The sequence below is a fragment of the Xiphias gladius genome, chromosome 20 (genome assembly GCF_016859285.1).
Source record: "Xiphias gladius isolate SHS-SW01 ecotype Sanya breed wild chromosome 20, ASM1685928v1, whole genome shotgun sequence".
Classification (NCBI taxonomy): Eukaryota; Metazoa; Chordata; class Actinopteri; order Istiophoriformes; family Xiphiidae; genus Xiphias; species Xiphias gladius.
In genome coordinates, this window is record NC_053419.1 from 14,071,589 (window position 1) to 14,143,677 (window position 72,089).

General features: G+C 40.6%; 2 protein-coding genes and 1 long non-coding RNA gene across 4 annotated transcripts; 1 reads left to right on the forward strand and 2 right to left on the reverse strand.

Annotated features, from left to right (window-relative positions):
- Positions 1–7,163: 7,163 nt before the first annotated feature.
- tbx5a (T-box transcription factor 5a) lies at positions 7,164–26,727 on the reverse strand. The gene is made up of 9 exons (XM_040156693.1): positions 26,323–26,727; positions 25,332–25,504; positions 24,346–24,440; positions 22,708–22,827; positions 21,473–21,620; positions 13,963–14,115; positions 10,819–10,910; positions 9,068–9,300; positions 7,164–8,227 (listed from the first exon to the last, which is right to left on the reverse strand). Exons 2-9 carry the CDS (start codon positions 25,473–25,475, stop codon positions 7,635–7,637), a joined length of 1,578 nt encoding a protein of 525 aa, XP_040012627.1. The 5' UTR covers positions 25,476–25,504; positions 26,323–26,727; the 3' UTR covers positions 7,164–7,634.
- Positions 26,728–36,784: 10,057 nt separating this feature from the next.
- On the forward strand, positions 36,785–54,191 carry LOC120806881. The gene is made up of 4 exons (XR_005709751.1): positions 36,785–37,023; positions 46,992–47,103; positions 53,181–53,490; positions 53,998–54,191. It is a non-coding gene; the product is annotated as an uncharacterized LOC120806881 (long non-coding RNA).
- tbx3a (T-box transcription factor 3a) lies at positions 48,863–57,637 on the reverse strand. Of its 2 annotated transcripts, none has more exons than XM_040158400.1 (7): positions 57,165–57,637; positions 55,693–55,960; positions 54,962–55,108; positions 53,833–53,909; positions 53,186–53,343; positions 51,893–52,533; positions 48,863–50,734 (listed from the first exon to the last, which is right to left on the reverse strand). In XM_040158400.1, the coding sequence occupies exons 1-7, from the start codon at positions 57,554–57,556 to the stop codon at positions 50,288–50,290; spliced, it is 2,130 nt and encodes a 709-aa protein (XP_040014334.1). In that variant the 5' UTR covers positions 57,557–57,637; the 3' UTR covers positions 48,863–50,287. The 2 variants fall into 2 exon arrangements, with proteins under 2 accessions (XP_040014334.1, XP_040014333.1); XM_040158399.1 differs by having other exon boundaries at positions 55,678–55,960.
- Between the last annotated feature and the right edge of the window lie 14,452 nt (positions 57,638–72,089).

Sequence of the window (72,089 nt, forward strand, 5' to 3'; positions counted from 1 at the left end):
AATGAAAGACCTAAAATTGCAGCAGTTTGACTTTTCAAACAGATGTTTGTGACTCCTGCATGAGATGGATTTGATTCTCTGAAAACCCTCTTTGTGCGAGGCGCTCATCCATCTGTGGTGATCTGTGTTCCAGTACATCTTAATAAAGTAATCCCCCTCCCTCGTTTTTCTACCGCTAGGAATGCTCTTGTTCTTGCACTCTTCTCCTTTGTCATGCGGGGCACCCAGACTATGATTTGTTTGGGTTTCAGATTTAAGGTTGACTGAGGCCATGACTCATCATTACTCTGAGATGACTTGTTTTAATTTTCTTTCTGCTGAAAAAACAAAACAATGTAGGATTTACTGGAAGATTTTTGATGTAGTTACAAGGAATTCAGTGTTGTTCAGTGTGCTTGTACTTGTTTAAGTGTCAACATACTGTAGTAAATAGTTCTCCTCAGATGCACATTTGTTTTATTACAGTTCATCATATTCAATCAGTTAGTAGAAAAAGCATTGTTTCTTTCCATCCTATCTAACCCTATCAGTCCAGGTATAGAAAAGATATACACTCATAATCCAAATAAACCAGCAATGTACCAGTGTGAAGTTTCATTCATCATCCAGGCTTTCCATTCATTAGACATTCATTTGTTTTCCTTTTGACATATCACCAGACTTTCAACTGCTGACCATGATAACTGAAGCAGTGGCCAAAGGTTCCAGCTCCTCCCTTTGAAAAGCTGACCTATTCTTTAAATGTTTAAAGAGCCTATTGCATCATCGGTCCTCGCCCACACATGCATGTTTGGGTGAATCTGAGGGGGATGCACAGGGGTGGGTGTTGTGATACATCATGTGTTTAAGCAGTGGATGGGAGGCCCAGGTTGTATGGGGTTAATGACTGGCCCTCTCTGTGGGCTGTGCCGGCACTCGGAGAGGATAAGACTGGCGGTGTAGGGGCATCTGGAGCGCAGGGGTCACATCGCTCACATCAAAGCAGGCTGGGGAGTCTAGGTCAGTGTGTTTGGCCATGGGGTGGTAGAAGGAGCGGAGGGGTAGTTGGAGGGATTGGGAATAGGACCATGGGGAGTAAAGGAGATGACGAGGCAGAGGGATGGGTTGAGACAGTGAGGGGAAATGGACAATGTAGGGTCTGTCATTTTCTCCGAAAAACTCTATGTTGTTTATATTCACTTTCATAAGTCTTTATGCACTATGTGAAAATCTCAATATACAGAGCTAAAATGAAGGAGTCGATACAAGACAAATTGTAATAAAGTCTAATATTTTGTTTACTACCTTACATACAGTATATTACATGACAGAACTATTGTGTTTAAAAGAATATATTATTACAATGTGAAACCTTGCTTTGGGCTACTATGGGAGACATGCCCACCTTCCATCTAATTTGCCCACAGCCTTTGCATGTTTGACATGAAGATGTTCTTGTTTGTCCCTTGTAAGGGTGTTACGTTTTCCTGGCCAGGGGTAAACAAGTTTGACACACCTGTAGCTGCAGGGCCGTTCTCTGTATCACCCAAGCAACACAACATCCTCCTTCAAGGCGACCAGTGATAGTAGCTGTCCTGACAGGAAAGTCTGTTCTGGCTTTGGCTCCTCTTCCCTTGATTTAGGCAGTTCAGTGTTTACTTCATGGGTAAAAGGGTAACTGTCAAAGTTCCCAAATTGTTACACAATAGGCCCTTTTTCACAGAACACATTTTGAAATGTCACCATTGGAAAAGTACATGTGTAAATAATAAAAATTAATGGTGATTGAATTTCATTTAGCTGCTTTGGTTTCAAGGCCCTGGTAATGTGCTTACTGGCTCACTGTCACACTGTCAATGGAAATGTTCCTCGAGAAAAAATGTATATAACACTTAGCGAATCAACAACCAAGTATAGCCTGAAAGAATTCTTTGTTCAAAGCATCTTCTGAGGTAACAAGTAAGTAGCATCAGCATTAAAGGTTAAATCCACACTTGAAGTGTGGTGAGACCAGAGTTCACATGCTGTTCATGTCTTTGGGGAACAGGGAGAGACATATTTGCTTTCGGTCACAAAGTAGTCGCACATTTGCATTGTGCCGAGTCCAGTCTGATTGAACTTAAGTGAGTGAAATTGCAAGGCACTCCTATGTCCAGCCAGTTTGATAGATGGGGTGTGACTGACCCCTAATTCAGGAAATATTGTTTATATCCTTGTTTATATAACTGCTCAGTTAAATAATACAAGCAGCAGGAAAGGAAGGATGCTGCTTCGCTTCAGAGAGTGCAAGAACACCGATAGGGGTTAGAGAAAAGTAAGAGTTTGATAAAAAACTGTCAAATGTACAGCTTTGTGGACTGCTGTCGTTAACCTGCTAGCTCCTGCAGCACTATACATGCTATTTTCTGTCCCACTTACTTGTCTCCATACACAGCAAGTAAATTTCACCCGGCGAAATGTCGTCTGATCACACAGGCAGACAACTACTGCTCTTTGTGGGCTGTTTTTTTTTTTAGCTTGTTGCATTTGCCACTAGGGGTGCTGAGTACAAATATGTAGGAATCTTTAATACCGAAGCTTTAAAATAAGTATATGGAATCACCATTGTCACAGACCGAATCAGAAACTTTTAGCAGTGGAACTCCCATCACTGGTGACTTAGAGAACAGCTGTTAGCTCAGCTGTGATACACAGTACAAACAGCTTCTTGTTAAACAAGACTAAATGAAAACCTAGTATTTGGCTGGATCGCCATTTATCTGTTTGCTTCTCTCCTACTCTCTGCACTCACATATACAGTAATGTAATTCTGCCGAATTTGCATTGAAGCTGTTTTCATTTACATGTTTTTATGTTCATGTTGCCAGACAACGGAACAAGTATGAAATAGTGACTGAAACACGCCCCATTAAGACTACATGTTAACCAGCAATCACGTCCAAGCCACTTCCAAGCTGCTGCTCAACACTGCTAAAATCCCTGATTTTATAACCATAAGTTAAAGACAATGGCTGTGCTGTGATTTCAGTTATATTTACTTGTAAAATGACCACTCACAGAGATTGTTAGAAGCCGATTCACGTCTATGTTAGCTGCCGCGTTGTCAACTGCGTAAGACACATAGAGAGGTATGCCTGTCCAAAAAGTCGCTAGATTTGTCGTGAGGTGCTTTTGTGAACCAAAGTTGCCAAAGGGGTGTGAAAAGTTGGTAAAGCTATCGACATAGGCACGAAGTTGGCAACACTCCCTGAAAACGCCAGCCTGATGATGCAATAGAAACCGTTATATATAGAAAACTCCAATTCTTGTCCTGCCGACCAGCGGTGGTTACATCAGCACTCACTCATGTAGCATTTGGCTGAACAGTGGTGTAACTTTATCACTCACCCCTTCACTCACTCACTCACTCCCTCAGTCATTCATGTTCATTTGCGTTTATAGAGTTGGCCATGCTGTTGTGGTCTAGCCAAAAAGACACATTTCATAAAATCTCTGCAATTTCTGTTGCAAATAGTCTGCGGCTAGATTATTAACCTTACAAACAGTGCTTGTATAGTCCTAGTTTTGTACTGACCTTAATGAGCCAGTTTAAACCAGCAACAGATTGAACTGAGGCCAGTCAGAAACATCTGTAAATGTTGTGGAGGTATGAACTGTAACGCATCAACTCACTGATATAAATACTGAGGTGCGTTTGAAAGATGATTTGATCACTTAGCTGAAAGTGAGTGAAAGATGCAGTCAGTGACCATGACTCTTTGAAATGAACTGAACAAAACGATTCGAATGAGAAAAGCGATTTTTAATTTGTACCTCAAGGGGTCACACCTCAGTCAGTGACGTCACAGAAGGTGTTTTCCATCAGCTATCAAAAGCAGTGGCATCACTAATCAGTATTAGGCCAGAAATATATGATTCAAAACTGAGTGCAGCGGTAGTGGTATTTACTCTACCATTGGGTTTAACACACTAACACACACACTAATACACACACACTAATACACACACACACACACACACACACACACACACAATACACACACACACACATACACACACACACACACACACACACACACACACACACACACACACACACACACACACAGATGAAACCGGCGTACAGGGTAGGGGGTTTGTCCAGACTGCAGACATTTAATCCTGTGGATTATCTATGGGGTAAAGGTGCTAGAGTGTAATTACTTGCTGCCAACAACTGCATTTAACCATATCACGTCTGTCCCAGGCAAATGGTTGGTTTACAGATACAGTCTGTACATTTTTAAAGGCCCTGCTGTTATTTTGGTGGAGGTTGGTAGGTTGGTGGAGATATACTGAAAATTATGTGAGGTTGCCACACTCCATGTATCTATAAGACTGATAAAGATATAATTTGTCTTCACCCACACAGTTGCAGCAGAGCTAACAGGAGGGTCAGTGAAATGCCAGTGAAGCTCAGTCTGGACATGCCAACAGAAGAGAGGAACTCTGAGTCTGCCAAAATAATTAAACAACCTTTTGATAGCAGAAATACACTATCTGGGGGAAAAAGAAAAAAAAAAATCAGAAAAAACAGAAAAAAGAACAATGTGTTAATGTTTTTAAATTTATTGCAGGTATTCTGTTATGTACATATTTATTTACAAAGTTATTCATGTGTTTCAGTCTTATTTTGAGACTTTTTGACAGTTTTCTAGTAATCTCCTGTTTTCTATATAAGTATGATTAGAAAATCCTATAAACAATCATAAAAAACAGGCTATAAAAAAAAGAAATTGGACCTTCTATCTTTGATACATGCAGAAGCAGGTTGATTTACATAGTTGAAAAATAAATACTATTGACAAATATCATTCTATTGACTACTAGCATTTAAAAATTAGCCTTTGTCCACATGGAAAAACATATCTAGAACATAAACTCATTTGTATGGTGAAACTGACCTTTGCTTTTTAAAGTGTATAAAGTAAATTTAGTTTGCGTCTTCAAATTTACATTCTATGTGGTTTCCAACTGCTACTTTACATGTTGATTTAGTTTGATTGTCAGAGAAGTGCCATTTTGAGGATTTTAATACTTAAAATATGAGAGCACACACATTCACTGGATACAATACGAATGACTGCATGAAACATACAATCAGAGCTTACACAAAGAGAAAAAAAATCTCCCTCCAAAATTGCAGGACTGTTATGTCAGAAAGAGGGCAAAATATTTATGGTGTTTTAGATGTAAAAACCATTGTCAAACTATCTGAAAGTTCAATGTCATACTGACAATGGTGTAGTTCCTCTCTACATATCAAAATAAGATCTGGACGATCCAGAGAAAAGGCCATTTCCCCACAATACCGATGGTTACTGTCAAGCACATGAAGTGTGTTATAGGCATCAATCCAAATAAATAATAAACACAGTTTTTTTCCCCTCAGTGTTACATTTAGAGTTAAAACCACGTGTTCATTGCGCTTGCAACATAACAATTTGTAAAAAGTCATGACACGTTTTATTTTGGTGCCAACTGGAATATTTGCACATTTATACTATTACTTTTTCCTGCTGTATGATGACTTTAGTTTAATTAAGTTGTTTTGTTTGCGGATAAGAAAACCAGACCAAGAGCAGTATGAAATGGCAGATTTCATATATTTTTGCATGCCCTCTTTATTAATGGCAAACAGCCAGTTACATCAAAAGCGGAAACAACCTGTAAATAAATCAGTAAACCAAAGGGACAGATTTAAATTGTTGACCCATTTCTTCAAGAGAGTCATTTTAAATGCAGGCATTATTATCCTCATTTCTCCAGTTAACATCAGCATTTCATCAGTCCCTGTGCTGTGGAGCCAACACACCCTCAGTCTGCAGGGAGCGCTGTTCTCAGTACTACCCACTGAAACCAAAGTCAAATTCTAACAGTGATCAACACATGATGCCCTTCCACCATAATGACAGTCCCATTATTGTCTAACTGCTAGTCATCATTTAGCTGTGATTGAATTGAATAATTATGAGATTTAAAGCCGCAATCAATGTTATTTTGGCCAGTTGGAGGCAGAGGAACTCCACAACAAGGTGACAAACCCACAGCCTGACATATTATCACCTTATAAAATTGTAACGGGTGAGCAACCCACTGCTTATTTACAAATTCAGCAGACAGAGAAACATTTACAATAAATTGGTGTTATGTTTCAGGCCACCTGATGACTTGAGGTCTGATTAACTCATATATACATCAGTAATTTGATTAATTGTTAATATAAAATATTGGCTAGTGGATAGGGATATTGAACACTGATAGTAAAGCTTTAAGTTCTCACTGTTCATTTGGTTTTTCTTATGATTACTTACATACTTCCCACTTCACTTCTACCAGGTCTTCCTTATTTGAGGAACAAGATAATTTGTTGCTACAACTTTAAAGTGTCGTATTTTTTTACTTGCTGGAATGTAAACACCCAACAACAATCTGTATGTATCTATATCAGATCAACTGAAAATAAACTGCAGCAATTTTTCCAAAATCAATTTTGTAAGTGGGTTTCATTATATTCGTATGAATATGCCTGAAGGTTAATAGGAAAGTTGGATGTAGGCAGGTAAAATTAGAGTGTGGCTGCATTATCATTGCTTGACTGGACTACATTGGAGTCCAGTGCACCCTGCAAACTGATCATGAAGGTAATAAGTGGGAAAATAAGGTCCAGGTTAAAAAGCCAGTTTTTACTCTACTCTTTAATGTTATGTTAATTGTCACTGTCTACTTCATTATCTTATATACTTGGTAGTAACAGTGTTGCCATTTTGCATCTTGAAGAAGGGCGTCTACCTGAAGAATATGTGCATGAATAAATTATTTAATTGAAGTGCTGTCCTGCGTTTCACTTCTGTCGTGTTTCTGTTTTATTGCATTAGGATTAAGTTTTGACATGCATGTAAATCTACCCAGCAGCAGGAAACCAAATAACCCTTCTAACAGTTTTAAGAGCGAGAAAATTCACCGAAGAGCCATAACAAAAGCTCCCATTTGCTTATTCATTTTTTTTAAACTTATAACAATTTTACTACAAAGTAAGTTGATAACTACAAAAACTTAAAAGAAAATGAGAACTCAGGCTAATGTGACACAAGATGTCCTTTTTTTTTTTTTTTTTTTTTTTTTTAAAAACACAAATTCGGGACATGAGTACAAAAGAAGAGTTTTGTACTAAAAAAAATGATGAAAACATATTCCCTTGTCTCTGAAACACTGACATCCAAAAAAACACCACTTCACAAAGACACAATCAACCAGGCAAGGCGCCAGAAGCATTTTTCTTCTTCTGATCAGTGTCTGCATTTCCACTGTGTTCTCTTTGTATGCACTTGAGCAGTCTTTCGCAAGTCCTGGTCCAGCTCCTCTTTGCTCCGTTTATGTTATTTTCTTATAAGTGCAGATGCTATCACAACAAGTTAAGTGATAAGATGCTCGCTCTTCTAGTCAACACCATCTCACAAATATCCACTGCTGTCAGCGACCCAACACTGATCTCATTAAGATGAACAGCATCTCTAAAAAATATAAATATAAATTCATCTAAACCCTGCCTTATTTTGGTCCTTTTTTGTTTTTTCCTTTTAATATTTTCAACTGTTGAGAGGGAAAAAGCTCTTTTAGCTGTTCTCGTTCCACTCTGGCATGATGCTGACACTATGTACAGTGTGGTACTGGTGTGGCGATAATGTACGTGGGATGCCGTGTGTGTAGAGGTACTCGTTTCCCTGTAGGCTGGCTGTTGGCGACTGGATCCCAGCCCCAGGACTGCACTGGCGGCCCAGAGTCTGGTGGGTCATGGAGCTCTGGTACATGGCTGTGTGGTGGCCGTCACCCAGCTGCGGTGAGGCGTGGCCACCAACCCCGCCAAGTCTGGACACCAGAGACCCTGAGGTGAAGTGAGCGGAGAAGTGCTGGTAGGGCAGCCGCTCCATTGGCTGCATGGTGGTGACAGAGCAACTCCCATAGGGTGAGACGCTGGCCCAAGTGTTGCAGCTGATGTCCTCCAAACTGGGAACAGGCTCAGTGCCCTGTGATGCGCTAGCATACATACAGGCCTGCCGCTGACTGGATTCACTGCGGTAGGGCCCACCAGCCAGGCCGAGGCTCTGCGCGTAACCAACAGGACGGTAGTAATGGTCCTCCTCGCTGGACGAGCTCTCCAGGTAGGCCTTCTTATAGCCATGCTCACCTGAGTGACAGTCATCCTCCACTGCAGGTAGAATGACAGAACAGTGGCACCCGATTGTCATCTTTCAGTTACGTAAAGTAAAAAATGTACAGTCACTCCATGTGACTAACTTTGACAAGCCTTTTCGGAATAATGCAACACTCTTTTCATTTTGTGTATTAACACACAAGCAAACTATTAATTTCAACTATTTTACTACTAAATAAATGCCTATTATAAAAAGAAATTATACGTTATAAAATATACATTTACATGCTTTGTATATAAGCACGCAATGTTTTAGAATATTTTGCATGGATGATTATTGTCCCTTTTATGCACATACTATGTGTTATATACTTTGTCTATGCTGGTTTATTACAGTATTTTTTTGTATTTGACTTGTAAGAAAACATAGTATTAGTATGTGGTAACATACACAAACCTTTCAGGCAAGAAACCACAGATGTAAATTTTAATTAATTTTAAATATAAATAAATATACACATAGCACAATTTTGTCTAAAATCTGAATGAAAGTGGTAATATTCTACATTATTTATAACAAATATTCATACATAGCGTGTCCATATATAAAGATGGTAATTCTAAAATTTTAAAAACACATATGACACTGATTTATGGGTCTTTATTGGCCAAATAACAGTATTTTTTTCTTTGTCTATCACTCAGTGCATGTACCTGATTAGAGGACAGCTTAATAATAGCATTATTCAAGGGCATTAACAGCAGTAGATATGGATACTGATGGCTGTAAAGTCTCAATCTGTCATCTTGATGCATCAGCGTCTCCCATATTAAGCAAAATCCTTCACGTGCCATCACGGTTTGATCTCAACCCTTCAGCATAGAATCTCCTACCTTTCCTCTTGATGCAGTGGTACTCCTGGCTGTGCTCATGTGGCAGGGGGTAAGAGCCTGACTGAGGCAACATGTCCTGTGAGGTGCTTGTGACCCCGTTCTCACACTGGGAGTACTGGGAGCTCAGGGTGCTCGGGGTGCCCATGCCCTGGACCTCCCCGCTGAAAGGGCTCTGGCTGGAGCCCACTCTCTGTCGCACTGTGCTGCGAGGCACCACTGGATACTCCTTGGTGCTATGTACAGACAGACACACACATGCACAAACACACAGTGACAGTTGTTAGTAATTAGTTGGAACTGACTTGAAATGTTATTGCATATTATGTTCTATTATAGTGCAAATCAAAGCTTGAACATGCAATGAGCCGTGAAATTCAAAAACAACAAAATTAGCAGTTTAATCCTGTACAATTCCTAGAGTTCTAAAATGCGTTCTCTGAGACAACCATGTTCACCATGGGTGAATCACACAGACTTGGGACACACAGTGAGACACTCCTCCGGGGAAAACCCTTTCTAGTGAAAGTGCCAGTGTGTATTTCACTCCTATTAATCCACAGGATCCGTCAAGAGATCATTTTGCTACTTTTGGTTCTTTGATTTCAGGGATCGCTTCAGTTGAAACAGTGACCTGGTTTTGCAATAAGCTCTCCCTTCAAGATGTAACCAAGAGCAGACGTGCATAGCTTACTGTACTTGGCAGGACTGAACAATGGCATGTAAGATTGATAGTGTGGTTTGGACTCTCACCAAGCCCTATATATTTGCAAGTTTTGATAGGTGAATTGCATTTCACTTAAAATGTCGAATTATCTTGTGGCACGCACCTACTTGAAGTAACTTAATGTGTGTCTGACACAATCAAGCATGCAATTTTTAAAAACTACTTGAAAGTACGGAAATCTAAGCACTGTCCAGGGATTTTTCTCAGCGGCATAAATCGTGACATTAATCTGAAACGCTTAATTATAAAGCCCTTTGTTCTGTGTCTCAGAATGAAGGTTATGGGAAGGAAGCAGAATTTTCGCACCTTGTGGACACGCCAAGCAGCTTTTACAGTTTTGCATGAATTGGGATTTCTACATTTGAATACACACAACGTCTGTATTGGCTGCCCAAAGGGGGAGTGGGTGGGCTGTGAGGTTCAAAACCAGATTTTGTCCTTTGAAAAAGTGTTTTCCACGCAGTATGGACTCCATCCCTCATCTGGACTGAATAACAGAGAGAGAGCAATGTGGTCGTGTACTGCCTTGGCTGCCGGACCAAGCGATATAACCAGTTCAGCACGCGCACACACACACACACGCACGCGCACACACGCACGCACAAACACACGCACATGTGCACAAATGTGCATGCAGCAGACACAAGCAGTTGGAACATCCTGGTAGAAAGAGCTGTGTGGAAGGGAGATGTTGCAGTTGTGTTTCAGAGGTTCTGCCAGATCAGCCATAAAAGTCTTCAGCATGAAACCTGGCCGAAGATCAAGAACTACACTTACATCACTGAAAATAACACTCATAACTGGCTTGCACTGGGGTGATTGAAGGATTAAAGTGGGGCTTGTTAAGTGACAGTGTGACCAGGATGTCCGTAATCCCTACCTAATTATCTACTCATTTGACATCACTGAGTTTGGGTCATCATTTCCATGTATCCGAACCCAAGATCGATTAAAGAAATAGTTTACTGATACAATATAGATATTCACGTGCTCCAAAATGAACGTTTTAAAAACTTTCTGTAGCTACCTTTGCATTCTGGACATCCGGTGCAGTTCCATGTCATCACTTCCACGAAAACCTTTTGCAAATGGGTTGTTCTCAATCTTCAACTGGGTTATCTGAAAAAGCAAACACACTTGACTAGTAACATATACTGTAAATTAAATACCATTTATTGTGCTACTTGTGCTACTTCATTACAAGATCTTCAGCTATTTGAGTATTTTAAAAAGGTTGTATGACCCCGCTAAAAATGAACACACACTCGCATCAATATTTTTGTCCAAAAAAAAATAGCAGCTATATAAATGCAACATTTCAGTCTATACTAGACTCTCACATTAGACAAGTCCCCTTGAGCCTGAGGAAAGCTTGATATGATGACTCTATTAAAACATGTTTTTGTGCAGCCGAGTCTTGAAGTTTTTTTGGATGCCTCTAACTGCTTACAAGTCACACAAGAGAATAAAATAACAGATATCACATTTCCAGAAACCTAAGATGCTTTTAGGGATCCTAAGCTAAACAATTCAATAAAAACATTTCTCAATAAGACATATTTTCATTGCATAATTTATAATGTTACATTTGATGGTCTCTGGCTTAGCAGATAGTTGGCGCATGCTTGACAGAAACAAATAAAGTGATTTATTATATGACTTTATGTTTTGGTAAAAATGTCTTTGTCAGTATAAAACAACAAATGTGCAGAATTTGTTTGGAGAGCCACCCCAAAACAGTAAGTGAATCCCAAAGAGGTTACACACAATCCAGGGATATCCCTCTCATGAGCAGTGGTTTCTGGCAGGTAATTAGTTCTCAGCTCTTGCGTACTGCCAGCTTTCTGACAAGACTGGAGGTTTGTCTGCACGCTGGCACACACACTCACCGAACCTTGTAAAATCTCTCAAGTGACACTTTGCTAGCTTCTCGTTAATACACGCAGCCTGGCAGAGCATTTGCATATTGTTCAGTCTTTTCTAAAAGTTTGGAATAAAAAGTTCAGAGTCCTGTTGCACTCTCTTTACCCTTTGCAAGTGCTCCAAGAAGAAATACATCTAGACATGTAATTACCCATTCCAGAGTGATAGAGCCTGGGTTCAGTTTACAGAAAGAGAAATCGATTTTGCAAAACACATAGGTTCTCCTACTGACTGGGCTCAGAGGATGGAAATAATCAGAGCAGAGATTATGAATACCGGTACAAAATAATCTAGGAGTAGACTCAAGACAATTGGGCCAAAATCATTCAGAACTTCAAAGACTGCACAGTTTTTGTAGACTGTGGCCAAACTATGCTCATTAAAATAACTGAGGCCTATATAAACATATTTCCAGATGCATTGTGCTATTTTAGCTTAAAGAAGTGAAATACTTAAAAGAAGATTTATTAAATATAACTTGAATATAAGCCATAGAGCTGTTGACCTGTGGTCATCTTTTCAGTTTGACAAAAATTCTGAAGGCAAAATATTACTTCAGAAAACACAGTTTGGAAAAAATGTTTTAATTACCGCTGCTAGAGAAAAGACGTGACACTAGAGACTTTGACCATTTTCATTAGCTCAGACTCCAACAGGTGAATTGGACACACGCCTGCAGCACATATTGGTTCAGCAGATGTTTGACTGTTTGATTAGACAGTTGTGGTAACGCGCCTGGAAATCAGAAATGCATGGGTTTTTTTTTTCCTGCAGGTCTGGAAAGCCCCAATAATTAGCCCGGGGTTACGATCTCAGGCCCCAATAACATGTTTGAAAATAATGAATGGTTTCTACAGAACGCCGGTCATTTGCGCTTCCTGTTCCCAGAAGCGCGGAGACGTCGGATTGGCTGCGGGGACATTATGAGCTTTCGCCCCTTTCTCCCAGATTCCCCAAACTAGAAACACACAGCATAGGCCTACATGGTTAAATGATGTTAAACAGACGCTGTTTACGGACATCTGTAATCCTGAGATCCCGCCCCCGAGAAAAGTTTGGACAGAGTAAATACTGAGTTTTATTTCTAAAGTGCTAAACAACTGTGAGGCTAAATATCACAGATAAGTCTACATTTATCTTCGATGTAATGTGATTACAGGATAGCATTTTTCTAAATTGTTCAGTGGATAAAAAAAAGGGAAAAATTCAGGATAAAAGGAAAATTTCAGTTTTTACACAGTCGAATAAGAAGTAACAGCGTGACAAATTTTTATTTACTATAATTACAACGTCAACTGACTGCAAGAAACTAAGGACACAAAACAACAAAAAACAAAAATAAAGATGTTAACATTGTTAAAAAGATTCTCTCTCTCTCTCTCTCATATATACAGATATATAGATATATCTATAAATTTATATCTATATCTATATATATCTATCTATATATATCTATATATAGCACTGTCACCAACACGCAAAGGGCTATATGATAAATGAAGTAGATAAATTAGTAGTAATCAAGTGAATATAACCTCTGCTGATTTTCCTGCCACTGTGAAATTGACTAAACACAACACGTTTTAACCAAATAATTGGCACAAACTATTTCCAAGTGTTTATGAAGTAGCAGAGATAAATAAGCCAGGCTGCGTAACGAACTATTTATTTAGATCACTAGTAGTCATAATAATAATAGTCATAATAATAATAATAATAATGATAACAACAACATTATTCGCCAGAGGACTACCGGTTACTACAAAGCGCTGTGGGCCTGTAACTTTGGGAAAAAGTCTCTTAAGGTCAGACGTCGTCTGGTCCGGTATCTGCAGCCTCCCCTCGTCTGTCAGTGACTCAGTGTGATATCAGAGATTTTCATCTGACAGTGACAGGGCTTTACTTTTCCCCTCGCAGAGGGACCGTGGCTTGATTTTAATCTCCGGCAGCCAGCAAATCCAGTGTGCCGTCAGCAGGTCCGTGGAAAAACGCGCAGAGTTCAAATTCACTCTTGTGGTGAGTGACACTGTTGCGTATTTTGATGTTGTTGTTTGAAAAAGAAAAAAAAAAAATGCAATGCATGGTCCTTTTTGTATTTCTGCTGCGTTTTCCTTTGGCTTATTTGAAACACTGTTAAAGCGAAGTCGCCTCATTAAATCCGCCGTGTATCTAAATTAGCCCATTTAGAATACCACAGACTGCAGTAAAAAGCAAAACATGTCAAAGAGTAGCCCACGACGGGGCTTACCTTATGGTTCTGATAGGATGTAACCGCAATGAAGGCCGTCTCGGGGAAGACGTGGGTGCAGAAGGCCGTGTTCTTGGAGCCAAAGCCGTTATTTTCATCCGCCTTCACGATGTGGATCCTCGGCTGATACTTGTGCATCGAATTTAAGATGATCTGCAATAAAGAAAACGGGGAACTTAGCGATAGAGACTTGCTTGCATATTATCACAACCAACTTTGTTTAAAAAACAAAAAACAAAAAAACAAAACAAGACTTTTCTAAAAATAAAACTTGCAGCAGTGACAGATTGAGCCACACACACACACACACACCTACTTTTTCTGTGTGTAATAAATAAATAAATAAAAGGTGGGAGCCCAGTTGCTTTGACAAGGTTTTGGAGTAGTTTAAGAATGTAATTGTAAAAACCCTTATTTCTCTCCTCAAATCCGTGTTTTGGCAACATGCATCACAACTCTCTCCGGTTGCTTTGTCGGTTTGGTGGCACCAGTTGCTCACGTGTTGTGCCCTACCGCTTCCTCTACCGTGGCATTTGAGATCCAGAGACGCTGGTGCAAAAAAAAAAAACTAGAAGCCAAGAATGCCCAACCTCTTGCGGTAAGTCTCAGTTCTCAGTCCCAGTTCCTTCTCCGCTCCAACAAGTGCCCAAATGAAAATGAGAACATGTACAAGACGTGGATGAGCATGGTGATGACATGCTTCACAAAGATACGAGGAGGTGAGTCATTCATTGCAGAAGAGTGAGAAATTTTTTTGGCATAATTTTTGCATGAATTTCGGGCACTCGAGGCCAAAAACGAGGAAAAAAGGGGCCTGGCAGTTTATTTGGGTTAAGGTAATGTAATCCATTAATCTCACGGAACCTCAGTAAATCAAATTAGGATGAACTTTTTTTAGACAAACACTGCATAACTATACTTTTTTTTGACCAAAGGTAAAAGTTTTATTGCACTAATTAAAGTTTTATTGTTTCATAAATAGTTCAAATAAAATTGGGCCAAGTGCATTGTTATTCTGTTTTTGTAGAGGGCCCACTCATATGAACCTTTCTGCCCATTTAAAAGAAATAAAAGGTCTGACTAGTTCTATTTAAGCCTGAAAACTGAAATCAAACTTTGTGCAGAGGAGTCGTTCCCTATATTACAATTACTACAGTACTGTTCCCATGGTAACCGTCATTCGGAGTAGATGAGCAATCCCAGAAGATTATTAGACTGACATAAGCATGTCCTCTCTGTTGTTGCCCCTCTAACCTGACCAACCTAGTCTGCGCTAAGTGATGACTACTACCAGTGGCTAGCTTGGCGACATTAAGACGCGGTCCACACAGCTGAACTTGAGCCTTGAACTTCTCTTTTGAGGCCCTCTCATCCGTGGGTCTTAAGTCTAATTGTTTTGACGGAACAGGGGGTCATGGTCATCAGCCTCTAGGAAATCTAATGGTATTTATTTTCCACCAGATCCACTTACATTTAAGATTAAAAAACTGGGTTTTTTTCTCTTCAGCTCTTCTAAATTCCCCCCTCCTTTTTAATACCCAGCTACCCCCACCTCTCTGTCCCATAGGCATTCCTCTTATCTGTTATCTCAAAGGTTGTTTTTGTACCTGCCTTTCACCGCCAGCATGAGAAGAAACAAGAGATCTCCCTGACCTCCAGTACCTATGGGGGCATCCTGTAGTATTACAGAAATAACCCCAAGTTCTTTCTTAGAGCCAAGTGAACCATGGAGGCCTATACAGATGATACTATAGTTATTCATTAATAATTTCCAGTTGAACTTGAGCTCATTTCCTGGTGCAAGAGGTTTTTGTAATGGGCAGAAAAACTGGGTAAAAAAATGTGTTTCAACGCCCTGCCTTGCACCTTGACGGTGTAAGATGATTTAATGGAAGTTTCTGACTCTGTGCAGAAAACACCAGTCAGGATTTGTTGAGAGTATCACTTAGTTGGTTAGATAAGCAGGCTGTTGAAGAGTGGGTGGCTTGCAGACGGGGAAAAAAAAAAAAAACGTTAAAAAAAACAAAAAAATCAACAACAGCGTTTTCAAATTTTACATTCTAACATAAATGAAACTATTTGCAGGAAAGGGTTTTAGGGCTTGCATACTTGGATCTGAGTTGAGAATTCAAAAACAGAGACCTAGGCTGAGAAAAATGAAATCTCGCTGCTGTAGTGCAGGAAAATCTGTCTTCATTTTAATATTTAAGTGTGGGAGTGTATTGGTTCCTGTGTTGTAAAGTTGTGACACCGTGCAAATAAAAACTATTGTTAACCACATGTCCCAACTATCAGGCAGCACTTCCACTCTGTGTGGATTCATAAAAGGGGCTTTAACTTTCTATGAAAGAGCTTTTCAAAACTTTCTGAACACAGTGCAGAGAAAAAGTAGGTTAAAACAAAACATTTTCCCAGGGATGCATTCATTGCTGGCTTATTTGAGGTCAGCACAGAGATCAGGACAAACCACAACAAGCCCATCAATGCAAACATCATTTACCACACCTCATGGTTTTAGAAGTTAAAAACGTCGTCCACTGAGACACATTAGAAGTCGCATGGAAATTTCTAAGTGTACATTTCACCCTGGAAAAAAGAATGGTCCACTCACTTAGGGTTCCCAAAGTCCAGTATGTGTGTTAGTAGGAAGGTTGTGGGGGTAGGGGTGTAGCTGTAGACCACCCACTGGGGCCACAGCACACGCTTCGTCTCCCTGGCCCAGCCGCTGCCCTGCCTGGGTCTCAGTATCTCTGCCCCCCCCCTCCAGTCTCTGGATGATAGCATTTAATGATAGTGAGGGATCACTTTGGGTCTCGTGCCGCTGCCCTTTGCTTTCAAGTTCCACCACATCAGAGAGTTTTCCCGAGCCTCGGGATTACCAGGCTTTGTACACCATCATCTATTGCTCATCGCACACTGCCATTCAAATATAAACAGTGCGATCCTCACACTCCACCCTCCTGGCCAAAACATGTGTGGGAAGACAGGGAGACGAGTGCAGGAGCAAAGTGAGGGGGGAGATGAATAACACTGAGGAATATTCTTGGAGTTGAGAGGGAGATCAAAGCAAAGACTGCAGCTTGGTATGAAACCAGAGACAAAAACAAATGATTTTTAGGGATTCAAGAAAGCAACACCAGTTTGCTTACTTAAATCCATAACAATGAAACCACAGTTTTACTGTAGTGGTTTAAGAACTATTCAGAAAGATACTTCATTACAAGTATAAGTTCTGCGGTAGAAGTATTATTTATGTAGGAGGTACACACGTATTGAGTTAACTATCAAAAGTAAGACTCAAGTAAGTACTCATTAGGCACAATGTCCTGCTTAGAGTATTATATTACATTACATATATTATATATATTATATATTATATTATATTATGAAACTCATTTACACGCTTTTGGGTAGTTTAACTGAGAGCAACACATCGTATTTTATAAGCTGATCACCTGTTTTGTAAATTGCAAAGCGCAAAGTAACTACTACAGCCACTATAGATGTCCAATAAATGTAGTGAGTTAAAAAGTTCAATATTTACCTATATAATGCAGTAGAGTAAAAAGTATAAAGTGGCATAAAATGGAAATACTCAAGTACAAATAGCTCAAAATTGTACTTAAGTACAGTAGTTGAGTAAATGTATTTAGTTACTTTCCACAACACTGTAGTGTTATTAATATGCATGTTTGAAATGGCAAATGAAACCATTTTTCACCATAAAACCATATTCAAACCACATTACCCTCAACTAGACGACAATTGTCAGTGAAATCAACTGTATGGAGAAACTGATCTTTACCTTAAGACTACTATATGATCAATATGCAAAAAAATGGCAAAAACTGCCTATATACTACATTAGCCTATATGATCTAATCCATTACATACTTTATGTCATTGAAACATGCTATTGTGTTGTTGTGTTGTGTTGTGTTATGCAGAGATACATCCAAGAGATACATATAGTGTTGCCCATGTCAACCCACATTCTGCCTTCAATTGATAAAAAATATCAAAAAAAAAAAAAAAACATGCAATCAAGTGGAAAAAACAAACAAAACAAACCATTCAAAACTATATTAATGTCACTTAAAAATAATGTAATCTGCATAATTTTTCTTTTGTTTCTTACAAAAAGTATTTGCTATTGCAAATACTGTAAATAAGTTGTATATGGAAATCATTTTTAGAAGAGTGTGTTGCATTTCAACCTGCTGAAATATGATTATTTTGAATCTAAGAAAAAACACAAAACAACAACAACAACAACAAAAAACCAAAGTTTGCACGATTAACCCTGTGCACATTCAGGCCCACTGGCGCTTAGCTTCTCATGTTTCCTACACAACAGTCCTGAGCTGTGAGCTCGGCCCTGCTCAGTCCACTGGTGTGTGTCTAATTATTGGATATTTCTCGAGGAAAACGTGTGCTTTAGGCCTGTCTTGAACCGTTCCAGTCTACATCAGCATTATGTTTTGGTCTCCTGTCTCACCGCTAGTAATTATAAATCATCTACAAGTTATTTCAACCAGCTGGACCAACAAGCTGATGGAGTAGATTTCTGGCCAGCCACCAGCATTTCATTTATGAATCCCATGGTGCTGTCTCCCAGCAGAAAAGAGGGCGAGCCAGGAACCACTGCAACCAATCAAAAATGCACTTTAGCTCACATTCCGACTGAGCTCCACTTTCATTTCACCAGCTGGGCTTTGGCAAGGCAAGAATCACTATAGGTGCCATGTGGATAGATGGTGGCTTCTGGTGTGTGTGTGTGTGTGTGTGTGTGTGTGTGTGTGTGTGTGTGTGTGTGTGTGTGTGTGTGTGTGTTTAATAATACATATGCACTTATTGCTTTGTTAACTGTGAATATTTGAAAGCTGTCTCATTTTAGATTCAGTGCCAAACCGGAGTCAATGATACAAATGGGTGTAAAATAATTGACACTAGTTAGATTACCTGTACCTTTCAAAATAATTGTTAATCTGTGTTCATTGGGCATGATAACTGGAATACATTTAATATTTAATGTCTATAACATTGAAATAAGACTAGGTTTTCATTCAAAGATTTAGTGCTGTCTCTTAATGACATTTTTTTTCTCGTGCCTGTTGAACCTATGTAGTTTTACACCCCGAATTAGCATTAGCAGAACACTTAATAACTTTGACTTAATTCAGTTTCTTTTTTCTTATGATTTAACTTCTGTCCTTAAAAACAGGGGTGCTATTAATGTGCCTTTAGCCAACCTCATCATTGTTTTTTTTTCCTTTAACAACTTGGCTTATTAGTAAGAAAGCTAACTGTGTGATTATTCCGTTTCTACAACAAGAGATCTAATTAGGCCTCAATGTGCCCATCAACTCAAAATTTTATGAAAATTTGCTGCCAAAAGGCTCATTTGTAGCTTGAAAACATGTTGATGAAGTAGGTGATGTTTGTGTTTTCCGTTTTTTTGGTAAGACAGGAATCACAAAAGCCTGGGGCCATATATTGAGTTCAGAATAATGAGGAGTTAGAGTAAGGAAATGGGTACCATGCAGGCCTTCACTGGTAAGGGGGGTGAGGGAGGTGGTGGGAGGGGGGGGCAATTGCCTCTTTCCTTTTCGCTTTAAAAGTGCCCAAGGAAAGCAGACGTCCAGGAGGTCTGCAACTTTAATGCATCTAGGGGGTGCTATAATAAACCGGAGCAACAAAAAGTACAAGAGAGGTTCCAGGACGCATATAACAAACATGTTATTCTACTTTGCCACAACGTTGGCAGGATGTAAAGAGTCTAAATTCAAATGATGTTTTTTTTTTTTTTTTTTTTTTTCTTTTAAAATCAATATTATAAATTGGGTCCCCCCCCCCCCCCCAAAACAGCAGCTTTAAGTAATGGAGACTCATTAGAACATTGCTGTACTACTTTGCTTTTACTGTGTTCAAATTAGGGCCAGAGTTCATTTATGTCTTTTGTTCATTATTAAAAGCAAAGCATCATATAAGTTCACATAAAAAAAAAAAATCACTTTGCCAAGGCATTTATGCACTTAACTATTGCTTTTTAACAAAACTTTGGGTGGGGAAAAATTACCATCCTGTTTCATTTTACAGACATCATGTTTAGAAAAAAACAGCATCATTTGATTTTAAAAAATAATTTCGGTTTGGCCTTGAAGCAAATCACATTTTCTGTCCTCTACCTCATCTCACTTGCATTTCATGGTCAAAGAATTAAACACAATATAGAAAACATGATTTCCTTTATGAGATTTCTAAAAATTGTCAGCCCATAGTTTTCCGAGATTTAAAAAAGCCATGATTTTTTTTATGACAGTAAATGTGAAAATAGTTAATATTTTTTAATGCATGTTTGGAGGATAAACACTTAATTCAATCCACTACATTTTTTTTCTTTACAACACCAGCAACCATAGTTTCAATGAAACTCCATAAACTGTATTCCTGTCCGTAAATTATCTAAACCGATACCCCCTTTCTCAAAAACCCACTGCAAAACACAGAAAATCCAATTTGTATCAGAAAAACATGCAAAAATAGAGGAAGTTTGACAGATGCAAAATTAAAAAGGAGAAAAAATAAAAACAAGAATGTAGCAAAAATGTCTAAACAAAATAGCTTGTGTACTTGGGTTTTAGCACTGAATATATTACTTTGTATATATTCAGAAAGTCTCCAGTGAATAAACTGAACTTTATAACACAACCAAAACTCCGTGAGATCAGTGAGTTTATAGGACCTGATGCTGGGGAAGTGCAGGCGCGACTGAAATTGGTTTGTTAAATTTTTAAAGTAAAATTAACAGACAACATTCCGCCTTAATGGTACCTAATCATGCAAAATTAGTTCTCTTTTTAGAAAAACAAGTAGGAGGGTGCAGTTAAATCTTTTTTCCAGTTTAAAAAAAAAATTTGATCGTTAAATTCTGAGGAGCAATAGTTATTAATAAGTAGTTTATAAGTGGGCAAAGAGTTTTTACAAATACATTTGATTTTAATTTTTTAAAATGTAAAATAAAACATAGACAATAAAAATGTTCTCTACATAATAATATTCATAATATCGATAATATTAATTATAATAACAATAACAATCATAGTTATAATAATAAGAAGAATAAGAATAATTTCAATGTCTAGTTTTCATTCTTAGGAAACAGCTGCACAGTGACGCTCCCTGTAATATTTCTTAGTTTCCTTTTTCAGATTCAGCTCTGTGTGACACTTGACGCCACTTTGTCCAATTTTTATTTTATTGATTTATTGATTGATTTATTTTTCTGGGGGACTTCCATACAAATGCATTAAAAAAAAAAAGTTTTGAAATGAAACGAGGAAAAACAATCATTAGTCAGTCATCAGCTGTGGAAACCAGCATTTGTTTTGTTAAAGGTGATAGAGAGGCCTTGGGCTAAATCCGCATGCTGGAGTGCCACTTAGCAACAAACAGTGCGAAAAATACGGCATGTGGTTTAATAGTATAGATCATAGGCCTAGGCACCTACGTGTCCGAACGGATCCAGGTGGTTGTTGGTCAGTTTCAGCTTCTGGAAGGAGACGAGCTGCCTCATCCAATGCGCCCCCGTGGCGGGGGAGTCCGGATGAACGTAGAGCCTCCCGGGCATCGCGGGCTCTGCCTTCCCGGTCACGGACCTGAATCACAGCAACACAGTCACACTGTAACACCTTGGACCGACAGCCATATGCCAACTATCAAGGATGCAGGCGCGAACGCACTGGGAGGACGAGGTGGACCGTGTCCGCGGCCCGAAATGTTAATTAGGGAACATTTTTCCATTCTCTGTAGGCTATTATCCCATTATTACACATTTGAGCTCTAAAATAACAATACAATTAAAAAAAGATAAAAAAAAACCCAAAAATAGAAAAACGGGGCTAGTGGGAAAATGTTACCAAGCGCTGAGCTTGTTTAAAAGAATCTCAGCTGATTATGAGGCACAATATTTTTTGTTTACGCACTTTAGCTAAACTGGGGCACCAGGATATTTACATCTTTTTAAAAACTATGCATTAAGGCCTTTTTTTTTTTAAATCCAAACAGATGAAGTGACCTACAGTGCCTTCGTGTATTATATATAATACTTTAAGAGGCTGGTTTTGGATTGTCAGTGGTCAGATTAGAGTCGGTAGAAACTATCTTCCAACACTGTCAGATCAAGAGGAGAATTAGTTCCAGGACAGGGTTTGGACAGGTCATTATCGTCAGTATTGGCATGCGATTATCCTCTTTAAGTATCTCCACGGTGAAAAGCGCTGACCCAAACAAGGCCTTCCCGACCAACGTTAGAGAGATCGACGTGACACTATATAAATATGTTTATGCGCCACTGTGAAAGAAAAAAGACTTGTTGGAATGCACCTAAAGACTGGTATCCTTTTAGGAAAAAGCCAGCTCCGGCAGAAACGTTTCTCCCTGCAGACCACATTTCTTGGCAACCATTAAAAAAAAACAAAAAAAAAAACCAAAAAAAAAAAAAAAAAAGGAAAAACACACAGTTCATAATCCTCTGGGAATGATTACATTCACTTCCGATTCTCGTCCATCAGGACAACAAAATAAGATTTTCTGTTGGAGTAAACTCCAGGGAGACTAGTTGCGACCCCCAATACAATGATGTCCATTATTAAGAAATGTCCTGCGCGTAAAATTAAAGAAAAGTTTGTTTCTGGCAGGAAAAGTTCCTGAGAATTCGGGTTTTTTTTGTATATTTCTACGTACCATTTATTGTCGGCGAATTTGTATCGATGGTCGTCCGCAGGAACAACATCCATCAGGAGAATATATTTAGTTTTGGGGTTTAGTCCCGTGACCTTCACTTTGAAGCTGGGGAACATTCGCCTGTAAAGGACAAAAGACGCTTTATAGAGCTATATGTTATTTCTGTTTAAGTGTGGAAAAAAAGAAGGCTACATAGGCTGCACAAGCAGAAATAGACTGCGGTGTGTTTTCATGGTTTTTCTGCTCTCTAGAAGAAATAACCAGAATTCACGTCCAATTTTTGGCCGTTTTCAAACGTTTAGAATGTGCACGCATCCATTAGAAATGAAAACAAAGGAGTGTTTTCAGGATAAAGCTCGTGGCATTTTAATGACTCCGACTTGTAAACTAAACTGAACTAAACCTAAAACCTAAGCTAAAACTAAACTACAATACATACAGTCAGTTCACGTGGGATGGTTTCAAACGTCAGATAAATGCCTGGGTTTGGTTTGGAAACGTAATGTCTAATCCCAGGGCAGGGCGTTGGGTCTGAGTGAGACCTGCGCATTATAAAACGTTTTTTCCACTGCGGGCCAGGTTTTTGCAGGGTCCGTTTAGTAAATCATTTGGATATTTGGTATCTGTCATGCGGCAGAAGAAAGACATAACGTGAGTAACGCGGGGCAGTCTCGCGACGCAGAAGAAAGGGGCTGAAGACGAGGAGTGCTGCTATGTAATATTCATTTCACACCAAAAACACGAGTGAAACGACTGACGGGGGTATAATGGAGACTTTGTGCAGCTGCGAGAAAACAAATGCCTTCTGCCCGCGCTGGAGAGCACAGGGAGCTATAGCTGTGTTGAATTATAAATGTCCATCATTTACAATACACGCACAGTGGAGATGGGCAGACACCAGCGACCATCGTGCCTATTGCAAGTTCACACTCGGGGGACGTGCGGGGCTTTGACTGGATGCAGTCGGAGGGCAACTGCGGAGCTGACCGCGAGACACATGTACAGTCCCCGCGTAACATGCTGCACGCAAAAGTGTTGCAGGCCGGAAGTGTCTGCATACGATTACATACACACACACACACACACATACACCTACACACACACACACACACACACACACACACACACACACACACACACACACACACTCACAGCAGCAGCTACAGAGATTGCTAATGGCAGAACGCATGCTTCTAAAATGAGTTTCTGTCCCTGAACGTAAAGAAACGGTGGGCAGATCAGACTCAGGCTCAGCAGCAGTTTACACACAGGACGGGTTTGTTCGTATGTTCTGGTCGATGGTATTGCATTTCCCCAAAAGGGCCACCCAGACTAAAATGTAGGCTGTGCACTCGCGGTGTTGCAGAGCTCTAAAGCGTCCACCAGATGCTCTGTGTTTTCTCTGTGGTTCCTCACAGTCTATATTTCCAAATCCACACGCAAGAAAAGAAAAGAAAAGAAAAAAAAAATCAAATCGGGCCTATGGTCTATATTCTAACTTAAAAATAGGTCCAGATAAAATTCATGCACACTCACGGGGAACCTTATCAAGAATAACATATACGGTTTATAAACACTTGCTGTGTGTAGTACTTTCCAGTCGTAATAATAATCTATTTTGAACACTTGGATTTTTACCTTCCGGCTTTGGTGATGATCATCTCCGTCCCCACCTCGTGAAACTTCATCCACAGTTCCCTCTCGTGCAGGTAGACTTTTATTCCCTCCATCCCCTTCAAAATAAAACATCTCAGTGTCCATAGCATGGCGGTCGTAACTTTGTTGTAAAAGGGGCCTATGCTTCCATTTTACGCAAAGCTGCCCCGCACTAGTCTCACATGCTTTTTTTTGAGGCCTTCTGGGGTGGTCGGATAGCCTGTTGCCTGCCATGCAGCCTGCTGCTAAAGATGACATTTTAAATGACTGTAGTTTGAAGTGGAGCATTCATTTTAAATTTAAAAGGGGCATTCACAAAATTTAGGACCCCTACGTTCAATTCAAGTCTAAACAATAAATAATGCAGGGATATGCAGTGACAATGTAACCCCCGTGCAACCACTTAGCAACCGAAGACCCGGGCTGCAGTCAGTCACTCTGCAGTCTTAAACCTTCTGGGCCTTTGCATACACGTTTAAACCAACAACAGTGTACAGTAGCTATAATAAGCCACAGCTAGTGTCTGACGATGAGCATGATTCTCCTGCAAAGCTGAGCAGAAACACAGTCTCATAGTCTGCACATCCTGGCTGAAAATAACCGAAAATGCATCCAAACTTTTCTCATGTTCAACTTCTCGAATTAATTTTCTAGTCAGTTTTTTTTTTTTTTTTTTGTGTGGAACAACTCAGTTATACTCAACGTTTAACTTTATTATAGGACAGACTAAATAAAAATGATCCAAAAACGTTACACATGTCAATAAAAGGTGTATTTTTTTGCAAACGAGCATAAATCGATCCATCCCATCAGCAGACATTTTCTTCTCCCGGAATGGGACATTTGTGGATAGGCAAAGAAACAACGTACTAGCCTGCTCGGGCGAATATGTATGTGCTGTGAACGTGTGACCTCGGTCTGCAGCCTGAAGCAGTAAGAGTGAGGCCCACGCACCGGCTGACACTGACCTGCTGGATGTACGTTGTCTGTGACGACGGGGATTTGTTTGAGGTCCCGTGGTGTTTCTCTGATTTACTCTCGTTTTGCACTTCCCTCGAGTCCGAGCCACCGGGGGAGTTCTGGAGGCCAAAAGTCTCCTCTTGGTCCGCCATGACCGGAGCTCCGAAAGCTACCGCCCCAGCTGAAAGACCCAAATACAGATGTCAGTGCGTGGGGCTGGACTTCCCTATTAACATTATTGCTCGTTTTAAGATAAGTTCTTATACACAGGCAGACACACGTAAACTGTGTGTCTGTGACCACACAGTTCTCTCATTTCGAAAGTGCAGTGTGCTGAACGCATTACACGCTAATAACAACAACAACAACTCTGGGTGACCAGCTTTAAAATAAATAAATAAATAAAAAACATTTATCAGGAAAGCATAAAGATATTAACAGGTCAACTTGATTTAAAGTTGAAGGCTTTCGGAGTAAAAGCGTGCAATAAAGCAATAAACTGAACATATGTCAAATTGTTTAAATAATAAGCTGAAGTTTTATTAGCTTGTACCGAGATTCTTGTCACAAATATAGTCTATTATAGGCTATTAACAAGGATATTATTTGAATGAGATGGCTTGGCGCTGTCTATAGAATCCCCAACATTACACCAGTAATGACTTATTTTGGGAGAACAATGCTGCACATTGAAGGTGAGCCCTCGCTTTTAGGAAACACTTTTTCCCATTCGCGTTCCCAAAACAAAAGACACGAGCTTCATGGTTATATCGGAACATGGCGTTGTCCAGAACAAAGTGACACACACTGATGCCCCCTACAAAAACAAAATCAAAACAAAACAAAACAAAAAAACAACAACCTCTAGACTCGGACGGTGTCACTCCTGCAGAGAGCAGCGATTCCTGCAACTCGGTGCAGCCTTCACTACAATGTCAACCGCTATTAATTGCAACAACAATGAGCACACGTAGCCAGATTAGAGCCGGATCAGCTTACCTAAAAACAAAAACACGTCGTAGGGCTAAAGGCTGGACACGGCGATGGCACGACAGAGAATCGCCCGCCTCGCCGTTAAAACTGTGCAATGCCCCGTCCCAAATCAAATAATCCTGGCGTTCTGCTCGGTGAAGCTGCACGGAACCTCCATGAGTCCTGCTCCCACCCCCTCTCGCGGCTAGTCCAGATTTCCCTACAAGCGGAGCAGCGAGCGCGGAGATCCTCGCGGAGCGCGGTGGCAGGCTGCGGGGCGCTCCTCGGTGCCTTATTTTACAGCTGAAGACCGCTTCTGTGAGCCCACGCCGCTGACAGCACCAAGCGGTAAGCTGTAGCCGAGTCCCAGAGGAGCGGGTCCGTCACCTCCTTCTTCCCTCCTCTCTCTCTCTCTCTCTCTCTCTCTCTCTCTCTCTCTCTCTCTCTCTCTCTCTCTCTCGCGCTCCCGGTCTCTGCCTTGTCAATTCTACATCTCCCTCTCTCGCGCGCGCTCCCTCTCCAACCCTCCACAGTGCATCAATGACCAACCGTGCGAAGCGGAAGCCTAGTCCACCACTTAGATCGGGAGGGGTGTGTGTGTGTGTGTCTGTGTGTGTCTGTGAGTCTGTGAGGGGGGCGGCGGGCGGGGGGGGAGGGCAGCCGCCTGTGCAGGAATAGCAGTGGTTTATACCCCAAATAATAACTCCTTCCAGGTCCCCACCCCAGGTCTTCTGATTTTTCCGCTCTAAACCCTCTGGTACAGGGAACCAATTTGATACTTGCCGTTTCATGCGCCATTACGCGCAGTCTCTTCGTCTCCACCGTTTTATTGTCCCGACAATGTAGAAGAAAGTTCATTAAACATCACACCCAGTCTAAACTAGATAGGGGGTGCAGCAGCAGCAGCAGCAGCAGCAGATGCTGTAGGCAAACATGTTGTCTCTGCCCATGGCCGCCGGAATGACAACAATTAGGCCTAACTGACTAATCGACCATATGTTTTTGCCCATTGTTGCCTGTCCAATTCACAGCACCAATCAACGACCGGTTTGCTCAAGCTGGTCGTCTCTAAATGTTATGAAGGAACCTTGTACCATCCCGTCATTTGCCTCTCAAAGAACTAGGCACAGGGCACCTTACACAGGTCAGCGTAGGAGGACAAAAAGACCCAAAGAGATCGGAACTGGATATATTCGTCTCCACAGGGAAAAAAAAACAACAAAAAAACTAAAGCTGGGGCTGACACTGGAGCTCAGATTATAACATAAAAAAGGATCGCAAAAGGCCGCCAGAATCTTTGGTCCGGAAAGGTCTCAAACTGTACGGAGCCACGTTTACAATGAGGGTGCCTGGTTAGATACGCCACCACAGACGCTTATGCGTGCGACCTTATGTCACGGCAGAGCCACACTGAACCCTGCTCTGCAAAAATAGGGACTTGGCGGTGCGCTCGTTGGACATGTTACCTTTCAAAACGGAGTTTTTTTTTTGTTGTTTTTTTTTTTACTTCGGTCGCTGTTTTTTCTTGAACTGTAATTTAGTGGACGCTGAATAGCTGTACTTTGCTTCTGTTCCTCCCGAAACAGGCAGATCATTGGAAACAGCGGACTTAACACAGCAACCTATTAACAGAATATTTGATTTCACTGAAAGACAGAAGCATTATGACATCATACGATTTACAGTTTTTTTTTTTTTTTTTTTTTTTTTTTGGCAGTTTGGGCACTAAAATGTCTAATTTGCAGTTTATGCTGATATCTCATTCTGAAGGCGCCCCACAGTGTCACCTTCCCCACCAGTCAGTGTGATACAGAGAGACGGCAAAAGCTGTTTGTCTAGTAGCGGGCTGTCAATATTTACACTTCTTGAGTAGACATCACAGAGTGTGAAGTTATTATTTATTTATTTGGACTGAAAGGGAGAGCAATGAGAGATCACTGGTGTTGAGAACAACGCCTGGAAGTACAGCAATTAAAATAATATATTTTAATTGTTTAAATTGGGTGGAAAATGCCAGAATTAATTTTTTACAATACGGTCTCTTTAGATACTGAGGATGTAACCTCTATATATGTCACAGGTTTTGTCCAACAACCTTCTCCTGGGAAAAAAAAAGGCGCACTACTGACTAGAAATTGTTTTTAACACTTTCAGTTTTTCTCTGGATAATTCTACAATCTGGATAACTTTTTTCCCCGAAGCCAAGTCTTACTGTGTTATATGGTGAGCTGTTTGTCTCTCATCAAATAGATGTACTAAAGAAACTTTGAAATCAGTCTCACATAAAAGTTTTAACAATTGTGCTGTGTTTGTATATACACACACACACACACACACACACACACACACACACACACACACACACACACACACACACACACACACACACACACACACACACACACGTCCCTGTTTTACTATAATCTTGGGACCCCTTCATTGACATTAGGCATTCCCCATACCTAAACCATCACAACTAAATGCCTAACTCCAACCCCTGCCCTAATCCTAAACTAAATTTAATTCTAATCCTAAATAAGCCATTTATTTAGGATCCAGGGGGGTCGGGTCCAGCATTTTGGTATCCACAAAGCTGTCGGACCCCACAAATATAGTGGGTTCCCAGTTTTCGGACTCCACGAATATAGAAAACAAGCTCCCACACACACACACACACACACACACACACACACACACACACACACACACACACACACACAGCTCTGAAAAACTATGCAATGGCATGCTTCTCCATTACTGTATCAACACTAGTAAGGTAGGCTTTGCAGAACTTGGACAAGGCTACAGAACACACTTGTATTGCACTAATGTTTTTTTCTTTTTCAGTGTGCAAATATGACTAGAATATAGACCTAAAAATTGTACCATGGTGCTTGAACACGTAAGATTATTGGGTGTAGCTACAAATTTGTTTTGTAGCGTTATTGCATGATAAAACCCAAGATAAACCTAATTCAGCAGTAGTTCAGTGCAATAATATAAAATAATATATTGATGAATGTAGATGGAACGTAGGAGTAACGGCATTTCCATAAAGGAGGAATACGGGAAAAATTAAGAAAAAATAACCTGTCACATTTCGACTATGCACCGCGAAACAACATAAAAATATAGAAACAGAAATCAAATAATACAAATGAAAAGCCTAGATGAGATGGGCTCACGCAAGGTGCGTCACGTACTGAAAACTTCAGTCTTGCGCTGCAAGGTCAATGTAGGCTAATGTAGAAGTCAGTACAATAAAGTTGAAACCTTCCACTAATAAGTCTGTAACCCGTTGGGGATTCATCCAAACTGATTTCCACAAATCAGTTTTCATACAGAGAGTTTATATAGCCCATCAGCTGTACGCTCCATCCTGCACACGCCCTCTACACTTTTAATTGTTCCGCTTTTGCCATTAAATGATTGGTATCAAAACTCATTTAGGAGCGAGAAAGCGTACTTGTCTGCGTGAGTCTGGGGGGCCGACGAATAACAAATGAAAACGTGCAAGTGCAAAATAGGAAAGCAAACCGTGCTCGCTGGCTGTCAGTAAGAGGCTCTGAATAGACTTCAATAGTGGGAAAGGGGAAACTGATCGAAGGCCTAATGAGCAAGTAAAAGGTAGAAAGAACTATTTAAGAGGCCGAAATACAATGTCCTGAGCATTTCAAACACTTAACGGCAACCCTCACAAACAGACGGGTCCTGGATTGTAGAGGTGCAGCGTGAAAGCTTTATTCAGATATAATAATTAATCTTCAGCCTCCAACAGGAGATGCGTTAACGGTGCTTCATACTAACGAGATCTTTAAAAAAAAAAAAAAGAAAAAAGAAAAAAAAATAAAGCTGGACAAAAGTTATAATAAAGCAAAAGTAACGCCAAAAGTAAATGCAGCTAAAAAAAAAAAAAGGAGTAATTTTGGCAACCGAAACAAACAACGGAACCCGTTTTGAGATATTTAAAAGAGTCACACCAAATAAACAGGTTTTATATTCAAACGTTTTCCTTAAAAATGTCCTCAGTGACGGTCAAAGTTTTTTTTGACCACACAAGAGAGCGAAGATTCCAGCTCAGACATTATTTGATACCGCTAAAAAGATGAAATCGACCTCTAATGTGAATAGACAGCATACTTTAATATAGTTGTGTCCAACTGATTTACATCTGAATGATATAAGAAAGACTGAACAATGCATGTTTAATAACAGAAGGGGTCTAAAATAGATCGGATTAAACTTCCGTACCAGTCTAATGGATGACTAATGAGCCCCGATATTTAAACTTTAACACACAAAATACGTTATGATAAATAATAAACTACCTGTTGAATAAAATAAGCAATGCAAAGTAATTAAAAGCCAGCAATTAGAATTGGAAACTAAACAGCTTTTTATATCTTTTGTTTAAAATCTCTCGGTTATTTGCGCATCAGCGTAAACGGGTTATTTGGAGAATGGAGAAAAGACGGGGCAATTTGACAACATTTGCATATCATAAACATACCATTTTACTCACATTTGGTCAGTTTGGCCAAATTCCTCAGTTTGAGATCCCATGATAAAAGCCAATTTAAGACTTTGCAAATAATGTAATAAATACGACTTCCTTTAGATCACCACCTATAATTAAACTAAAATACAACTGAAAATGAAATAAAATGAAAAAAACATTTGCGTCATGAGGCTACAGAGGTCCATGTGTCGTATGGAAAATAACATTAGCTTATAACAACATACACAATTTACACATACACTGTAAAGCCTACATACACACTACTGTTTATCACAACATTATATCCTATTAGAACATTAGTAGCCCCAAGAATATTCTGATTTTTTTTTTCTTCTAGTGACAAGGAGGATTTAAAAAATGGACACTTAAAAAAAACAAAAAAACAAAAAAAGGGTAACCTGCACAATTTTTTTGAGACACTATGAGTTTAAAAAGTGATATTTTAGACATATATATTGTTTTAAATCACTTATCCATCATGAAAGAGTGGGTGAACGTTGTCAAAAGTCTATTGCAGCTGAAGTTCAGCAAGACCAGATAATTAAGAGGAAGTTTAAATGATGAGGGAAAGCAGAACAAGACAACTTACTGAAATGAAGCACAGAGGAAACCCGCACCTGTGGATCACCTTCCCTACATTTTTAAATCATATCCTTTCTGTGGTAGAATATAGTGAGCCCCTCCAAAAAAACATCATTATGCATACTCTAAAGTTCATAAAACCTGTCCTCGCTTCAACAAAAATATGCTCAACATATGACCATGCGAGCTAATTAGTATTTACTTTGAAACATAAAGTCTAAATGCAGCCTGGAGGACATATAATGCATAAACCACAGAAGTCAGTAAGCAATGGTATACTGACCAGTGGCATCTCAACAGTCTGACCGCTGCTCTTGCTATAGACTGCAAATATGCAGCATTAAAATCATACCACTGGATATAAACAGTGTCTTAAGCCCATCAACGTCATATCTTAAAAAAATAATCACATTGCTAGTGACCAAGCACACTGTGGGGCGCAGTCAAAAAAAAAACTCTTGAAAAACTACAAATCCCACTAATCCAGTTGGCAATGACAAGGTGCCAAAAATTAAAGTGATGTGTTAGGTTAAAGCACCAAGTGAAAAATAAAAAAGGAATAAATGCTGGACTTTAAGTAGGAAACCATAGGAGTGGTCATCTTGTTAACTTTATGCTGGCATTGTGTGCAAGTTCAGGATGCAACACTTACATTCACAAAAACACAAACCCATGTACGCACACACCAACACACACACAAAAACACAGGCGTGAAATACATGCTCCCTACCTCCTGGCTATCCAGGACTATTGAGTGTGTGGTCTGATGTTACCGCTTATTTAGAGCCGCTTAAAGTCTGGTGAGACTTCAGCAGACAGTCAGGTGAAAGCGCTGGTGTGGCTAACCACCAGTCCAGCCAGGACTCCTGGATCAGGGAGGGGAGCCTGCCCAGATGCTCCGCACCAAAGACCAGCTGTGAGGTTTGTGGCGGAAAACCCATTCACGGTTTGGCTCTCAGGGGCACAGCCAAAGAAGAGGAAAGAGGAAAGTGGGAGAGAAGGAAAACAAAAGCTGCGGAGACTGCAATCTTTTTAAGGCCAAATCTTTTCCAGGTGGCACTAGGAAAGGGTAATACCCTAATTTGGTAAAACAAGTATGAATCTGATGTTAATATACCCACTTATGCCTCCTCAGGTTAAGGCATCCAGCTCACATTCTGGACTCGTCACACAAGGATGCACCTTTTTGCTGCTTGCGATGCGTTTTCATTTGAGCTACGCAGATTTAATGAGTATAAAACAAGCATGCAGTGGATTGTATGACCAATTTCTAGTGCATAAACAAAGGAATATTATGACTCATCCTTGTGTGGATAAATGTCTCATGAATGCTTAGCACTCAGCTGTTTGTATATTCAGCAAACATTCCACTGTCATATGAGCAGACAAATGTAACTAGAGGATAGTAGAAGCTAAATTCTTTTCCACAGACTGCACCTTTAAAGTTCCACCCCCTTGATCTTAAATACATCCAAATAAACAAAATAAAATCTTGTATATAGTTTTGTGTTTGAAATTATAATCCGTTTTATAGGAAATGACTGCAGTACATGGCTTAAACTGTGAGACTGGGGGGAAAAACGCTCTTTAAAAGAACTAATAAAGAAAGACATTAGAAACCTGCAGGTTAGATCATTATAGTGACTGGAAAGTGATGTATACCGATTGATGCCTCATTTGTTGGTGAGTAGTGTGCACACTCCCACTCAGCCACCACCATTCTCTTCTGTCTTTCAGTTTCTCTACGTAGAGATGGAGAGTTATAAACTCCCTCCTAATCCAGTATGGTTTCACCCTCCATGGCCACACATGGGCCTGTGGTCTGCCCTCCAACCAGAGTCTTTGGCTGTCTTTCTATTCCCCCCCTCCACCCCACCGCCAGCCTCGTGAGTGAGTTTACCCTTGTTCCACTAGAAAAGGCAATGATAAGGTATCAGGGCCTCCATGGTGATTCAGGGCTAAGAGTTATATTGTGTGTACGCAGATACACACACATATTCACATACAGAGCTCTACTTTACAACCTGAGCGGGGCTGCGGGCTCAGGGGTGGTGGTGGCGGTGAGCTTGGGGCTGACACGTTTCTGCTAACAATCACATCACACACAGGGACCCACATTCCAACTTCCTGATCACCCCCCCCCCCCAACCGCCCTGTTTCCCTAGGCTACCTCCACAATTGTCCTCCTCCCCCAAAAGGTCTTGGTGGAACTGTGCAGCTACAGGGTAGACTTTAGTGGTCAGAGTTTGGAGAAACATGGATTTTTTTTTTCATGAAAATGTTTACAGAAATATGAGATGACAAAGATTAATTTCAGGCAAAGCCCCCCCTCTCACATTTAGTCATTCTGATCAGGACTGCTCAAAACAGCTCTACTACAGGATCATATTTTGGCATACTGGAGAATTAAGTGATTAAAATTAATACAACTGTAGCACATCTGGATCCAGTTCATCCTGACATGTTGGCTAGTCATTTAAGGGAAGCACATAAGGTATGTGTCGGTGGGTTTTATACTGGATGTCATGTACTCTGGTGCCCTCTAGTGAAAACTTTCAATACTTCAAAGGAAGTGTAATACAGTTACATTTTAAGTGTTGAGTTATAGATCGATTTAAGGCTATTCATACTGATATTGGGTGTTCTACAGTTTATCATGAAAAAAATGTATTTATAGACTAGGTAATTATTTGTATGCTGCAGTGCTTCTGAATATATTAAAGACTAGTGCAGTATCTTTAAAAGAAAAAAAAATTATACATATAAAATTATGCTTGAATGTAGTTTTATTATAGTGAGTTTTCCTGTTGAGCCCAGGAAGTTTAGCTGTTGCGCTAGTAACAGCTAACGGGGATCCAAATACATAAACATTCAATAAACACAAACAAAAAACAAAACAAGCAAATAAAAACCTTGGTCTTATACATAAAGTAAAGTTTGGATTATAAAACACTTGTATCAGTGAATACAAAGTCAGATCCTGTGAAGTGGCTGTAGGTAACTATATCATCAAAAGTGATGGGTTAGACACTGTATTAATCCTGAGAGATCATCCTCGGATGATATATGCATATGGGGGGGGGGGGGGTAGAAAAAAAAAAAATCACAAAAAAAAAAAAAAAAATCACAAGCCTCCAGAACACAAACATATGTATTCAAACAGAGACGCTGTCATCGACTCCAGCCCAGACACAGACACTCAGCCACCTACAAAGCTGGGGTAATGAGCATGGGCATCATATGGTGTGGTCTGCTCGAGCCATGGCCACATTCACAGACCCTGGGGGCCTGCGGGCCATCATGTCTCACTTCAGTGAGGTCAAAGCGCCTTCAACTCTGACATGTTCAAATGCACAAATTACAACTCTGTCCAATCCAGAAATTATGAATTGGCTTTTTCCTTTGCCTCATTTTTCGTCCCTGGTATGTCCAGGATTGGCCTTGAATCCTGGGAAGTTACATTCAGGCTGATGAAATTGATTAAATACACTGTAGATAAAAGCCAAGTCCTGCTAATTCTTAACTAAAATAAAATCTGAAACTGGGAATAAAATCTGAAACTGGGAACAATACATCTGTCTTTGGTCTTACCTTAATACACCTAAAATAACTGAGTGGAGAATTGTGCCAAATCTGGCCTCTTGTATTAATCTTACTCTCTTGTATGATGTGGAATAGAGTGTATTTGTAATGTACAAGAAAGTTAGTTGTTTTTTTTTAATACACAAGAAAAAAAAGTCACCTCTTTCTGAATTTCTTAAACATATCAAACAGTTCAAAGTTTGTCAAAGTTAAACCTGAGGTTATCATTAACAGTTCTTATGCACCATATACATATAGATACACTCAGGAAAATATACTTTTGTGGTGTTGGAATTAGTTATTGACTTCATATTTTCATGTTAGTTATTGACTTCAATGCTAGCTTAACTCCACTGCTACAACAAACAGGCATGAGACTGAATTAATCCCTGTACATGTAGGCATTCCTGAAAATTGACAAAGTGGCTAAAGTAGTGTTGAAAACAAAAATATCCAGCAGAAGGGGAAGGCTGAACTTTAAAAAACAAGGAAAGAAAATTAATCAGTTGTGGCAACAATATTGGGATCAAGAAACAAGGGAGTATGTTTGTTATCAACTCAAAATAGAGATGGTATGGTAGGAAGTAAGAAAGGCATAGGAAAAGGGAAGTAGTGGTGACCACTGAGAAGAGGACACTAATCAAAAAGCAAAACACTTCACAGTGGTTTGTGAACAATGACAAAAATCTGAAACCGTAGAGCATGTACATGTAGCAGGCAGGAAATACAAATTGCAACAAAGAGACCTGTAACAATGATAACAGAAAATAGGACTGTCAGAAACGATAATAAAAAGTACACTGAAGTGTGGAGGTAGCAGGAAGAACAGGACTTCTTACAACGACTGGAGAAAGGAGACAGTGAGGGGAAATAAGACCAGAGGGTGGCAGCAATGCAAAGGATACAAGGATACCTGCTGGTGGTAGTAGAAGAAGTAGTAGTAGAAGTAGTAGAAGAAGTAGTAGAAGTAGTAGAAGTAGTAGAAAAAGTAGTAGAACAAGTAGTAGAAGTAGTAGCAGAGGTAGAAGAAGAAGTAGTAGAAGAAGAAGTAGTAGTAGAAGAAGAAGTAGTAGCAGAGGTAGAAAGTAGAAGAAGTAGTAGCAGAAGTAGAAGAAGAATAAGAACTGAATTCTTCTTCTGCAGTAAACAAGATAGAAAGCCACTTCCCAAGTCACTTGCTGCCTTGAGTAAAACCCAGCTGTCCTGGGGACAGCCCTCTAAACTAAGTAATATGCACACACAACCTCTCGTGACATCTAGGCAGCATTAACGTGTCTATTGTAATGTTTACTGGTCGATACTGGGGCCCGTTGACGGTGGAGTTTGTGAGGCAAAAAAAAAAAAAAAAAAAAATCACACATATGTTGGATTCTTTAAAAAAAAACATCACAGACTTGGACTTTAACATCTTTATTTAATCAGTTTGTCTCAGTGTCTTACCTTTCCGCTCTGCTGCCCATGATCAGCTACAGTTTTACAACCAGGACCTGCAAAACCACAGTAAATCAGTTTGACTTCATTATAAAGGTGTTCATGGAGGAATGCACCAAGTGTTGGGTAGGTACGGGGGGGGGGGTCTTTTAAGAAAATTATAGTTTTTGATCATTTTTGGGTTAGGTTTAATCTGTTTTAAATGTTTATTGATATTTTTTACTGTTAAATTATGATATTTATTTATTTAGGAACAGATACATAACTTTTATGAATTAATTGATTTATAAAGTGGTGCATCCTGTTGTAGGAGGAGCGATGGGTTGTAAAAGCTGGAGTTTGGCACCTTTTTTTTCCCCCCTTTTTTTTTCCCTCTTTTTTTTCAGGAGACTGGATAATTCAACGCAGACAGAGCCAGACTGGAGTTTTTTTTTACCTGCAGAAAGCACAATCTTAAACGGCCATAGACAAGTGCAGAATTTTAGCTTCCATTTTTTTTGTCTGGAAGACTTTTGTTTCCTCAAGCTCTTCTCGTTAATTATACAGTTTGAACGCCACCGCTGAAAAGACGTTTTTGTGCCTTTACTGCTTGACCAACCAGACACCTGCTGCAGGTAATCTACTGGACAATACCATATAGGTTGAACATAAACAACACAACACAATACATATGGACACAGCTGTTGCATCATCTTAGGCCACTATATATTTCCATTTGCTTTGTGGAAAATTGGCAGAAAAAAAAATTCTATGTTGGTGATGGGCAAACAAGTGTTTCTGGAAGAACTGAGTCTTTCCCACCAGGGGGGAAAAATTAGTGAACTTCTTGATGCTTCACTAGGGGCATCTGCTGGTCAAAATACTTTACAACAAGGAAATGTAGGAAGACTGTAAGGCTGTGTTTCATTGTGTACAATAGTTGACCCAATTAAGCTATGTAGATTAATCTGTTTATGCATAAAATTGTGTATTACATATTCAACATGAAAAGAACTTACTAGTGATGGAGGAATATCACTTCTGACTTGCAGTTCAGGTCGGTTTCCCATGGGGAAGAAAGTGTGTTGCACTGAACACAGGATTTGGAGGTTGGCAGTTTTAAAACCTGATTATCATGTAGGTATGAGACTGAAATCAATATTAAATTCAACATTGTATTATCTGATAATCCATATATGCACATAATTGTAAGTGCTATGTTTAGGGCTGCTAGCTGAAGACAAACCTGTTTTGAGAATTTTTCTCAAACATTTGGAAGATGGCCAATGGTTTTCATGCTACTGGCATCAGGAATGCTTTTTATCCACGTTAGCAGCATTGTTTAGTGGATGGCAATTTTGGTTATTGATCCAGACTGAAATATCTTGACCATCAGGTGGATAGCCATGACGTTTAGTCCAGTATCTGTGGTGTCATCCCCTGACTTTTCCTCCAGCCCCACCAGCAGGTCAGAGTTTTTACTAGTCTTGCAAAATATCGAAATTATCTACTGAATGGACTAGTAAAAAAAAACCAACAGGTATAGATATCCACGGTGCCTGGACAATCAATGCTACTGACTTTGGTGATCCCCTCTGCCACAATGAGGCTAACATTTGTTGTTTTAAGTGTAATATCTCAATCTCAAACTATTGCACACATTCATGTCACCCTCAGGCTTAATGGTAGTAACTGGTGATCCCCTGACTTTTCACCTGATGCAAACATCAGGTTAACATTTTAAATTTGTACAGTACTTTTATGACAAAATGCCTGAAAATTACAGAATGACTGTCCCATAAGCGTCAACTGTACCAAATGTAAGCGTGCTGACACACTAAACTAAGATGGTTAACATGGTAAACATTCCACCTGCTTAACATCTGTATCCTAGCATTGTGAGCATGTTAGCATGCTAATGTTAGCATTTAGCTCAAAGAGCAACTGTGCCAAAGTACAGCCTCACACAGCAGCTAGCACGGCTGTGGACATTTTCAGAAGAGTGCAAACCGACGCAGTTTGAAGGCTAATACAAACGAGTCTGTAAGGAGTGACTGTGCAGTGATGATACTATCAAGCAGTACACAAGGACCTAGAGTATGTCTTCTCTGTACACTAAAGACAATACATGGTTCTGTGTAATAATCTCCATTTATTTTCAAATAATTTTTAAATTTTGGATTATTACAGATCTCCTACCGTTATGAATCGTTAGTAATAGTAGTAGTGTCATTGGTGTCTGTATCATTTTTGATTTATTTGAAAGGAGTGATGAGCCAGGTTTGTTCTTAAGTGTGGAACATTTTGACTTCATCTCGCCAAATAACATATTTATGCGATGCTAGCAAATGATGGATAAACTCTGGAATTGTTTGGACAGTTGTAGTTACTGGTAGCTATTCCTTCAATAAAACGACTGTATTACAGGTCTAGTGCTTGCCGTGACTTCGGCAGACATGAGGATTATACATTCTAGATGCTGAGGCATTTTTTTTTTTTGCTCACTTCGAGAATTCTCCTCTGAGGCAGAATCAGATAGAGGTCTCACTGAGGTATATTGTTGTTTTTTATAGGAAATTTTTCTGAGATGTGTCCTGTGTTTTTCAACTTAGCATCCTAAACAATCTTCTCCATGCTTTTCTGATAGTCTCTAAGAAACAAGAACTAGATGACACTGGTGTAACAGTCCAACGCCCGTGTTGTATTGGACTCAATAAAAAGGTGTCACTGCCAGTTTTCGATAGTGTGTACCTTATGAAGGGAGTAGCCCAAGAACCCTCAAACACAGAGTTTAGTGTATGGCAGATTATTGGTAAAGTTATCATTTGTTGTAGCTGCAAGAAATGTCAAAAAAGTATATAGTGCTTTAGTTTTTGTGTGACGTAGTCATCAGTGATTGGTCTTTGACAGTGATTTGAGTGTAACCTTAAATGCCTAATGTTGTTGGCATAATGTAATGTTAGAATAATGGCTTCTGATTCAGGAACAGTACATGTTTGAAATTGAGAAAATGACCTGCGTGCAGTTTGGACAGCTCACATAGGAGGAGTTAATTGTGATTTCAGAGCAAGAGAAAGTTAACTTGGAAAAAAATATGGTAAAACCAGCTATAGCAGTATGGAAAAAAAAAAAAAAATGAAAGTGATAATAGGGGGAAAGCTCTGGAAAGGGCCAACCAGGAAAAAATGGACCACACTGAATTGGGGAAAGTAAGAGCAATGAGATGTTGAGCCAGGTGCATAAACTGATATTGCACAGGTGCACCATTTACTGCTGCCTTTTGATGAAAATTCAGTGGACATATTTTTTGGAAACATTAGAAAATAGCAACTGAAAGTACATGGCCTAAAGAAAAAATTGCCTCTTTTGGATCCGAGTGCTTTAGTGAGGAAAGTTTTGAGAGCATTGGTTTAGGGTAGTAAACAGAAATTTAAAGAACAACGTTTCGTGTATTCAGGTGACAAACTGGAGAATCAAACCTGGATTTCTGGAGGAAAAAGGAAGTAGTAGTAGATTTGTGTCTTAATTCCTGTGATGCCTGCACTTACCGAGAAATAAAAGATCTTATTTTACTGAGAGAGTTTATGGTTGTCATGCCATGCTACAATGAGCAGGAAACTATCCCAAAATGTGCAGCAGTTATGAGGTGGCTCATTGTACTAGGATTAGTAAAGTGGTTGGAAAAAGAGGCCAGATGATGAAAGAAGAGAACAGAACCCAGTGTACACTGTCTGAATGGAGCAGTTTTGAACTTTGCTAGAAGTGGCAAGGGGCTTCCAGTTGTCCATCAGGGTGTACTGCCACCAAAATGGCAGAGCTCTGTTGCTTCTAATGTTATAAACTGGGGCATAAAAGGAGCAGTTTCCCAAAACTGGATTACAGGTATAGTCTAGCTAAGCCAGTTGGACTGGTAGCTGTGGGGAACAGGGTTCATGATGACCAACCCCAATCACCCAGTCAAGTTAGCGATGCTGCAGGGGGATAAGTGGAGCGGCAGCGGAAAGCTGGGGTTCAGTTAAGGCCTGAATCCTTCTTCCTCTAGCTCTAACAACAAATCATTCTACCAGTACTAGCTGTTCGGTGACTATATGACATGAGTGGATCTCAGATGAAACAGGTGGCATCCTATAATGTCTTGGCCTTTAGGTAGGTGATAAACCTAAATTACATGCTGAGGAACTCACAAAATCTAAACTTTCTGTGCAAAAAAAGACTGTTTCCGCAATTAGTTCAGCAAGAATTGGTTCATTTGACAATCTTGTCACGGGAGTGCAGGTAAACATATCATGTTTTGCATCAACAAAACAACACTTCACAAAATCTGAAGATTTCAAAACCACAGGCAAAGAAAGCTTTAAAATGTTTTGCTTTACTTATCTGCATCATGATTCTGCAGAATGATCTGGAATTGTTATCTCAGTCCTTCTGCTCAGTTGAAATTATCAAATCCTCCACTGACTATACTTCAGCTGTATCAGCAATGGTAAACTTGAGCAATTGGAGATATTTTAGCATTAATTAGGCTTTTAACTCAAGATCTTGTATTTAATTACTAATTGATGTCGGTTTTATTCCACTATATCTTTTAATTCAGTTCCAGCTTTGTATGTATCCATGCAGAAGCAAGTAACTCCTTTCGGGCTATCCAGTAAAAGGTAGGGCATTACATAGAAACATTAGCTGTAACAGATTAGAAGGTTCAGGCAGGATGCAGGTAAACAGGATAACCGGTTTACAAGGTAACGGCTATGTCAAGACCACTAATGCAGCATGGTTGCGGACAGTATGGCAACCCCCACACACAAACACTGCTGTCTATATGGTAGACTGAGACACACACCAAATTAACAGAAGACACGTTAAGAAAAAACAAAATTGAAAAATATTAAGTCACAAAAATGCAGAATTCCACAAATTAACAAGTTATGAAAGTCATTTTATGAAACAAATAAATAGAAACTTATAACATTTCACTGACAAATTAAAGAAACAGAAAAGAAGTTAAGTGCTGAAACATAAAACAATTCAACAAAACAGATGGCATTTTTGCAAGAAGATAAAGTAGGTGTGGGTGCAGTTGTTTTTCTTCAGTGTTTCCCCTTTATTGGCAGTTGCTCTGCTTTTTGTCATGTTTCCACTGTTCCACTGCTGTTTCCAGGATTTATGATACAGTAATGTACTGTATTTTTGGGGGCAATTGTGAAACCAACAGAAGTTGAAACATGCATCAGTTTGCTATTTTGCTTTTTTTTTTATTTTTGGAACATTGCTTCCAACATAAAACGTAAATCAGCAGATACTTCCTTGTGATGTGGGTTTCAGTGATAAGCCTCTGGTAAAACAGCTCTGAGTGTGAGGCAACAGTGGTTTACACTTTATCTCTTCATGTCACAGGATGATATTGTGGGTTTCAGACCCACACAAAGCACTCAGAGATGCCAGACCAAATGCATCTTAAACCTGAAATAGCTATTTTTTTTTCTTTTTTTGGCCAGAAACAGGATATGAACACACAACTGACATCATATCACCTTTTAAGTTATATGAAACTTGTTAGCAAACAGTTGCTAGTTTACACATTCACATTATGGAGAAACTTTATCATTCATTTGGAGTCATGTCTGTGGCCACCTGGTGAATGAAACTCCCGAGGGAAACATTATCAATATGAGCAACCCCTTTCACATACAGTCATGTGATCAATTGTTAACAATAATAATTTTAGCTGCTTTAAACTGTGTTAATCTAGACGATTGTGTGTTCCTCTGGGTTTGACTGTTTGTTGTAATGTTGCTCTTTCCATTCCCCTCCCACTTTTTGATGGGATTTGTAGACCAAGTAGTAGTGTAGTGTCAGTTCATGTAAGGATTGCCCCCCCCCTCAGTTGGACTTCTTCCTGGTCAGGCCTGGCTAGGGTTTTTGGCTCCCCCCTTTGTCAGGGCTTTGTACCCACACTTAACCGGTGATTGTCTCTTGTGATATACACTGCAAGACAGAGGAGTGTGCTGGGAGCCTAGACAGAGCTCCACCTGTGTTTATATACTGTAAAAAGTAATACTACACACAATCTTAGATTCTACTGCTTGAAGGGATTGTGTATTTTCCTTATGTCCTTTCTATAGTTAGATGATGGATGAGTGTATAATGTAACCAGTAAGCTCTTACAGGAGAAGCTCCTTGAAATGTGATATCAATTTACAAAGACAGAATGTGTGTGTGTGTGTGTGGCTGCATTATCCATGAGAAGCTTTTTATAATTTGTGCATTTCTCTGTATACTTTGAACAGAGGCACATGCATACATGAGTTTGAATCCACTAGCATGTCTACCTGTGCGTGCGTCTAACGGTGTTTGTGGTGAGCCCGCCTTCGAATCTGCCAGCCAGTGGTTGTGTATGAAGTGTCGCTGATGGTGGAGACTATTAGGCCTGTGAAGGGAGAGCTGCTGTCTTCTCCTGTTCCCCACAGCTCATTTAAACTTCCAGCTGATGGTTGAGATTAAACGTCTCCTTGTAGAAGGAGGGATTCTGTGGCTGGACTTGGGCCGCTATTTAGGAAACCTGAATGAGTGAAAAGAATGTAAAGAACCCATTTAGCATAAAACAATGGAGTTGCAGTGGGTTTGCATGTTCAAACAATGTAACATGCCTCACGCGAAATACCACACATGTGGCCTGGTTTTCTTATACATCTGGCAGTCTGATTTTTAGGGTTTGCAAATGTCAGGTAAACATACTATAATGTCAAAAGTTCTAATAAAATTAATGAGGAGAACTTTGTCTACCTCCATAATTATATTATTTCTAAATCATTTTTTGTAATTGTCAATCATTTCTGCTGAGAACCTGTTTGCTAATTGCCTTATTATTGTGGAGTTTATTGGAAAGCTTCTGGAGAGATTCTCTTTATAGGATATCTGGATTGTTTGGTAGCTTATGAGTTGTTTTGATTTTCATCGGTTCAGTGCTTCAATTGCACAGAGTAAATGGAGAAAAGATAAAAGGCAAACAATATTCTACGCAACTGAAAGATTCATCAGATATTTAGATGTTCAACTTATCAGATAGCCAGTATTTAAATTTTTTTTTTTTTTTTCAACATCAAGATGTACACAAATTTAAAAAAATGGAAACATGGTGGAATTTAGAAAGCTCTCCTAATTACACGAAGACATACTGTAATACTTCCTGAAGAATAAATCCTCTCGCAATCAGCAAAACATGCCATGTGTTTTGTTCAGATTGTTCAGATGTAAGTCAGTTTCTTTAAATGTGGATGCTAAAGACAAGCTGCCTGTATTTATTAGTTAGTTAGTTAGGAACTTTAGCATCCATGTTTTTGCTACTGTAAGCAAGAAAGAAGGCCTTGTACTGAGGACTGAAGGATAATTATTCCAAGAAAGGATGGCATGAATCAACCCAAGAGAGCTGCTCGGAACCCGTGAAGTGCCATTATGAAAAAGAAAATGTGTCGACAGTCTACGGACAAATAATTTTGCACGTAATTCCAATTTTAAGTAGAAGTAACATCATGTAGCACAACCAAAAAATTTTTACCAACTATATATTTTTTTAACGTGACGCAGACAACGGATTCCTGTGCTATCATGTCCTTTAACAAGCCATAACACACCTCGACAGCTGCAGGGCAGCTGGTTATGACTGACTAGAACCAGGGCTGACAGCAATAGAAATGGAGAACATTTCATTGACTGACAGGTAGGCATGTCGGTGGGCTGCAAAGGCCTCAGAACAATGTAATTTTACCCTCAGAAGTGATATTTTGAGCTGCACCTTCTCACAACGCCAAAGTCTAATTTCCTCCTCCTGGGCTTGTTCCTTTTTAAAACCAACAGTCACACAGGCAGAAATCAGGCTTTCATTCCAGCACTTCTTTGGAACCCTCAAGTTTCATTATCACCATCTGTTTGATGTTATTTTAGTCCTGACATACAGGCCTCTCTTTTTTTTCTTCAGGCAACAGCTTACATAACCATACACTGAACACCTTGAATATGTCATACATCTCAATTTTCATTTTACACTATTAGATGTCATTGTCTACTTTTTCATGTTTTGGAAAAGGCGTATCCGAAATAAACCACATGTGTAATCTTGGTATTGTTTACCGATTCAGTCGCAGGTAACTTACGAATTAAATGACTGAACTTCTCCAACATTCTCAGCAAAAATAATCAGTTCAGAGACGTTGAAATAATAATAATAATAATAATAATAATAATAATAATAATAATAATAATAATAATAATAATAATAATAATAAATGTAATATTCACAACAATTATAATGTCAAAGAACTCCTGATTGTATTTAAAACTTTATTAACAGACGTGTTCAAGTGAGCCATGCTTTATATTTATCCCTAAAATTGATATGTCTATTTGGATTTGCCAGAACAATAAAAACTTTGTTGTTAAATTTAGACTATCTTGAGATTGGCGTGCTTATGCGTACATTAGTGGCATTGACCTAGTTACTTTTTCCTTTTTTTCCCCCAACATTTTATAAAATATCAATATCAACCGCTAACAAGCATTCATCAGTTACACGTTAGAACAATATCTTCCAGAGGTGAAGCGCTGTCCTACCGTGCCTGCATGTGTTATGAGCTTTAAGCCTTCCACTGTAATATAAGAATATATATCAGGCACCAGTACATCCCCTGCTCCTCTTTAGTGACCGACAAATAAAAATCTGATCCTATTTAATAAAACTTGAGTCAGACTCCTGACAAACCTTTTTTCATACAGATGTTTTTCTGTAGTGATGTTCTTTGGACACTAGGGTGCACTGCTACATCATAAAAGGACAAGCTCCCGTGGCAATAAAAAAATATATATATATCCACATAACCTTCAAGCAATAGACAAAGTAGGTTTTAATATAAAATAAACTGAAGCATCCATGTAAAGGAAAACTAATATAACTACTAACATGATCACTCTTGACCTGTCTGGCTGTCTGTATATTTCTTCCTCTTTTGGTTGGTATCATCTGCAAGCTCTTCCCTCTTCTCTCTGGCGTGGCATGAGACTGCAGAATTTGCACAGCTTTTCATAGTCATGTCTCCCAGCCCCTTTGAGGTGCAGGAGAATGGACACAAAGATTGTATCTTTACTTGGAGCCACTAAGATGTGGGTCCCTGATAACGGAGACACAAAATAGTGGGGTTTTTTTTTGTTAAAACCGTTCAGACAGATAACCCAAGTGTATACAAGTGAATTTAATGTTTGTAAGATAGGGCAAATAAACCCAAAAGTGTAGTGTGGTGTACTGTTCAACCCAAATTAATTCTGGGATTTGTTTTTTGCATTAGAGGGTCCCAGTGGGACTATTTTAAATATTTTGTGGAATTGGATCAGATAAAACACACAGCCTGCATCAGATAACAAATTGTATTGGCCTTTTTTTATGTTTTGGTTGTTTGTTTGTTTTTGGAAAAGTGTGCATTTATTTTCAAGGTCTACGTAAAATCATGAGCATATGCATTTGTAAGGGTGTGTTTGACAGAGCAGGAGCTCGTTCACAACAAACAAGAGCATAAATCAAAGCAGAAGCCCTTTTTTTTTTGTTGTTGTTGTGTGTATGTAAAGTAAAAATAGTCTACCAGCAATATCATTAAATGCCTTTCTGGCTGGCCAACAGTAGCTTGATATTGTGAACAATACATTGTTAGAAGAGTGCTGGCACTCTTAAAACAGGACTGACACACCTACAGATTACTTCATAAAATAAAAGCCGTAATGCTGTCCTCCAACAATGGAACGGTATCAAATTTAAGCTACCAGTATTCTCGACAAGATTATAGCCTTAGTCAGTGGTTACAAGGCACTATTGTTTGGTTATGTGAGAGTATAATCAATCTAAACACTTACCTTCAAATATGCCCAATTTCATTTGTGATCTTTTCAGCAACATCCCAAATCATGTTGAAACATATTCTTGGAATGCAACTTGATGAAGAAAACACCTACAACACTAACATTAGATACAAGTAGTCACTCGTCATTCAACTTCACTCAACTTGAACAGTCTATATTTACACGGGTGAGATACACTTATTTAAAAATAGATCATTTTAAATCATCCCTTTTTCCTCCAGTGCCATTTTTTTCCCCTTCTGTTTAATTGTTGTATTTATCTTATAGACTTAATATTTTAACTTAGTGTAAGCATAGTTACATACGAAACAATGAACCTTGTTGGAGAATCGGCGACACCTGCATATGATCAGAGTATTTACTTGATACCTTCGGTGAAATGACCTTTTATAATACACAAAAACAACTTCGGAGTTATAGATTGATTACATCAGAGTTCACCCATTTTCACCGGACAAATGTCCGAATCCGATAAGAAAAGTTCAGCCAGTAACTAACCTGTTTTTTTCACGTCAGCAACGGGAGACTGTGAAGTTTGAACGGGAAACGGGAGTAGTAAAAGCCCCCCCATCCCACCCCCCCGCACATGCATGATTATCTGACACTAGATGGCGCACCTGACCCGTGACATAGATTTCAGCCAGCTCAACCTGTTAGACAGACCGGCCAACCCAACCTTTAAAATCCACTCTCCTGTGCATAGGGCCAATGCTGGAGACGCCGACGACCATCACCAAACTTCTCACTAAATGAGGCTGCAGGCTCTGGATTCTAGAAATGTGAAATCTTCTCTGGACCGACGCGCCTACCGACAGGTGGGGAGCAGGGTCAAACCTGCGACGCCTCAAATGTCCCACAAAATAACAGATCCGCAGCAAGCGTTATAAACAAATTCCGTGCAGATGCGCAGATGAATTTATAACATCAGGGAGAGGTCTTCACGTCTACTGTGTTCCTGATTTTTTTTTTTTTTTTTGTTTTGTCATGTAGTAGCTATAATAATACGTAGCTCGTACCTTGAAATTATATGTCAACGTGTAACAAAGTGACAATGGATAAACATGTTTGGAACCCACTGCTTTTTGTTCCCAATGACTGAAGGGTGTAATCAAGCCGCTCCTTCTCTGTCGCCTTTCAAACGTTACTGTTGGGCGTCAGGTCAGAACTTATAACTCGGTCACATCTGTGGCTCTGGCTCCGGGATCGGGCTTTTGAGGCGCAGAGGGATGTTGACCAGCCACGCAGATTTTAATCTAAGTATGTTTGCAGGGTATTTTTTTTTTAACCTGAAGCTGTACGGAATAGATCCATCACCCACGTCTTCATTAGCTATTAAGCACAGCACATGAAGATAATTTACAGCAGCTGCGTGACCAAGTCGGGCAGGTTCTTTATCACTGTCTGCTCCGTGGGTTCTCACCCAGGATCTGTCCTTTTGGTTTGTGTTGCCGAGTGTTTAATAAACCCGCGTTGTAATCGCTTGGGGGCGTCGCATCTTGGTCCGATTACAGACGCATTGTCGCCTTCCGTGCAATAAAATGGAAGATATGCCCGTCGAAGGCGCCAGGTGAGCAATAAGACGGACCAATTCAGACAGCTTGTGTCATGTTTACACCTGTTCACCAGCGCCAGGATAGCTACACATTAACCAGACAATATACAAATAAAGATACGGTGTTGATAAACTCATGACTCGAGGAGAGGGGGGTCATTAAGGGATGGCACGGCCCTCGCAGGTTCCGCTCTGGCTGAGAGACGCACTCCGCCGGAAGGCGACGAAGGCCCGTCGGCGGCGTCAGATTCACGGGAGTCCTCTCATGCGGTCCCTTTTGCTGAGAAGTTTGGAAACCGCTTAGTCTGGTGCATTTCAAGGCACGAGGTGGAACATCGCTGTTGGTGACCTCAAAGTACTATTTGGTCAATGTGATTTATTAAAAAAAAAAAAAAGACACTGGCCATGTTGCCATTTGTATCCTGGGCCAAGTGATTTTCTTTTAGATGTAACTTCCAAAAAAATAAATCAGGATTTTTAAGAAAAAAATACAATCTTCCCCCCCTCCACTATCACGATAAAAACTTCCAACTTTAACTCACACGATACAGTATGAGAGGTGTCCCACCTTGCAATTGACGCAAAAGAGACCAATAAAAAAAATAAAAAGAAATAAAAAAAAAAACCCCCGCTCAATTACAGTGCGTGGCCGCTTGTCCAGGTAGGAATCCCAGGTAGGATCTCTGGGCTTGAGAGAGGGTCTTTGTGGGTCTGAGCGCAGCCTGGACAGATACAGTATCTCCACATGAGTTTACTGAAGTGGAGTAAGTGGGATAAGAGGCTTCTCTCATCTCACCTCCCGGCGAGCAGAAACTGTATGCTGCTTAGATTTTTTTTTTTTTTTTTTTTTTAACAAGACGTAAGGCTGCCTCGTTGAATGCCAGCCTTTAATCGGCTAATTTAAATTAGTAAAGGTGACAGTGTCTGTAGTCAGAACTAGCTCCCATCTGTGACGGGACCGAGCGAGGGAGGGACACACACTGAGAAACCGGCATTTCAATATTTTATTGAAACTTTCAAGAACACGATGTTGATGTTGTAAACTAGACATAACTCCAATACAACATAACCCACTGACAACTTAAGAAACACAAAAGAAACCTTCATATTTTCGATTATGCGGCACTTTTACGACCCGGTTCGCAAAGTATTTTTAATGACAGAAAAATAGTCCACTTTTGTCACACTTCAACAACACCTCTCTTGCTCTTCTTCTTCTAAAAAGAAAAAAAAAAGTATATATTTTTTTTCAAGCCATTGGTGCAGTGCGTTGTTGCTTTTTCATTCGTTTTAAACAGTAGCACTTCACACACGGGGACAACAAGTGAAAATACAATGGCACATGAGTGTGAATAACTATCAGTGGATATTTGGGGATGAATAAAGTCCATATTTTAAGAGGGGTATAAATGCAGATGGCAACAAAAGGATAATAGCCCACAAACTATCTTTACACAGGTATATCGACAATAAATTAAGAACAGACCCCTAGAAACAAACTACTCCGTTGTATTTACACGCAATAACAATATGAAATAATTACATAAATATTTTATATATCCCTATGTACACCTATAATCAATACTACCTTTAATTTTTAGTGTTTACTTTAAATTTCTGCTTCCCTTTGCCTGTTGGACATTTGGGCTAAATTCCGCATGCTTGGACCATAGTTTTGTCCCATAGCAGCAGTCGTGGATTTCAGTGGGCCTCTTCTGATTTTTAAAATTGAATGGAGAAAAACAATAATAATAATAAAAAAAGATAACCAAATTAAAGGGAGTGTGTTGATTATATTCAGAACAGAATATTTTTCCTACTTGTTTCCATTTTTTAAGCGTTAAAATAACATTTGCTGGGGTTTCAGGGGGCATGCAACGTTTGGCCAATCTATCAATTACTAGTGTACAACAAAATACAGCAGTCTTTAAAAGGTAGATCAAACGGTAGAGTAAATTCAAATGAGTCAAATCAATTCGGAGTGCATATTAAAAGACATTTCTCCTCGTGTACAATAAAGTTAGGAGACAGGACACAGCAGCAACTTCTCCTAAATCTGTAAGTCACAGCCATGCCAACTTTTCAGTTTCAATACTTGTACGGTATTCAAATGACAGGATAGAAGTGTTGTTTAATTTAACAAAAAAAAAAAATGAGAGGAAAAAAGAAGAACATACATATCAGATGTGTATTAACCAAAGTGCATTTCAGAAACTAAAACATCCAACAGTTCATGTTTTTTAGTTTAGTTTTTTTTTTTTTTTTTTTTTTTTTTTTAAACCTGCATGGATCTAAGAGAGTATCTCCCTACTGTTCAAGTCCTGATCATCGTCAACACTTTTCACTTTTCATGACAACAACGAAACGAGAAGCAGGTGGAGTGTTTTTTTGTTTTGTTTTTTTAAAAAAAAGAAAAAGAGAGAGAGAGGGAAAAAAAGCAATCTCTCCTAGGGGGAACCGCTCCGTGGCCTGTCCTGATTTGAGTCGAGTCCACTGACCAGGCGCTGGATGCTCTGCAGCTCGTTGGCAGCATCTTTCTCCGTGCAAGTTTTTGGGGACATGGAAACCGAGCCGGAGGATATGGTGGACGAGTGACTGGTCACCTCCGATGTGGAATCCAGGGTGACAGCGGACACTGGGCTGGCTGGGACAATGCCGTCCCCCTTCAGCTCGGTCCCGTTGCCGGTCATGGCGGGCATGGCGGTGGTGAGCAGGGTGCTGTCCGGTACCGACATGGGGAGGGAGTAGGGGCTGTACCTGAGTCGGGGGCGCACTGCGTTCAGGAAAGGGTGTCGGTGCACCGATGAGGAGGCAGCGGACGAGGCTGCGGCGGCTGCGGCCATGTATGTGTAGGGGTAGGGGAACAAACTTCCAAACGGAGACATAGAAATGCCCTGTGGAGAAACGGAGAAACGAGTGTGAGCCACAAGCCTGGCGTTATAGGCACCTAATACTATCACACAGCCCGAACACTTCGGTATAGGCTACTATAAAAAAACACACACAGAAAAAGGGGGAAAAGAGCTGGTTATGTATGGTGATAAACTCTTTTACCAGACTCCTGCATCGTGGAACAACTGCGTGAAAGTAATGCTTCAGAGAGCTTCAGGCATTTCTTCCGCCTTACTTTCACTGTCCTGTGTTTAAGATTTTTATTTATTTATTTTTGTCACACATAATAACATTAGTAATGAATCGTTACAAAGCAAATGGCACCGTCTGACACTTAGCGTATAGACAACAAAACAAGCAGATCTGATATAAGCAATGCAGACTCAGTCGGTGGTGCCTTCAGTGCCTCCATTCACTTCGGTCTTTCGAGGATCTGGTCCTAACAAAATATTCTGCAGCAAAACTTTACCACCCAGTATGCAAACAGCTTTGTTGCTTGTTCAAGAATTTGTAATACAAATTTTTAAAAAAAATCCTAATATCTTGTGCTGCAATCAAACAGGGGAAGATGCAATAAGACTTGTTTTGACAATACATGGACAAAGACAAATTTGTTGTCAATTAAAACGTGTTTCCTTCTCTGAGCCAATGAGGCGTTTTTAATACTTTTCACCTTGGCTCTAAAAGACACGTAATGAACTCATATCAAAAAGACTGTCCAACACCTCTAGCTGTGGGCAAGGCGGTCTCTGTCTCTCCAAGTCTGTTTCGCTTAACGAATGTTAGTTAGGCTAATATCTACAACAAACACGGCCAAGGTAGAACAGAGAGGTAAATAAATGCGGTCTCTTACAGCCTTGACAGTCAAAATGTGGTTTCCTAACTTTACCCTGAAAACTAGCCTATTTGGCAATAAAACGAAATAAACGCGCACAAAAGCGCACACGAGCAACCACATCCACACGTTCTCACTCTTTCTCCCTCACACTTGTGTGTAAAAACACACACATAAAGGGGAGGGGGCGAGCATTAAAGGCATTTCTACATTAAATCTGGCATATAGGCCTCCGAGGCCGAGGCTATAGTCTGCTGTATATAACCCAACATGTGCTTTACGCGTGTTTACGAGTAGGCCTAAGCCCATGAAAACAGGTTTTTACCTGCGACGCCAAGACATGTTGCTGCAGATGAAAGGGTAGGCTTGGCGCTCCCGTCAAGCTTTGCGGTGATGATGCCAAGCTGGTCGTGTCCATGGTGCTCACCCCTCCCGTGGACACAGCTGCCAACAGTGGCCCCATGCCCGCGGCCATGTTTGAGAATGCACCTCCCATGCTGAACTGACTGGGGTGCAAGAGAAACGGATGCGCGTTCCCTAAGTGATTGAAAAACTGTCCTGTGAGACCTGTTGGAAATCCAAAATTGTGCAAGTGGCTGTGGCCAATGTGCGCGCTGTCAGTCTGAACAGTCAAAGGCATGAAACTGTCCTTGCTTATTGACCTGCACTCGTCCGCTTTGGGCTGTTCCAGGCTCGGGCTCTTGAGGTCTTCTCCAGAGCGGGTGGTACTGGAGATGACGGTGATGGGGCTCTGCCGCGAGTCTGCCTGACTTTTCTCAGTCCTAGGGCCGCCGTCGCGGACCCTGCTGGTAGAATCGCTGCTACTAAAGGGATGCCCCTTAGCCGGGCTCGCCTCATGATCCTTCCCGTCCTCCGTAGTCGTGGAAATCTTGCTGGAGTCCGGGCCATCTTTGATGTGTCCATCTTTGCTCTCATCGTCGCTATCCTCATCGCTGTCGCAGAAATCTGCACAGGGAGGAGGAGTGGGATATCAGTTAGCCCTCTGCACATTGGTGAATCTTGAAAACAATAGCCCCCATTATCAGCCATATTGCCGTTGGCTTCCACAGGTGGAATAAGCGATAGACCTGCAGGACACTTAGGTAGGAGTCCACATTTGGGGACCAGTGTGATGAACTGAGTCAGTTCAACAACAAAACATCTATAACGTTCATCCCCCATTGTTTCCAGTACTATGTGGGTGCGTCCTACACATTAATACATGGCAGTGGTTTTTAAAATGTATTTGTACCATGCATTTTTTTTTTTTTTTACAGATAAACTGGAAATGATTAGTAGCAGACTGATATCTTGCTTCTGGATAGATAATTGTGTCATCATTTAGCGAGCGTATTCATTTTCCGTAATGATTTATTTCATCTCATAAGACAGTCAACGCAAATGGACTGCTCTCTCTGTTTTCCCAGTGTGCATGGGCTGAATATGAGTGATCAGCTAATGTTAAAAGCTGCTCACCGGCCGTGACTACTTTTACATTCATAAGGTTTACTCTCATCCTACACATTACACATTCCTCGTCAAGACACTTGCCACAGGAGAACTTTTACGACCTTGACACACGACTTTGTGTGCCTGACTGTGGGGTCTCTCAGCCTACCTTTCAGGTGCGGGGGGCCCACGGTAGACACGGCAGGGGACGAGGCCTGGCCGAAGCACTTGAAGGAGGTCTGCTCTCCAGAGGAGTCGTCTGAAGCCCCGTTCTCCTTTTTCTGCTGCTCCTCGTATGAACGCATGGATTGCAGAGCCAGCTGTTTCCTGTGCAGGGGTACTCGGGTTATTATGAGCGGTGGTCACAGCTCACAGGTCAGAAGCCATATCAGCCGCTGCACGAATAGCATGGACGACTGTTTAGGCTGGAGACCTGAAGCGATGAAGACCCTGACTGACTCACCTACGCGGCAGGTGAGAACACGAAATCTAATTCAGTGGCACTGCTTTAGGAGGCCCGCAGACGTGCATCTATCTCGTCACATTGCACATTTTCAGTGCAAGCGCAATCACATTTTAGAAAGTTAAAGTTTTGGCAAAACTCATACTGCAAAAATACTGATCAACAAGTGAAAACGGCAATGAAAGCTGTTCCTGTTCCACTTTCTATTCCACACCACCAGTGCTATAAGAAGAATATAAGTATGATAGTCAATTCTAGCCTATTAAGGTATTTGATTAGAAACTGTGAAGAGTCAGACTCCCTGCGAGATCTTACGATATCTGAATTATTGTCATTATTATGATTTGTCTTACCTCTTTTCCCGCCTCCCATTGCCCGTGTCACGGAATCCTTTGGCAAATGGATTATGGTCAATTTTCAGCTGGGTTATCTGAAATAATTAAAACGGCGTATGAATATTAACAAATACTTCACCTCCATATATTGTTCTCATTCAATGTGTGTCTTTAAAATTGCAGGTCGAGCCCCAAACCTGAGGCTAATTTCTGCAGGTTTGCAATACATCAACAGGCTGATACTGCTACAGCAGCGAGGCTTTGGAGATAAAGGACACAGAAAACAAAGAATACAGGCGCACACAGGAGTCACGAGTTCCCACTTTGGCACGTTTTTCCATGCGAGTGAAATATGCTGGGGTTTTTTTTTTTTTTTTTTTTTTTTATAAACGTTTGCAAAACTTTACTCCCACACCACTTCCTCTCCATCTCCGGCAGTCTCACCACTACACATGGGAGGGGGGAGGTGGTGCCATCGTTTCCCAACGATATCAAAGCGCTGAGGAGATGATTTTAATTATTTTTTATGTCTTACAGAGAATAAAATGTTACCATACAGCACAGTCTTACACAACCAAAATGCTCTTCCCCCTTTTTTCTTTTTCTCCATTCAACCGCACAGTGTTGCCCCTCTTCTTTCTCTCAATTGTTAACCCCCAACCCTGTTAGCTTTTCGCAAACACACACACACACACACACACACACACACCCATCCACCCATCCATACACACACACACACGCACCCACACACACACACACACACACACACACACACAGAAATAGAGAGAGAGGGGAGAGTCTGGGTCTGTGCCAAATCCTTTCCACGTGATTAAATAAAAGGCAGATAACCTGTATAACATTCCTCAGAATTATTAATTTCTTACCACAGGCTGGTAAATATGGCACTTACTCGCAACCCCCCACCCAACCTAACACCCCCCTCCCCCCCAACGCACCCCCCACCCGACTATGATACTCTCACAGGCTCAAACAAATATGACATCTTTCATATTTTATGACAACAAAATGGTGCAGAGCATGAAAGACGGAGAGGGAAGCGGCTGTGACAGCGCGAGCGACACACCAGCTATATTTTAGGAAATATTCAGCATATAACGTTAAGCCTATGGGCAATAATCGTGCTCACCTTGTCATTTTGATAAGCAGTCACGGCAATGAAATCCGTTTCAGGAAAAACGTAAGTCCTGAAGGTACTGTACGGGAGTTTGAGGATGTCGTTGGCCCTCACGATGTGAAATCGAGGCTGATATTTGTGCATGGAGTTAAGAATGGTCTGCAACACGGAAGCACCAAAAAAAAGGGAGAAAAGCACAAACAAACAGACAAAAGATTAGCGCAATATTCAGGATACCGACACTGGTGATCGTTCTGTTACAGAATACACGCTTACGTTGGACATTTTCTCAAAATCGTAATTTAACTTAGAAATCACAAGTCATATCATTAGGAGGAATTAAACCCAATAAATAAATTTGTATTGTAAAAAAGGCAAATAATTTTAAAAACATCCTGGGAATGATTTTTGCTGGAATATTCGGCCAGTTCAAGTAAAGCGTTTACACAGCATGGCTAGACTGAATTGTCTGGATTAATAATTACAGTAATTATACATATGCAGTAATAAAAAGTGTTAGTGGACATTTGACATTTCATTTTTAAAATTTTGTAATGATGTACTGTCTTGGCCAGGTCTCCCTCAAAAAAAAGAAAAATAGAACTTCAATCTCATGGCCCTCCCTATGCTTAAGTTAGAATAAAATGCAACTAAAAACATCAAAATGTAAATTATTAACACATGTGGATACTAAAAGGGTAAATTGATAAATAGGAAAATTGACATACATTAGTTGAACTTACAAATCCATGCTTGTCGGAGATGTTATTTGTCAGCTTGAGTTTGTGAAAATTGACGACTTTTGACATCCACTGTTCACCAGTAGCCGGACTGTCCGGGTGAATGTACATCCTCTTTGGCATTTCGGGGTCGGCCTTCCCTGCCACCATCCAGCGGGAGTTGTGGAATTTGTACCTGCAGTCGTCGGCTGCAACTATATCCATCAGGAGAATATATTTGGCCTTCTTGTCCAGACCGGTGCACCTCACTTTGAACGGGGGGAACATCCGCCTGCGACAAAGGGAAACAACAGATGATGAGCACCGGTGTAGTTGGCAAATAAAAGTCTGGGTAAAATTACTCAACAGCAGAAACGGAGACAAAACCGGTGGTATTTTTAGACGGACATGAATACGCGCCTTTTCATCGTAAAGCCTTCTTAAAGCGTGTTGTGTCAGCTCGATAAGTTCAGGGATGTAGCCTACAGCCTGCTCTTGTTTTATCTGCCCAAGATAAGTCCGCCGAAAAAGTGTGTGTGTGTGAACTGTCCACGCGAAAAGAAATTTGCGTAAACCCCACAGAAATGTGTTCTCCCTTCCCTATACCAAACATTAGACTACACGACAGCACGTTAAGGCTCTATGAACGGTGTCTTGATTTTTTTTTTTTTTTTTTGAATGCCTCGAAGGCCTACACACAGATACAGCGGCCATCTTTTCACCCTGTCACCGTGGTGATGACGAAAATTATTTCAGCCAGAGCTCCACACGCTCAACGCTGACATTTCAATGGATTGACCCTTCAACGCAAAGTTGGGACCAGCCGGGCACGAAAATCAACGCTGGGGTTATGGAGAGCGTGAGCGAGCCACCATTTTTCTATCAGGCAGTTTCTACAGACCCACGAATTTTGAAAGCTGCTGTAATTTGAGGCTTAATATTAACAACACAGCAGCTGCAGACCTAATCACTTTTTTATTTTTATTTTCACAAAATATTACAACCAACAACTGATTCCCCATCATTACAGACATGTTTGTCAACAGTTTTCCGCAGACCTCTGGCTTTGCAGGCTGCATGAACACACAGGAACTCTCAGTTTGATCTCATTTTTCTCTATCAAGCTAAAAAAAAAAATACATATATATATATCTACAGATTACTTTTGGGACATGCTTTTATTTTGTATATGCAAACCTATCGTGTGATTAAAATACATATCTGCAGGGCGTTTGTGGGACAATTATGCTGCAGTGTAAATTTAATTTTATTCAAATCGAAGAGATGAAAGAGCAAGACTCGAGAGCGTTGCATGAAATATCCAGAGGAACTATAGAGATATACCTAACTCGAGGTGGCATGTGTATTAATAAATACCTATATGTATCTGTGTATACTTACAAATCCCTCCGCGAATAGTTATCAGTGTGTACAACCGGCTTCTGCATATCGAATAATATATTTGGGGGATTAACACACGAAAAAATCACTTTCACCTTCCGGATTTTGTGATCACCATCTCAGTGCCTCTCTTGTGGAAGAGTTCCCAAAGCTCCTTGGCTTCCAGGTGAACTTTAGGATCGTCCTCCACCTCCTCTTCAGGCTCCAGAGTCTTGAGAGGCCTGAGGTGGGCAGCCGCAGCTTGATGCCCCAGCGAGGAGAAGTGGAGGCCGGTCTCCGCGGCTCCCATCAGCTGGTCCATGATCGGCTTTCCCAGGGCGCCCGGCAAAGAGAGGGAGCCGCTGGGCGGCAGAGCCAGGGCCGGGAAGAAGGGAGGCTGGTGACCCAGCATTGCACTCATGGCAAATTCCGGACCCCGGTGAGGTATAAACGGATGATATGCCATACTTGATCCTTGTATGACTGGATCTCTCATCAGGAAGTTCATCCAAGTGCAGGCAACAAATGTAGACGACCGGTCGGATGTGAAACAGTATTTCTATCAATAGTAACGTCTGCGTACAAGAGGAGCAAATGAAGACAAAAAAAAAAAAAAAAAAAAAAAAAGTAGAGGAAGAAACAATAAATCTGAAGTTGGAAAGCTTCGGAAATTCCTCTTTCAACTCTGTAGAAATAAGCATCCACCTTTTTTCAGAAGTTGACGGGAAATCTCTGCAGTCCTTTGCTGAATGTGGATCAAAACTCTGCGCAGAGAAATGTGAAAATGTTCTCCATTAATCTTCAGGAGTGCTGCGAGACCGATTTTCTTCAGAGGTTGACGCGCATCGGACACCCTTCTGTGTCTCGCTGGCTTGCGGACATTAGTCGAATTAAACCAACTCGGGTGAGTCACTTAATTGACTGCAGTGCATTCTTTCTCTTCTGCTGCTGTTTACAATATCGGCATTCCTGTTAAAATGCGTTCCTTCTTATTGGCCTCAGTCCTGCAGCGAGGGCGACGTGTTGAAATATTTCGATAGCGCCGAATAATCCCCCTGCCTTTACTTGCTCCGGACATGCACCCTCACACGCACACACACACTTTATTCCTGCTCTCCCTTTCACGCACACACACATTTCAGAGAAAGACGTGTGCAGAGAAAGGAGTCCGCTGACGGCCAGGGAGAGAGAGAGAGAGAGAGAGAGGGAGAGAGAGGTGGTAAGGTCCCAGCTCCGTGATTTTCCTAGCGCCTCTGTGGCCCATAGGGCTTCATACTGTATGGATGTGCAGCATGTTACGAGTAGCAGCTCTCTCTTTGATTGGCTCTTTGACGCTTTCGGACCAATTGTGTGGCTGCGTAGGCGTGGTTTTAACAGGTCGGGTGGAGGGGACAGACTTCAGACTTATAAAAAGGTGTTTGGAAACTCAAAAAGGGCTTTGCCGTGAAAACACCACCCTGCCCCGAGTCAGTGTTGTGTGAATATGTCAACATCGTTACAGAAGCTGCGCTATCGGTCGGTCTGTGAGCCCCGGCGGAGGGGGTGGGGGGGGGGGGACGCAGACAAGCCAAGCCGGGGAACCGGCTCGCTTTGTCGGCGAGATGTTGTGATCCGTCGGGCTGCTGACTTCCTTCTCTGTCCCATAGCACAGCCGCATTGTCACACTTTGAATGTCGCGGATGCAATGTAATTCATTCATAGTTCTATTTATTTTACGATGTAACAGCGTTCACTTCGCGGTCCACTGTTTACTCTTTCCAGATACTTAACGGCGCCGAAAATCAGCCGAGCAGCCAACATTTCCTGTTCAATCCTCCTTTGAAATAACAGCTCAGGGAAATATGACCGGATGACGGGAAGAGGCGCTCAGTGATAAGTTCATGTAATGTTAATAACAATGTTATGACGCCGCCGAAACGCTCAATAACTATATTATTGTGATATTTATAGCCTGCTGGTTTATTGAATTTCTCTTCCGAATGCTTACGGGTATAAGGTGTGTTTATAAAATGTTTCTTGCATTGTCCCCCTGGATACCGAGGCATACACTCTGCTGTTAGCTCCCCGGTCCCACTCTTCCTCCCCAGCCCAAGTTTGGCTTTGAGTCAATGGTAGTGAGAGTCCTTTGCGGACGTCTTGAGGGAACGCGAGGAGCCGGCGAAGCCCTCCGGACGAGCGGCGCGCCGTCCGGAGGGCGGCGGTGGGCATTTTTCACTTTGGCCCGAAGAAGCGTTTGACAAGTTGACTCGAATTAGAGCCCGATCGGCGCACACATCAGAGGCTCGCACGCGAACGGGCGGAAGGGCAGAGGCTACGGGGACGTGTTCGCTGGTGCCTTCTTTTCGTTATCAATTCTCGCATCGAAACATCCACGTTTCGACTCATATCAGTCAATTCTGTCGTTAAATATAGCACGCTTCCCGGGAACGACCGCCTCTGGGAAACAATTCAATTTTAGCCCCAGGCTACAAAGTGACAGTTGCACAGGCTGCGCCAAGTAGGTGCTATTGATAATACAGGGCTAATTTCTGTTTCTATCTGAGCGAGAGTTTTCGGTTTTTGTGAAGCAGACTACATTTGTCATTCTCAATTTTTCTTATTTCTGTTTATAATACTGAAGCATATGCAGGTCTGGGCTACGACCAGTCGCGTCATTGTGAAGGTTTAGCCATGAATATGATAAAAGCGCAGAGATTTTATACTTCATTAAAATGCCTACAAGCACAAGTGTGCAGTGGCTCACGCTGCAGAGCGTCTAAAAGGGGTGCACCCCAGACAAGGCCAAGCTACTGCTCTTTAAAATACTATTTAACCAGAAAATTAACAAGTAAACTAGAGGGCCGTGGCCAGTCAGCCACCTTGGATAAACATTGACCATCAATTCTCAGTCAATTGTCTGTCTCCGTCGATCCAGGCGGGGACCAAAGCGGTCCTGGATCTCAAAGTACTCGTGAGCGTCCATGCAGAGCTAATTCTTACAACAAAAAAAAAGAAAAAAAAGGCAAATAGCTCTATAGTGAATCATTTCAGCATGCTCCTTCCAGTAATTTGCATCATTCCTCCAATATTAGTGCATCTGCAAAGTGGTCACAATTTTTCTATTCCTCTGACATCTGTATTACTAAAAGGTGTTATGTACTCGCTGCACACTGTTTATATTGTTTTGAAGCTTGAAACTGGAAAATAGTCTGTCAATGCCTCAGGGCTCATATTGGGAGCCCCCGGAAGCATTAACCTCAACTGAATGCCACTGCTGACATGTTATGCAGGTTTTTTTTTCATTGCAGCCAAATTGTTCGTTGTTCTATAATGATGCCAGTTACACATGTGGTAGTTCCCTCTTCATCTTAGATTTGGCCAGATGACAAGGTGTTATCTTAGAAAACTGCCCCTCTAACACCTGTGTGTGTGTGTGTGTGTGTGTGTGTGTGTGTGTGTGTGTGTGTGTGTGTGTGTGTGTGTGTGTGTGTGTGTGTGTGTGTGTGTCTCAATATACGTGTATATGTGTGTGCATGTGTCTAAAGTGGAGTGGTCTGAATGCATATGCAGTATATTCCCCCGGGGAGATACAGAAGGATATCCAGCTTATGTGTTGCATGCTATTGATTTGCTAGAGAAAACAAATTTGATAGCTGTTGATAAGCCACAGCAGCATCTGACCGAAAGAAAATTTTACAGAGCTCTAGTGGCTAAAGCCTGTAGCTAAACCCTTACATGCACAAGCCCCCAAAATGAAGGTGCTTCTTTCCACCAGCCTACGTGGGGCCTTCCGTCCTTCTCTTTGTGCGGGTGAGGTCAGGTCTGTGTCAATTACTGGGGCTTATTCTTCTTTAAACACTCACCCCCATTAGCAGCACATTTCAATTTAGCGGAAGGTGTCATCAAATAGGAAGCGGTGTTGACACGGCGGCAGCCTTTCAGTCTCTGTGGCCAAGCTGGCTTCATTAGTTAAGCAAGTAGAGAATGGTCAATACACTATATAAACTTTTACAGGGTTAGGGCTCTCAGGGACTCCAAGAGGCTATAAAAAGTCTGAGCTGACACTACTGATTGACGAAGCCAACTTTGTCAGCGCTTCCCTTTTATACATCTACAGAGATCATGCATATCAAAATCAAAAGGGGCAGTATATTTGACTGGACAGGCTCTAAAATTTCTCACTCCGTGTGGGTGGGTGACTTCTGACAGTCCAGGGGGACAGCTTGTGTTTAAAACCTGTCTGATGTGTAAAATCGTCATGCAGTACAGTCCACACAATTTGCAGGAATTAGACTCAAAGAATGTTCTATAGGACATTAGAATTTACGTGGGAGAGCGGATACCTTCACATGGTCGTGAAGTAACATTAACTCCAACTGCAACCAATACGTTTTTTTTTTTTTTTGGAATATTCTTCTTAATATTTACTCCCTTTGCTAACCTTCAAACATTGTCAATGAAGAAACTGCATTAAGGTCATGGGTTATGAAACCTCAATGCCCGGGCTACACACAACAGCTATACTGTGAAGGTTCATTAAGCAAAGCTTCAAAGACATTCCTGGAATTGATCATGGAGCTGCAAGTGATGTAATGTATGCTGTCCTGTTTATTTGCAGATTGTTAATGATAAGCAAGGACAGACTTGGTGGCACCGCTCCTGAATGGAGGAGATTGTCTGGTGAGAGTCATCAGCCCTAACACGACATGATAGGGAAAGGAAACATCACAAGATTAGTATATTCAACTACTATAATGACTCCAAACTTCATTATGGACATCTCGACATAAAGCGGAGGGGGGGGGGGTTCAATTGACAGCATAATGACTTTCTAAATGCGAACTATTTACCTCAAAGATTTAGGTGGGGCTAAAATTGATCCACTGAGGCTATATTGCCCCAAAAGGGTGCAGATCGTAAAATGCACTTTTCAGGATCACACGCGTGTTTTAGTCAATTGGCTGCAGGAGTGATAAACTCTTTACCTGTTGATGAATTGTCCCTGTCAGGCGTTTTTAGTCAAGTCAACCCTTGCTTGCATCAATTCCTGCACTCGCGAGTTATAGGTATTGATGAAAAACAATTTTACTTAATTAGGGGATGTGCTTATTGATGGCAGCCCATTGACTACAGATTGACAAGGAAAATGGTAGCGTGCTGGGGAGACATTTGCTCCCTTGGTTGAGGTTGTTTATCAGCAGTGGCGCAAGCTCACAACTTTTAACTTAGTACCACGTTTTTAAGGAGGAGGCAATTGAAATGTGAAAAATGGTATGTTTAGCTTTCGATCCATTATCTAAATAAGGCAATATTGATGCTAAAAGGTCCTGATCTTAATCTATATAAACAACAGAGACCTGACAAAAAAGTTTAAAGAATAAGCTGATTCAATCATAAAATGACTGGCAACAAGTAATATTAGATCAGTGTCACAGTTATGAATTCATAAGAGACTCTGAAACTGTACCATCACAAATGATCAGAAATAAAACCTGAACTGTGACTTTAAGTGTTACTGGAAAATTATGTTATATCTGCACATTTAGAATATCAAGATTGCATGCATTTAGGTATTTTATAAAAATCATATTTAGGTCAGAAATCATAAGAGTTTATGTTTTGTTTATGAATAAGTTTGCATGACACTGTCAGTCCAGAAGCCCAATAAACACCTGCTTAATCGTTCCTAGTCACATAAAAGAAGCTATGCTCATTATTGACTGTCACTGTAGAACAGAGTGAGGACTTAACAGCTGCCTTTCAAAGGTAGATTGTGTGCACCACGATCAGACCAAACCAGTCTAGTGGCATGCATCACCTGTAGAGCAAAATGCAGGGGATTTGTCTGCTCAGCCCGATAAACAGCCATCAGGCTTTCTATGCAGCTATAAGCTGTGTGATCAAGATACTCATGGTAAATGCTTCAGATGTGGACTATGTGTCAGAAGTCTTTAGCTTTCCTTACGTGCCAGCACTTGCCAACATGGGAGATAAACATCTTTCCCCTTATATTCTGAGCACTGAGAGTCTTACTGAAACCAGTTTTGCATGCTAAAAAGCAAACAAATGCAAATGGGAAACAGAGAAAATCCTCAGGTTATTTGTCATCAAGTTAGCGCAATATAAATACGTTCCTGCTGTGTATGAATCAGTTAGGGACTATTTTGGGTTGAATCAAAAAGGATTTAGGTTTGTACAGTGCAGTGGGCAGGGAGGTGCCCTAATGTGGTAATGTGGGTATCTGCTGTCCATTTAGCTTCCCCACCATCGGCATCGGCTTTGTGCCGCTTTGACTTTACAGTCTCACGAAGTTACAAGGTTTTGCGATTGAGCCCAACCTCAAGACCCAGTGCTTTTAAGAGGAGAGTGTCATAAAGTAGTGCATTCCTCCACCAAGGGAATCTTGGGCTAAGGGGTTAGGGTGGCTTCTCTCTAGAGGTTAAGTGGGATAAGTGTGTGGCTCATGTCAACCCCACTACCCCCCAATAGTTTCTGGAAAATTTGCAATGGGGTCAGATTGGATTACTGTGTTTTGGTATTTACATGGAGACAGAGGGCTTTGAAATGGAAAACCATAGGCGGAAAAGCAAGTGCCATGCAGTCTGAAAGGCTGGGTAAAAGAAACCAGCGCTGATTTCCACTGATGGGACAGTTGAATACTTGTCTTTTATGTCTTTCTGCCCCACAATCAGTTTGTTACCGGCAGTGGTGATTGAGGTAAATTGATCAAGTGCAATACCAATCTTTAAGTAAATCGACGGTAAGTAGTATGATAGACACTCAATAGGAAATAAGGAGGTTTCAGGCATCGAGCTTATGCTCACACATATACCACATCATAGCTGGGACTGTGGCTTCAAGGGAGCTCCTTAAATGCAGTTTAGGTATTTTGCAGCACAGTTATGCTACATAAACAGCAGTACACCCCATCCCTAAATGACCTTGTAAAAACTTGCTTAGGTGTCAGTTCCCCTCAAGGTAAGCCGGGTCTTTCTGGATTTGAGGCTCAGATAGACTGTCATTTTTTCCTGTTGAACCTCATTGCAGACCTGCTGGGATAAGTTTTCTGTGTTATTTTGAGAGGGATTCTCCAGCCACTCCTCACAGGTGCTGTGTACAGGCCTGAGCCCATAATCCAGCCTTTTCAGTGTGGATTTTGCTGAACCTCATCCCACTACATTTTTTGTTTTACTCTGTTTAGGTGAAGCAGCAGCTATGGAATTAAAACGGCAAAGACTTAGGTAACAAGCATTTGTATTTACAAATTTTGTCACTGTAACTGAAAATCTACTTTCCCTGTAAATAGTAATCAGTTTGTATCACATTAAATGAAAATCCAGTTAGGGTTACAGTGTAGATAGGTGAGTGTAGGTGAATTTTTATTCTGACCCAACAAAAGGCCTCCTCCAAAATGGCAGTTGTCTAATTCTCAGATTGTTGTCAGATTCTCCTCACTTTTTCTCTTTAACAGAACAGACATGTTTTCTGACACTTTTTTTGAGGGAATCCATACATTTTTAAATGTTAGGCTACATGTCTCCACTTACCTGTCTGATTTGACTCAGCTGCCAGTAACTTCCCAGACTTGGTCTTCCGATTCCTTTTTTTTTTTCAGGCACACTGATAAATACAAGCAACAGGTGTTAAATGTTTATGATGCTTGGGGAAGACTTTAGAAGAGCTCAGGGCACATGGAAGCGCTTTATGTGTAGAAACCTTTGTGGTCTGTAAGTTGTCGGCTACTTTCTCTCTCTGCTCCTGCTGAAACTTGACCTCCTGTTTCTGGGTGAATTAACGGTTTTGTCAGTAGCGAGAACAACAATTTGAAGTGTATGCGGCAAGCTCAAGCGGCGGCAAAGTTGACTGTGGTCAATTGCATCTCCCACATGCTTCTCTGTGCAATGGATGGGTCCCTCTCTTAACTCTTGAAGCCATTATGCCTTGTAAATGTTTGCGGGAAAAACTCCTCTGGGTATGGAGCCTTGCATCAAGTTGTTTGGAAAGAGATGCATGTTTTTTTTTTTTGTTTTTTTTACTTTATTAGATATTTCTTTACGGAATCACAACATAAAAAATAAGATTTTTAAAATTATATCAATGCTCTGCCTATATCAATATTTGGTAATGCTTAACACATTTTAAGAGTAAATCACTACTGTTTCTTTGTCAGTTACGAAGTAAAAGTGCTTTATTTTGCAACCCTGAAAACAAATCTTTTCAGCCCATCCCTGGCAGCAGGTCTGGAAACTTCTATCCTGGACTAAAGTCAGACTTTGAACAGGCTCATTTGAATAGTGTTTGAACTTATTTTGTGTTTACACTGGAGACAGATTAAGTTGTCTCTTTGCTTTGTGGGGTATAATGTAGCCACTGGTGTTGTGCCTCGACAGGTTTACTTAGCACACTGATATGAGTCTGTGCATGGGGTATTTGAATTGAAAAGCCCACTGTATTACTAGTTAGCCTAATAATCTATTAGGGTTGACAAGAAACTACCAGTTTGCCATCTTATAGTCTGCACTGAGCTATATCCGCAGAGGTGGAGTAAAAAGAAAAAAAAAAATTCTTTCTTTAGATCTATTATGAGTTAAATATGAGTCAAGTCAGACAGCTTTGAGCCACTTTTTTTCCCCCTTTTTTTTTTTTACTAGCTGTTTTGCCTTTGCTGCTTTTTTATGTTCAAATTGCAAGTCGTCAGACACTTGTGACATTTGAAATATGAGACTGGCCGTATTTACGAAGTTGGACAATACACGAGAACCACATGAAAATCAAAATAAGTAGGATGCGGTTAGGAGCTGTGCTTTCATTTGTTGAAGTCCCTACATATGTTTTGCATAAAGACATTTTTGGAGTAATGATAGGGAGTATTTGAACATAAGCTGAAACTGGGTGGCTTAACTTATAGGATTCTACAGTAACCTCGAGTAAGCTCGAAGGAGGCTGAATCTGTGCAGCTGTTGCAAAAAGTGGCCTGTGCATGTTTTCCGAGGAAAAAAAAAAAAAGTGACTGTGCCCTGTTTAGCGGGGCTAAGTGTTAGTTTTGATGGTCCTTTGTGGTTATGGCCGCCTTCATAGCTTCGTTTTAGTCCACTGTAACTCTTGAAAGTGGGACAAAGAGGCTATTTCCACAGAGGGTTTGCAGCCATGTGAGGATTAAAGCTGGATGCGTGAAATGAAGGACAAAAAAACGACTTTTTGGAGACCCAGAATGGATGCTTTTAACACCTGTCGAAGTTGCCTACGTACAGTAAAATCGCATGCTGATGTCAAAGTTTATGAAATAAGACTGAATGTAGATCGTATCGCTGAAGCCATCAGCCTGTTCCCAGGCTCGCGTGGATCCGCGCTGAAATACAAACACCAGATTCATCCCGCCGCGCACACCGAGGGGACACAAGCACCCACCACCCAACCAACCAATTAAAATGCGATTAGGAAACATCTTAGTTTTCCGGCGAGGGCAGTGAAAAAGCCTGTAACCTCTCCTTGCTGAGGTCATCCACCTAATAAGATCCATTGCCTATAGTGAAGCCGCAGACCTTCACAAATGTTCCTGGCGACCGAATGTGGCCCCGGAGACCTTTGGCATACATGGCAGTTTAATTGGTCACTGTATTTAAAAATAAGGTGGGATTCTAGTTAATTAGTGGAAAAGTGAATATGATTGAACATTATATGATTTGCTCCCGGCCCCTGCTTTGTTAGCGCGGATTTGGGGTGGATCAGCTTTTGTGCTGGACAAATGAGAAGTGAGTAGCGTGGTGCCGGTGCACAGTGTCGTTTTGTGGACTGGCGACAGTCTCGATTCATGGGAAAAACTTAAAGGAGACCCGCGTTATCACAGGACCTCATTATCTCATGTCTGCAACCATCTTTTGGGAACAATCCCTAATCAAGAGTGGCACAGACCTACTTTGCAGAACTTGGGTATAACAGCCCCCCCCCCCACCCTTGCACTCTCACTACAAACACACACACTTTGCGTGACGTGGGGTGCCGCCTGACAATGTGGCAATGTGATCCTGAAATATTGAGATCACCTTTGGGTATCAAAAAAAAATATTTACAATAACTGCCCCCGCGAGTGATCGCGCATAGATACCAGACACCTCCGCCGTAAATACACATCTAGTGGGCTAAATATGACCGACTATAATTATTTATAGTATCACGCTAAATGTGGTATATTTTTCTTTTACACCTGTGTTGTATTATAAGTTATCGCCATGTTATAGTCTACACATCCCACTTCCCAGTTTTACACGCATAAATTCCAGGAGTTCCAAAATGTAGGCGTCTGCACACTCCAATAGTTTTTTTTTTAAAATTGCGAGCCCAAGGATGTAATATTTTTAGTTGTCTTTGATAGAACTTCTGGTTTGGGAAATTGTTAAATACAAATGTCCGACAAATGGATGAATTCATCATTAAGCATGCGATTAAATATTCCCTTTTTCTTATTTAATTGCATTAAATATATATTTTTTAAATTCCTTAAACTTTAATCATTTACTCTTTTTTTCGGCTGTGGTTTCTTTTCCCTGTACAGCTCAGCGCACGACAACGACTACTACCCCGGGGGTGTTCTCTTTCTGTGCGCAAGCCCACAAGACGAGATATGTGGTTCATTTACTTGGCCATAAACCATTTATTTACCTTCAGGTGAGTGTCGCAGAGAGTGCAGCGTAAAGATCGCAGGAGAGATTTACACCTGTCTCTCCGCTCAAATAGAGAAGCCTATAGCCTACAGAGATGGCCACTGGAGCCAGCTTGTCTGGGGCTCTGCTAGACGGCCCACCCCCCTCCTCCGATGTGGATTAAACAACATCATAAAAAATGACCATCAACGCGCGCACTGTAAACAGATTATTCTCCTCGGCGCCTGGCGCACCAACTCCACGCTGAGGGCAAGGGGCGTCCGGCAGCCATGTGCTGCAGCAGCGAGAGAGAGTGGCTCATGGCTTGGTCATCCCTTTTTTCAGCCATTTACACACACACACTTATCTGGACACTTCCCGGTCATGTAAATACTGACGAGCGTTTGATGTCATGGCTACGGGTTTGGGAGACTCCTGGGAGGCTGCTCAGGGAGATTTGTAACGAGGAAAGGGGTCGCAGTTATTTCTCCGCAAACCTCTTTCCAGAGCGTTTGAACATGCCACAGGACAGCTTGTTAAAGCGGAGGGCAGCTATAGATATTTATTTAAGGATATACTTTAAGCCCTGATCATTTAGAAAACTTAATTAGAACAATATTTCATGTCCTACCCAAACATACATTTGAAAATGACGACTGTAACGTCTCTGCATGACCTAAATCATAAATAAGCTATACACACATGGACTAGACCAACTTCTTCTGACCCCTGTTTTACCTGCTGCTGCGTTCCTTCTCATAACTGATGAGGGTTGTCCACTTCAGCATTAGAAACTCTGCTTTAATGCCTATGTAGGGTTGTTAGAACATGTTGAAGTATCCTTAAAATAGTCTTTTCTCCCATTTTCCCGGGGTAAGGTGCGTGCATAGTTCTGCTCCACAACCTCTCAACCTGGTGAAATCAATTCATCACACCGGAGCAGAAACAGTGTCATCATTACTTCACTACTCCTTTGTAATCAGCCTGGAGATCTCGATTTTCAGTGTTGTCCTCGAGCATTCTCCACAGCGCTTTTAGGCACCACCTCACAAGGTTGATATGTCTGTACTTTCTCCTTCATATCATCACTCGTGTCAAATCACCTGGTGGCCTTTCACATGCAGATAACAGCAGTTATTGGAGGCTATGTTTCAACAAGTTACTCTTCTGTTAGTAGGGTTTTTATGCCTTTTGTAGATAGTATCCTATATGAGGTCAAATTTCAAGTTCTGATTCATTAAGAATGGATTTCTTAAAATATTGCATACCTCTTTTTCGAAACAATAGCACAACTGCTAAAATACTCTACTGCTACTTATAGTAGGATGAGATTAACTCTGAAAATACAAAGATGCCAGGGACGGAACTTTGATTCAAGTGTGAAAATGTAGCGACAAATTGTTTGGAAAAAAATTCAATATGATACCAACAAGAACCACACCAGACAAATTTAAAATTTCTATTCCAGCAAATTTTAAGGTGACAGGCAGTTTCACACCATTTCACATGCAGGTTAAAATAGAAACTCCCCAAAAGCCCTTCTCAGTTGTGTGAGTGTAAACACACTCACACACGGGTGTAAAAATATACACAAATTATCAACCTGTATTTCTCTGTCCTAGGGATATGCGCATGTTTTTCTTGTTCTCTCCCTCGCTTTCTTTCTCTTTCTCACACACACACACACACACACACACACACACACACACACACACACACACACACACACACACACACACACACACACACACACACACACACATTGATACACAATTTACATGCACTCACAGAAACTGGCACATCACTTGACTGGTCACTTTGTTGGCCTGAAAACGGGCACGGTGTCCAGTGGTCAGCCAGTGAATTTCATGCCCTATTGATGAGAATAAGCTCCCTCGATGTTAGACTGGCAGTGTGGAGGTTCTGCCTGATTCCGGCAAATTAAACGCTGTCAGCATCCACATGCTTAGCTGTTTCATGAATATCTCGGATTTTATGCAGAGTTTTTTAGTTTGTTCAGTTGTCTTGTGTTGCTAATCCGTTTAACGTCTGCACACTGCACTCTTTTCTCTCGTGGTTTGTTCTTAGTTTTTTTCAGGGATGATGCTAACTCCCTGATAGCAACGTTTGTCTAAGACTTTATTCTTGAAATATTGGCCAAGAAACAAAATGGGTCATGGGCCCCCTTTTAGTGGCTCTTTGTGTGACAAAGTGTTTAGATGAGCCTGGGTCACAAGGCCAGAGCGATTTTATTCAAAGTAGGTCTGAAGCTTACAAAAACCTCCATATTCCATCATGACTAGCATTATATCCCATGAAATATTTTATTTCAGATAATGTTTCCTGAACATTCAATAATTTCGGCCTAAAATTTGCCCCTCCGTATGTTAGACAATGGTTTGCCTTGATTTTCATTTAATCCAAAGGAAAATCCCTGTTTAAACACACTGAATAAGCATGATTGATTATTTGCTGAGTGAGCAGGCATAGGTCATGATTATTAGTCCCTTCTGGTAATGGATGAGCTTTTACCTTAAATAGTGATATGTGGATGTCTTAAACTGTAAATTATCCTGGGAGATCCCAATTTGTATTTTGTTGTTTTATCAATACAAATGCATCCTGCTGTCTACTAAAAGTTAATGGATAAATTCAAAAAATTCCGCCCCCTCTCATTTTTTTTTTTTTTTAACTTCTATCACTAACTCATTCAATCATGCAACTCAGCCTTTGACATGTGTATGTTTTTCTGAGAAGGGGGGGGGGGGGGGGTTGGTGCCCTATGTGCAACTTGAAAATTATAAAAGGAAACCTCCCATCTAGTGCAGCCATAAGGGAATACAGAGAGGGAGGCAGCAGGAGTAAATCGAGAGCGGTGATTTCCAAAATGGCTCGGCTATTGAATGACAATAGCCAGGACCCTCTGCATGTCTCTTTCTCTTTCACTGCTGCAGACAACAAAAACTAACATCATAAAGTGAACAGAGAAAAATACCAAATATGATTTTATTTCGATTTAAACAAATGATTTGTGATTTAAATATGACAGGAGGGACATCCATGGTAACCAAATTTTTTAGTTGTCCGATTTCATGCCTTCTTTGTCTTTTGTATTTTATTATGGCCAAAATCAGGGGGGCGGGGGTCCCATAAGCACATGTTTTGCAACCACCTCTTCTTCCCTATGGAAACCCTGACATTCCTGTCAGTGGGAGTACATACACTTAAGTTTATCATATTTACTCTAAACGATAACATTTGTAAAAATACATCCTTCAAACATTTTAAGGAGGCACTGACAGGCTGACACAGCTTTGGGTGAGTTTTCGAATAATGAGCTGTATGGAAATGTAGAGAACAAGGAGTTGGATAACTTGAATACTCCACTTTATACATATAAATGTAAATTAGGCAATCTTTGTTCTTATAAACTGTGTTAAATCTGATTATTTCCACTGAATATTCAAATACTAAACGAGTGATGTACTATGGCAGAAGTATTGACAATTGTATTTTTCTCCAGGTCATGTCATTTTATTTCTAAAACTACTTTTCACTCCCACTATTTTTGTAATTATTATAGAGATTTTTTCCATTTTTTTTTCTAGATTTAGTGTCAGTGAGCAGTACTTAATGTTTTTGTAATTCCTCGAATATATGGCAGAGTTAGTAAGCAGCCCTACATATTCTCTCATCCGTCAAGGAAGGGGACATTTTTTTCAATAAATAATTCACCACTGATAGCCAGCCATAATGCCGACATGAACAAATCTCTCAGTTACAGCCATCTTGGGAGTAAGCCAGTCCAAGAGCATACTTAATAAACAAATTCAGGGCCTGACAAGCTCTGGTTTCACTGATGTCTTTCCGAGAGGAAAGTATTTGAAGACAGTTGGTGAAACAACATCCTTTCTGTTGGTGAGGGTTTAGGGGTCAGATGTGGGTTTTTGCTGCAAAAGCGAGTCATCCTGTTGCATTGTTACTGCAGATACTCTGGATAGATTTACTGTCCATTTTACATGGGGCATTAGGTTTTTCTTTAGAATTATCTGACATTTATGTTCCAAAATTTTATGATCTTGTGCCATTTAGTAGGAGTTAAATGACACAGGACATATCAAAAGAACACATAAAATATACAAATAATTTTACTTATGACCACAGGTTTATCTCTTCTGCTCATAGAAATGGGCTTTTTGAGCATGTTGCCCTTTGTGTCTACTTGTAGGACCAGGACTGAGTCAGTATCACAGCCTTACATCGACCACATGTTCGCTGTGACTAGAAACATGATCCAGACATGATTCCCCTAACCCAGCCCTTTGGGTAAAGTGGCCTTGTGTGCGTGTGCCTGTGCAACATCCTCTCACGGAAATGTTCTTGTCATACACTACAAACAGCGAGCCGCTTTATTTTTTGTAG

What these genes read in the sequence shown, in the direction of transcription:
- tbx5a (XM_040156693.1), bottom strand. Translation starts at nt 25,475, where the DNA reads ATGGCGGACCAAGAGGAGACTTTTGGCCTCCAGAACTCCCCCGGTGGC. An exon ending in ACCTGGATCCGTTCGGACAC is followed by an intron (nt 14,116 to 21,472) that starts GTAGGTGCCTAG and finishes TCTTTATTGCAG; the next exon opens with ATCATCTTAAATTCGATGCA. An exon ending in CCACTGCATCAAGAGGAAAG is followed by an intron (nt 8,228 to 9,067) that starts GTAGGAGATTCT and finishes TTCTACCTGCAG; the next exon opens with TGGAGGATGACTGTCACTCA.
- tbx3a (XM_040158399.1), bottom strand. Translation starts at nt 57,556, where the DNA reads ATGAACTTCCTGATGAGAGATCCAGTCATACAAGGATCAAGTATGGCA. An exon ending in CTGCTTATCAAAATGACAAG is followed by an intron (nt 53,910 to 54,961) that starts GTGAGCACGATT and finishes TAATTATTTCAG; the next exon opens with ATAACCCAGCTGAAAATTGA. An exon ending in GGGCCCCCCGCACCTGAAAG is followed by an intron (nt 52,534 to 53,185) that starts GTAGGCTGAGAG and finishes CTCCCTGTGCAG; the next exon opens with ATTTCTGCGACAGCGATGAG.